Source organism: Artibeus jamaicensis, unplaced genomic scaffold, assembly GCF_021234435.1.
Source record: "Artibeus jamaicensis isolate MK-2021 breed Jamaican fruit bat unplaced genomic scaffold, CSHL_Jam_final contig_47, whole genome shotgun sequence".
Taxonomy (NCBI): domain Eukaryota; kingdom Metazoa; phylum Chordata; class Mammalia; order Chiroptera; family Phyllostomidae; genus Artibeus; species Artibeus jamaicensis.
Window position 1 is genome coordinate 1,476,058 of NW_026521848.1, and position 70,215 is coordinate 1,546,272.

At 47.8% G+C, this 70,215-nt stretch overlaps 3 protein-coding genes and 1 pseudogene across 14 annotated transcripts in view; 2 read left to right on the top strand and 2 right to left on the bottom strand.

Moving 5' to 3' along the window:
• The first annotated feature begins 1,808 nt into the window (after positions 1–1,808).
• Positions 1,809–14,662, top strand: LRFN1 (leucine rich repeat and fibronectin type III domain containing 1). 12 transcript variants are annotated; one of them, XM_037133133.2, is made up of 7 exons: positions 1,810–1,893; positions 4,384–4,416; positions 4,934–4,994; positions 5,320–6,095; positions 6,578–6,632; positions 7,244–8,683; positions 12,760–14,662. In XM_037133133.2, the coding sequence occupies exons 6-7, from the start codon at positions 7,281–7,283 to the stop codon at positions 13,652–13,654; spliced, it is 2,298 nt and encodes a 765-aa protein (XP_036989028.2). In that variant the 5' UTR covers positions 1,810–1,893; positions 4,384–4,416; positions 4,934–4,994; positions 5,320–6,095; positions 6,578–6,632; positions 7,244–7,280; the 3' UTR covers positions 13,655–14,662. The 12 variants fall into 12 exon arrangements, with proteins under 12 accessions (XP_036989050.2, XP_036989028.2, XP_036989012.2 ...); XM_037133117.2 differs by having other exon boundaries at positions 4,934–6,095; XM_037133161.2 differs by having other exon boundaries at positions 4,934–6,095; positions 7,462–8,683.
• A 6,214-nt stretch (positions 14,663–20,876) lies between these two features.
• Positions 20,877–36,947, bottom strand: LOC119039986 (interferon lambda-1-like; annotated as a pseudogene).
• Positions 36,948–42,979: 6,032 nt separating this feature from the next.
• LOC119040755 (interferon lambda-3-like) lies at positions 42,980–44,434 on the bottom strand. Its single transcript, XM_053667523.1, has 6 exons — positions 44,419–44,434; positions 44,133–44,314; positions 43,748–43,825; positions 43,358–43,501; positions 43,165–43,245; positions 42,980–43,078 (listed from the first exon to the last, which is right to left on the bottom strand). Exons 1-6 carry the CDS (start codon positions 44,432–44,434, stop codon positions 42,980–42,982), a joined length of 600 nt encoding a protein of 199 aa, XP_053523498.1.
• Positions 44,435–70,090: 25,656 nt separating this feature from the next.
• Positions 70,091–70,215, top strand: part of LOC119040747 (interferon lambda-3-like) — a 1,399-nt gene continuing 1,274 nt past the window's right edge. Inside the window, exons 1-2 of the mRNA XM_053667524.1 lie at positions 70,091–70,106; positions 70,211–70,215. The exon at positions 70,211–70,215 is cut by the window's right edge and continues 177 nt beyond it. Of these exons, the coding sequence (XP_053523499.1) occupies positions 70,091–70,106; positions 70,211–70,215 (21 nt within the window). The remainder of the gene's footprint in view (positions 70,107–70,210) is intronic.

The following is a 70,215-nucleotide window of genomic DNA, read 5'->3' on the forward strand; positions in this document are numbered from 1 at the left end:
CAGAAATGCTGTGAGCAAGGTGGCCCCTGACCCGGTGCAGACTCTTTGTTTCTCATCTCTGTGTATCTCTGTATCTCTCACTTCTTTCTTCTCACACCCCTTTTCCACCCCAGGCCTGCCCTCACGCTCTTTCTCCTTTATTTCCACCCTGTTCTGCCACTTACTCTGTGTGCATGTGTATGTGTGTGTGGCTTTAGGCACCTGACTAAACATCTCTAAGGCTCAATTTTCCTCTTCTGTAGAATGGAGATAGTAATGACACCTTCTCATCTGGCTGCTGTGAAGAGCGAATGGATCCTTAGAAGCATTCCTGGCATGAGTAGTGCTGGACAGCTTTGCTGTTGTTATAATTCTCCCACTTCTGTTTTCCCAGCCCCGGACCTCCACGCCCTGGCAGGTAGCACCAGGAACCAGGGTGGGGGGTGAGACCTGGAGACAAGACTGGTATGTGTGTGTGGGGATTGCGAGTGGGCGGGGGCAGCTAATGGCTGTGAGTGGGGCCAAAGTTCAGGAGAGGAAGCCTCTGCAGAGGTGCCCTTGATTTGCGGAGCAGGGCAGGCTTCCTGTGCTGACACGGAAAGGAAGAATTTAGAGAAGGGGTTTGGGGGAGGACCTTAATACAGTGGGATCCAAAATGGCAAGGGCTTGGGCCTTCAGGGATCTAGGGGACTGCAATAAAACAGATTTTGAGGTGAAGGCTTTCTGGGTTTAGGGGCACAGTGGTTGTCTCAGAAAGAGGTGAAGAGTGGCTTGAGATACTCAGTGGGATTTGGGGGACGGCCCAGGGCTCGTTGAGTAGGAGTTGGGATACGGGGTCTGAACAAGGGAGGAGCAATGAATCCTGGACTCCACTGAAGTCACAGGGAAGGGGGAAGGCTCTGCAGGGTCCAAGAGAGAGAATAGGAAAGGGGAGGAGGCGGGGGTCCTCCAGGAGGGTTAGTCTGGTGGGGAGGATGGGAAGGAATCTGGAGCAAATCAGGGATTCTGGAAACCAAGGAGTGCCTTGGAGCAGAGAACAGCCTGGGTCTCATGGGGATCCGGAGGGGAATTTAGGGTTTCCTATGGGGACAAGAGACGTATTTGGGGCCCCTAGAACTTGGACATAGTCTGGAATCCCTCGTGGGAGTCAGGGAATAGTTTGAGGTCTGGGAGGGAGACGGGCATGGCTAGGGGTCCCCAAGGAGCAGGATATGGTTTGTGGCCCTGGGCGGCTATGGGACACGGGCTGGATCCCCAAAGGGAGTGAGGCACGATCTGGGTTTTCACATATGGTCTGGGGTCCCTGGGGGATGGGTGTGGTCTGGGCGGTCCACCTGAATGTCGGGGTATGATTTAGTGTCCCTGAAGGGGGTGGTTGAATCCCCTTGGATGCTGGGATATACGGTCTGGGGTCCTTGAGGGGGTGTGGGGCAGAGTCTGAGGTCACCAAGGAGAGTGGGACACGGTTTGTGGTCCTGGAGTGCCTGTAGAACATGTTCTGGATCCTTAAAGGAGGTGAGGAAGGCATGGTCTGAGGTCCCCTGGGTATTGGGACATGATCCCAGGTCTCCGTTGGGAGGTCCGGGGTGCCCAGCCAATCGGGGCGTGGTCTGGGGGTCTCTCGGGAAGCCGGCGGGGCTGGGGGTGGGGCTGGGGAGAGGTCGGGGGCGGGCCGGCGGCTCCGCAGTGGAGAGGGGTCTGCGGAGGCCCCGGGCCCTGTCGGAGCCCCCTCCCCCCTTGCGGCGTTGGTGGCGGCGGGGCTCGGGCGGCGGGCGGCGCGAAGGGCGGAGCTCCGCGGCCGCTCCGGAGGGAGGCGGCCCCGCGGCACCGCGCCCCCTCCCCCGGCCCTCCCCCCACCATGGCGCGGAGCGAGGTGGCGGCGGCGGGGCCCGGCCCGGGGCCCCCGCGGGCTGGGTGAGCACGGCCGCAGCGGCCCGGGAGGCGGCGGGAGGGGGCGCCGGTGTGAACGCGGGTGTGAGCGCGCGAGCCTGTGAGTGTGTGTCCGCGGCGCTGCGGCGGCCGGGCGTGCGCTCGCGCGGCCCTGTGTGTGCCCGGCGCCGGCGTGTGCGGCGCTGCTTGTGTGGCCATCCGGGTGTGTGCTGGCTGTCGAGCCGAGGTGCTGGGACCGGCCGCGCGTGTGTGTGCCCCCGAGTGGCTGCCCCTCCGGCTGTGTTCTGGGGGGCTGGTGCGTGCCCATCGGAGGGACTGTGTGCAGGTGTGTGTGCGTGGGTTGTGTGCCCAGGTGTGGGTCCCCTCACCCCCATCCAGTGTGTGCGCTCCACTAGCTGTGTTTGGTGTTTGTGTCCAGGTTGGATGAATGTCCATCTGAGGGTCTGTGTAGCCGGGTGTGCCCGCTCGGGTGTTCATTTTTGCGTGTGTGTCTGCGGGTTGTATGTCTCCGAGGGTGTGTGTCTGTGCATCCACGTAAGGTTCCGGGCCGGGGGGTGGGGGGCTGGGACTCAGAGCCTTGTAGGTCCAGGCCTCTGTGTGGGTTTGGGGGAAGGGAGTTTGCCGCTCCCTGGGTCCCTGTCAACTGGGCGTGGGGGGGTGGTTCTCAGCGGTCCTTGGGGGAGACGGCCATGTCTTCCCCTTCCCGGTGGCTGGGTGGGGGGGATGGGCGGTTGGTAGGTGGACAGATGGAGGGATGAGAGGCTGAGGGATGGACAGATGGGCCTGAGGGGAGGCACGCAGACCCGGCCCTTCCCCACCCACCCCACCCCAATCCCCACATCGGCCAGATCTCCGCAGATAGGGCCAGAGTTGCCTGCATCCAGATGGCCAGGCTGGGGGAACTTTGGGCCGCCGGTGAGAGGACTGCCTTGGACTGGTGCTCTAGGACTCAGCTTCCTCCACCCTCGGAGGCCCGACTTGCTGAACTCTGACCCCTGGCCCTATCTAGTGCTCTGGTGGTGAGGGTGGGTATGGTAGGAATGAAGGATGTTAGGATTTTTTTGGCCTCCGAAGTAGGTGGGGCAAGGGTGCCTTAGGGCTGGGAGAGATGTGTCCCATGTATGTGTGTGAGTGTGAATCTGTTGACATGTCAGTGCGGTTCAGTATTTTGTGTGCATTTGTAAGTGTGTAAATCCCGTACAGGGCTGTTGTGTGAGCATGTGTCTGTTATGAGTTAACATCTCGGAGTTTCTCTGCAAAGGTGAATCTTTTTGTGCTTGTGGTTCTGTGTATGTGTGTGAGGTGTGCAGCGGCTAGTGTGTGCATTTTGCACTTATTGGTGTAGGATTATATCAGCTTTGTGACTGTGCATCATGGGTATGTGTGAAGTTGTGTGAGTGTGTTTGGGCACTTAAGAGCATGTACCTGTGTATCTTTGATTGTGCAAGTGAATATCTGTTATATGTGTGTGCCCCTGTGTGTTGGTGAGTATGCAAGAGATACCTGTTGTAGGTGCATATAGCTGGTTGTCTGCAAGGACAGGTACATGAGTTTTTTGTTTGTGTGCATCTTTGTGTGTGAATGTGCAAGAAGTCAATGTTGTACACGTGTGGTTGTATGCAGGTGTGTCAGCCTTAAGGGTATGTGTCTGTCTATGTTGTGACTGCATTTATGCGTTGGTGTCTCAGGAGTAGGGTAATGTACATTCAAACATATATATGTGCAAGATTGTATGCACACACTTGCCTGTGTCCCTGGCCCAAGGCTGGCCTTATTTCTGGGCCCAGTGAGTTGGGGTCCCTGTGGCATGAACTGTGATATGCTGAGGTCCAGCCAGGGGTCCATGCACACAGATGTGCCACATCCCAGGCCAAGAGCCAGTGGAGTGCGGGGGGGGGGGGCACAGAGATCACACTGATGTGTCCATGGAATCCAGATGTAGAGACTTGGGTTGAGGGCCCCTGTGAGTTTTGGCACATCCACGTGTACTGGTGTGACAGCGATGCAATGGTGAGCATGGCAGCCTCTGAACCTTCCCCAGTACCACTTACGTCACGGAAGTTGGGGGACTGGGATATGAACTCTGGAAGGAGGAGGCCGGTAACCCTGAATCCCAGATCTGAAGGAGAAGAGTGGGGCCCAATTCTTGGGTCTTGAGAATGGACAGGACCGAGGCTTGGGCTCCTGAGTCTGAAGGATTCAAGAAGGGTGGGGTCTCAGACTCTGGGGCCTTGAGGGAGGAGGGTGCTGGTGTCACTGGCCTTTTGAAACCCCAGAGGACAAAGAGCTAAATCCTGGACTCCTGGATTTTGGAGAGTGAACAATCCTGAGGTCAAGACTCCTGGGTTTCCAGAGATGACTTTCTGAGTCCACCTGAGAGTACACACAGAGCCAGAAGCAGGAGTGGCGAGAGTGTGATCACACCAGGGACTTCCTTGGCGGAGATGGTCTCCAAGGCAGGTCTCCAGAGAGAGACCAGAAGGATGTTAACGGGGTCGTTTTGTTCCTTTGCAGGTACTGGCCCAGGCCCTGACTCCCTGAAGAGAGGTGAGTGGGGTGCCTCAGGCTGGGGAGAGAGATGCAAAGTGGTTGGTTTTGTTGTGAGCCCGCTGGAGGCCTGGAGCCCTGCCTCGTAAGTGCAGGGTATGGCAGTGTCTCGAGGGGCCAGGTGCACCCAGGGCTGGGGGTGGAGTGGTGACAAGGTCAGGATCATCATGTTTGGGTAAGGCCTCACGGTAGATAGATCCAGGGCATGGATGGCAGGTGGCCGGGGGAGGGGTCTCAGGCCTGGAGGCACCCCCCCTTAGGAGGGTTAAGGTGGTCAGGAGAGAGGGGTTTCCTCACAATATCAGTAAAGGGTGCAAGAGAGCTTCGTGACATGAAATGACCCGTGCATTTGGAGAACGGCATGAGTGTGGCATTTTGTGTGTGTATGTGCGTGTACATGGGACGGTCTCCTGGTAGTCTAGTCTGCTGGTGGCTGAGAGAGAGCAAGAGGGAAAAAGTTACTACTACTACTACTAATAATAATAGCAGCTGACACACGTACTGTTCACTCTGTCAGGAGCTGTTCTGATCACGTTACACTGCATTATCTCATTTAACCCTTACAACCACCGGATGAGGTAGGTGCTCTTTTTGTCCTCATGTTACAGAGGAACACACAGAGGCACAGGGAAGGGCAGTCACTTCACGAGAGTCATGCAGCAGGGAACTGGGGTGTGAACCTGGGCAGTCGGGTCCAGGCTCTATCCTGCAGTGCTGCACTGCCTCCCAATACACGTTAGCACTTTTATAGCTAGTACTGTTCCTTCAACTGGAGTCCTCCCACAGCTGTAGGGGGCAGAGCTGTGGACTTCTGTACCATAGATCGGGGTTCTGAGCCCTAGATACCCCCCAGCCAGGTAGGTGTAGTGCAGGGCCTTGGAACTCAGGAGTTCCTCCTTCCAGGCCAGGGTTTTCGGTCCAATGCAGTGTCCCAGAGGAAGTGCAAGACAGAGCAGCGGAGGCCTCAGAGATGGTGGGGCTCCCTGATCCTGCCTCTTTTCTCTCCAGCCCGGTCGCGGTCTCCTTCAGTCTCTGTCTGTCTCTGTAAGGCGCTTTCCCCCTCTTCCTGACTCTCTCGTCCACTCTTCATCTTTATGTCTCCGTCTCCGTTTTCTGTCTCCTCCACTCATTTTTTCTGTCTCTTGCTCTCTGTCTCTTCACCTTTCTTTCAGATCCTTTCTCCTTTTTCCTCTCTCTCAGTCTGCCTCTGTTTCTGCCAGTCCATCTCTCCCTCACTTTTGTCTCTCGCTGTCTCTTCACCTCTCTCCCTGACCCTCTTGGTCCCTCCCCTCCACAGGCTGAAGGATCAGGGCCACATCAGGTCACAGCCCTGAACTACAGGTTCCTGGGAGGCGGGCCAGCAGAGACCAAGGTGCAGGGTGGGGTGAAAACAGTTTCAGGGACGGCCCCCTCCTATCCTTTCCTCTTCACCCCCCACCCATCCCGTGTTGTGACGGGAGCTGACATGTCGTGGGCTGCAGCCGCCACGGGGGAATCCCTGCTGGAAGGTTTTGCCTGGAGCAGAGGCATAGCATTAGTGTGTGAGTGTGCGTGTGTGAGCATGTATGGGACCTTGCGTGTGCCCACCGATGTGAGCCCAGAAGTCTGCCCGCTGCTTGGGAGCCCAGAGAACTCTGGATGGAACCAGGCTCCGAGGACGACTTCCAGAGACTGAGCAGGTAGACCGATGTGGTTTTCTGAGTCTCTCCCACCTCCAGACACCCTTTGCCTCTGATAGGGGTGTCATCCTTAACACTTGTCGAATACTTACTGGGTGCCAGGCCCCGCGCTTAGGAGTCCCCATAAATGAGTTCACTGAACTCTTGCAACATCCCAGTGAAGATGGTACAATTATCCCATTTTACAAAACAGGAAAGTATGACCTAACGAGGGGAAGTCATTGGTTTGGGGTCACAGAGCTAGCAAGTGGGAGAAGCAGGCCTTGAGCCTGAGTCCGTCTAATTTCAAAGCCCTTGCTTTTAATGACAGCACATACTTCTATGCCTGGCATGTCATGGGTGCTTGATGATCGTAATAATAATTACTAACGTATCGAACGCATTTTTTTGTGCTAGGCACCGTTCCTCAGTAGTACACCATGGGTGTTAATTCATTTAACCCTCACAAAGGTAAGGCTTGTTTTTTTATCTCTGTTTTGTAGATGAAGAAACCGAGATTCAGAGAGATTCAGACACTCGCCCGAGGTCACACAGCTAGTAAGTGTCAGAGCTGGAATGTGAATCCAGGGATACATACGGCTTTGAAATCCTAGTTAGCAGTGATTTTCCAAAATGTTTAGTGAGTCCCAGAAGGCCCTGGCGGGGCTGCAAGTCCCACCTCCGGCCGGGGATTATGAGAGGTCTCGGAGCCCCTAGGGCAGGGGTGTCCAACTCATGTTCACCAGGGGCCACGTCAGCCTCGAGGTTGCCTTCAAGGGGCCGAAATAATTTTAGGACTGTGTAAATAAATGTAAGTACTCCTTAACTGTTAAGGAGTTGAAATTACGTTCAGCCCTTTGAAGGCAACCCTGAGGCTGATGGGAAAGAGGCCGGCATCCCTGCCCCAGAGGAGGGGCAGAGGTGGGGACAGGACCCTCAGGGGTGGGGCAGCGGTAACCCACCAAGCAGCATTAAAATGCGGTTCTCTGTGAACAAGTGCGTGCCCCCCCACCCCCACCCTGCCAATGGTCAGTGCTGCCTGCCACTGCCCTCTAGCCCCCGGTTGTCAGGAAGGAGGGGCCCGGGTCAGACTCCCAGCAGAACCTCCCAGGGTGGGCGGCCTGGCAAGCAAGCTGGAGGCCCGGGTCACCCGTTCCCCTCTCCTTCAGGCCGCACCGTCTGCTCCTCCCGCCTTCCCACTGCACCATGGCTCCAGGCCCCTTCTCAGCGCTGCTCTCGCCACCACCTGCTGCCCTGTCCTTTCTGCTGCTACTCTGGGTGGGGGCGTCTCGCGGCCAGCCCTGCCCTGGCCGCTGCATCTGCCAGAACGTGGCGCCCACGCTGACCATGCTCTGCGCCAAGACCGGCTTGCTCTTTGTGCCGCCAGCCATCGACCGGCGAGTGGTGGAGCTGCGGCTCACCGACAACTTCATCGCAGCGGTCCGCCGCCGGGACTTCGCCAACATGACCAGCCTGGTGCACCTCACCCTCTCCCGTAACACCATCGGCCAGGTGGCAGCCGGGGCCTTTGCTGACCTCCGTGCTCTCCGGGCCCTGCACCTGGACAGTAACCGACTGGCCGAGGTACGCGGTGACCAGCTCCGCGGCTTGGGCAACCTCCGCCACCTGATCCTTGGCAACAACCAGATCCGCCGGGTGGAGTCGGAGGCCTTCGACGCCTTCTTGTCCACCGTGGAGGACCTGGATTTGTCCTACAACAACCTCGAGGCCCTGCCCTGGGAGGCCGTAGGCCAGATGGTGAACCTCAACACCCTCACTCTGGACCACAATCTCATCGACCACATCGCGGAAGGTACCTTTGTTCAGCTTCACAAACTGGTTCGCCTGGACATGACCTCCAACCGCCTCCATAAACTGCCCCCCGATGGGCTCTTCCTGAGGTCCCAAGGCCCCGGGCCCAAGCCGCCCACGCCACTCACGGTCAGTTTCGGTGGCAACCCCCTGCATTGCAACTGCGAGCTGCTCTGGCTCCGGCGGCTGACCAGAGAGGACGACCTGGAGACGTGTGCCACCCCTGAGCACCTCACTGACCGCTACTTCTGGTCCATCCCCGAAGAGGAGTTCCTGTGCGAACCCCCGCTGATCACGCGGCAGGCGGGGGGCCGGGCTCTGGTGGTGGAGGGCCAGGCGGTCAGCCTGCGGTGCCGAGCCGTGGGTGACCCAGAGCCGGTGGTGCACTGGGTGGCACCTGACGGGCGGTTGCTGGGGAACTCCAGCCGGACCCGGGTCCGAGGGGATGGGACGTTGGATGTAACCATCACCACCTTGCGGGACAGCGGCACCTTCACTTGCATTGCCTCCAATGCCGCTGGGGAAGCCACGGCGCCCGTGGAGGTGTGCGTGGTGCCTCTGCCTCTGATGGCGCCCCCGCCGGCTGCCCCGCCACCTCTCACCGAGCCCGGCTCCTCTGACATTGCTACGCCCGGCCGACCTGGTGCCAACGAATCGGCTGCTGAGCGCCGGCTGGTGGCAGCGGAGCTCACGTCCAACTCCGTGCTCATCCGCTGGCCAGCGCAGAGACCGGTGCCGGGCATCCGCATGTACCAAGTCCAGTATAACAGCTCGGTGGACGACTCCCTCGTCTACAGGTAGGTGTTGCAGTCCCAGGGCCGCGTCCTTTCCCGAGGACCCTCCCTCCCTTCTGGCCACTTCCTCAGCCTTCTCATTCAGCCGTAGTTATAGGTGGCCATGGAGAGTTACCCTGTCTCCCTCTCTCTATTCCTGTCTCACTGCCTCTTTCTGCTTTTCATGCGTGTTGCAAATCTTTGTTAGGCACCCACATGAGCCAGACTGGGCACTGGGGTTGAACAGGGAACATGCCCGGCACCATCCCTATGCCCTTCGGACTCATGGGCCACATCCTTGCTCACCAAGGGTGTTTGATTGTGGACCTTGCCAGTTAAACATTTTGGAGCATGAAATACACACACCCCAGTGTTTAACAGTTACATTTATATTCATAAATTATATGCCAGTGCTACTGTATTAGCACATTGAGTACATTATACAACAGAAAACCAAAGTATATAAATATGTTATTTTCACTGTCCCTTGGGTTAGAAGCCATTGTCCGGGTGCGGACAGACTTGTGTGGTGTGGACAGACTTAAAAAGTTACTTTGTCCCATCATCTCTCTTGTTCTTGTACTTTCACATCTGTCTCTGTCTGTCCCCTCTCTCCCTCCTGCCCTCGTTAGTCCCTGAGCCCCTGCTCTGTGCTGGGCCCTGAGCGGGGTGCTTGGGGCACAGGGAGACTGAAAGTCCGGTCCCTGCCCTCAGGAAGCTCACGGCCCAGAGGAAGGAGGCAGCCAGCACACGCTGACTTATTGCTTTGGCCTTGCAGTGGCTCTCGTCTGGATAGCTTTTTAAGATTTTATTTATTTATTTATTTATTTATTTATCTTTAGAGGGGAAGGGAAGGAGAGAGGGAGAGAAACATCAATGTATGGTTGCCTTTGTGCTTCCCCTGCTGGGAACTGGCCTGCAGGGAACCGGCCTGCAACCCCGGCATGTGCCCTGACTGGGAATCGAACCGCGATTGTCTGGTTCACAGGCCCGTGCTCAATCCACTGAGCTACACCAGCCAGGGCTGGGTAGCTTTTTAAGTATGTCTCACAGCCATGGGCCTGGGACACAGTGGGCATTTGATAAGTGGTTCTTGGCTTCGAGAATGGCTCTCCTTTTCCCTAGCTGTCTCCCTCACGCACACAGCAGAACACCTGCTGAATGCTTAATCCTGTATTTGACTTCCCTTGGGAATGCCCTGGCTCTTGGGGGTGCTTGGACCTGCACCAAAAAGCCTGCCTCTTGGCCTCCATCTTCACCTTTCCCGGGGTTTTCTCGGCCACGGCCCTGATACACAGTAGGCGCTTTCCCATTGTTGGCTGAATGAGGAAATGCCTCTCTTTTTTCTTGTCTCTGTCACCCTCATTTTCTTCCCTTTTAGAATCTGGTTACTAGACACCGAACACATGTCTAGTGAGTGCCAGATTCCATACTGGACCTGGGGCCACCGAGATAGATCAGACACTGGCCCAGTTTTACAAACATTAGGGCAAACAAATGAACAAAACAAAAACCTTGGTAAGGCATCACCCAGGATGCCAGCTCATTTGATCTCTTCAGCTCTGCTGTGCAGTGACGATGGTCCCATTTCATGGATGGGGACACTGAAGCACAGTGGGGGAAGTCCCTTGCCCAAGGTTACGCAGAAAGTTGGCACAGCCGGGATTCCAGCTCTGACCCTTCTAACTCCTAACCCTGCCCTTTTAACGTGAACACACATTTATTGAGCACCTGCCATTTGCCAAGCAGGGATTAGTGGAGACGGTTAACACATTTCTGTAAATAACTCTTGGTTTGTGACTCTCTGCCTCTCTGTTTCTTTCTTTTTCTCTTGCACCTATGGCCACTACATGGTGGGCTGCAGGGAGGTTTGCAGGCCCCCAGACCCTGCATATTTTCAGATGTTGATGGCCCTCTGTTCCTAGCCAGGCCCACAGACCTGGGGACTCTTCCCTTCCCCTGAGGGCCACAGTTCCAGTCCTCTGTCTCCCATTGCAGATGCCTGTGCTATGGTGCTACAGGGGTTAATTTCCTCACTGCTGCCATGGGCGGAGGTGACATCCAATCAGAAGCCTGCTCTGCTGCTTGCTTGGGTCTTGCAGCCAATCAGAGACACATGGGCTTAAGCTTTCTTAAGGAGCCAGCCTCTGTCCTTGAAAAGGGGGGAGCCCCTAGCAACTGTTTTTTTAGGGAAAGGAACAAGAGGAATCCAAGTCTCTCTGGGAGGGGAAATGGAAGGAAAAGGAAGACATAGGCTAGGGACCAAGGTTGGGAGGGAAGGGCTGGCGGGGGGGGGGGGCTGGTCTGTTAAATGGAAGGCAAAGGGAGAGCTGGAGAAGTGGATGGGCCTTTTTGAGGGGGTAAGACCCTCACTTGAAGTCTTTCGCTTGGAGGGTGGCTCTTGGTGGTGGGGAACCTCCAGGAGGTGGGACAGCTGAAGTGGGTTTCAGGACCACAAGGTGGCCTGGAGGGAAGGTCAAACTTTTGAGAGGCAAGAGGCCGATGGAGATGGGGGTACGGCCTCTCAGAGGAGGCAGAGCTCCTGCATCACGGTCCCATGCAGATGAAGAGGTGGGCCTTGCCTCTGGTGCCCCACCAAGGCCTTTGGAGGAGAGGAGAGCTTGTGAGGTCGAGTGCTGGGGGTGCAGCTCCGTGTGGGTGTGGCAGTCCCGGGTTAGCCAAGGCTGGGCATGGCCAACAGAGTGGAAGGTTGTACCCGAAGGGGTAAGGCCTGGTGGGACCGGTCTTATAGACAGGGAGGGGTGCAACTGGCCATAGAGTGTGAGCCACAGCAAAGGTTACTGGCCAACACAGGGTGGGAGGCACACTAATCATGATGAAATTATAAAGTGCCAGGCTTTGGGTACGTTAACTCATTCATACATCACATCATCTCTGTGATGTGCTAATTCTTACTATCCCATTTGGGGGCAGTGAAGCACAGAGCGTTTAAGAGACTTGTCTAAAGTCACAGCTAGCAAGGGGCTGAGGAGAGACTCAAACCCAGGCAGTCTGGCTCCCAGACTTGTCAGCTTAACCATTTCTTTGCATTGCTCCTAATTTGAGGGCAGGGGCCCAGAGCAACAAAAGGGTATGCTTGCTTGGCTACATTTGACCCAGTTATAGATGAGACCTACCTGGGGGTGTGATCTGGTGACTTGTGTCAGCACAGGGTGGGATGCACACACAGTCTGAGGACATGCAGAGAGGCCCAGCGGGGGAACCACGCCCAGTGTGCCACTGCGAATGTGGTACAGGAACACGTAGTTGAGGGGCTTGGGAACCATCTGAGAAGACAGATGCCGCGAGGAGATGTGTTTACCAAAGGTGGGACATGCAGATAAAGGGAGCGGCCTGGACCATGGTTTCTCTGAAAGGGCAGGAATTTGTAGAAAAGAGGAACTAGAGGCCCTGGCTGGGTAGCTCAGTTGGAGTACCATCCAGACAAGCCAGGTTTGCAGGTTTGATCCCCAGTCAGGGCTCATACAAGAATCAACCAAAGGATGCATAAATAAGTGGAACAACCAAAATTGGTTTTCTTTCTCTCTCTCTCTCTCAAACCAATACATACAAATTTAAAAAAAAAAGAAAAGGAACTAGGAAAGCATCTGTTGCCCCACTAGAGCCATGCTGGTCGTGGGAGTGGCCTATAGTAACAGGGCCTCTTAAAGGGTGGAAATGTATAGATAAGAGAGCTTGGATGGTAGTTGTTGTCCTTAATATGGTGAGACACTGCAAAAGGATCATGTCCCTTGAGGGTAAGACATAAAAGCTGTAGCACTCCTCTCCTGCTGGGCCCAGGATATGTAGATGAGGGAATGTGAATGACATATTGTCCTATGGAGGGAGATAAGACAGCAGGTGTGGAGGGGGGAGTGGTCTGACGGGAGGACACACACCTGAAAGGTGTGGCCTGTAGCAACGATCCTAAGAGGTTGGAAATTTCTTGCTTGAATGGCTGCTGTTGTCCCAGTAGAGAATGTGAAACAGGTAGGGACACGTGGTGTGGCGTCCACGGGTCACCACAGGTGGAGCATGCAGGTGAAATGGCTTCGTTCATTGTGGAGCTAACCCCTCACTGATCCCTCCACTTCCCGCAGGATGATCCCCTCCACCAGCCAGACCTTCCTGGTGAATGACCTGGCAGCGGGCCGAGCCTACGACCTGTGTGTGCTGGCAGTCTATGACGACGGGGCCACGGCGCTGCCAGCCACGCGAGTGGTGGGCTGTGTGCAGTTTACCACGGCTGGGGATCCGGCGCCCTGCCGCCCACTAAGGGCCCACTTCTTGGGTGGCACCATGATCATTGCCATCGGGGGCGTCATCGTCGCCTCAGTCCTCGTTTTCATCGTTCTGCTCATGATCCGCTACAAGGTCTATGGCGATGGAGACGGCCGCCGCGTCAAGGGCCTCAGGTCGCCCCCGCGGGTCAGCCACGTGTGCTCACAGACCAACGGGGCAGGTGTGCCGCAGGCCCTGCCCCCGCCGTCGCAAGACCGCTACGAGGCGCTGCGGGAGGTGGCTACGCCGGCTGCGGCCGAAGCGAAGGCCACGACGATGATCGAGATGACCTCCGCAGAGCCGGAGGCGGCCCTTGGACGCTCCCTGGGCGGCTCCGCCACCTCGCTGTGTCTGCTGCCTTCGGAGGAAATCTCCGGGGAGGAGTCTCGGGCCGCAGTGGGTCCTCGGAGGAGCCGTTCTGGGGCCCTTGGGCCGCCAGCTTCGGCGCCTCCCACTCTAGCTCTGGTTCCTGGGGGAGCCCCGGCCCGGCCCAGGCCTCAGCAGCGCTATTCGTTCGACGGAGACTATGGGGCGCTGTTCCAGAGCCACAGTTACCCGCGCCGCGCCCGGCGGACAAAGCGCCACCGGTCCACACCGCACCTGGACGTGGCTGGAGGGGGCGCGGCCGGGGAGGACGGAGACCTGGGGCTGGGTGTCGCCAGGGCACGCCTGGCCTTTACCAGCACGGAGTGGATGCTGGAGAGTACCGTGTGAGCGGCGGGCGGGCGCCGGGACGCCTGGGCGCGGTGGACAAACGCCCAGCTGTCTGGACGCAGGGGCAGGACTTGGGGAGAAAGCACAGCGTCAAGACCTCTGACTGGATGGGAGGCAGGCCCTTCTCCTCCCCGGAGGGGGCGCTGCTGCCTCGGTCTGAGGCTCGAGGCCACGCCCCCTGGTCCTGGGCAGTTAGGGGGCGGGCCACCAGGGTCTCCTCCCCCAAAGACTCTTTGCCCACTCCTGCCCTTCCCCCGCGCACTCGCGGACCTCGCTGGAGCCGGTGCCTTACACAGCGAAGCGCGGGGAGGGGCAGGGTCCCACCAACACTGCAGCACTGAGACACGAGCCCTCTCCCCCCGCCCGGGACCCGGGGCGGGGGCGAGGGGCCCATTTCTTGTATCTGGCTGGACTAGATCCTATTCTGTCCCGCGGCGGCCTCCAAAGCCCCCACCTCCACCCCGTTCACCTCCCTGGTTCTGTCGGGTCTGGCTTGGGGTCCCCTTTTCTCTGTTCCCCGTTTGTCACTGTTCCGCCCTCTGTCTTCTCTGTTCCTTCCTATTTGTCTCTCTTTTCTCTGCTCCATCATCTCTTCTCCTTATGCCCTCTCATATTTTGTCCTGTCTCCAGGTCTCTCCCGATTACCTAACCCCACTACACATTCTCCCGGGCAGGTCCCACTGGATGGACCAGACTCTCCCCATTCCTTTCTCCTCCCCCAAATAAATCCCCACATGAACAAAGTCCAAAACAAAGTCCTCCTCCATACCGGAGCCAGGACCTTCCGCCGCAGCAGAATTAAACTTTTTTCTGTGTCCGAGGCCGCTCTGCTGATGTCTGTGTGTGTCCTTGTGTCTGGGGGGCCGTGGGGTGTGTGTATGACCTGGATTATACCAGAACGACTGAGACTGAAGGAAGGATGGCTAACTGGGACCAGGGAGACTTGGAGACAATTTCCTATCCTCTGAGAGACCTAGAGGTGGGAAATAATAAAATGATAATAGTTAACATTTAGTGAGTGCTTACTATGTGACAAAAACTTAAATCATTTAATTTCACAACAACCCTAGAACATTTACAGTCATCCCACTTCACAGATGAGAAAATTGACACCCAGAAGCGTTAAGTAGCATGCCCAAGGTCACAGAACCCGAAGGTGGCAAAACTGGGTTTGAAAAGGCAGGCAGCCTGACTTCTGAGTCTGTCCTCTTAACCACAGAATGCCACTGCTGAGCAGTTAGTGAATGCTCATTCCGCACTCCGGCTCTGTGCTAAGCCCAGCTCATCTCTCTGGGGTTGGGCAACTGTCCAAGGTGGATATCTCTGGTTCCATTTTACAGACAGAAATCTGAACCAGGGAGAAGTGACTGAAGTCACTTGCCTGAAGATCCCCAAGAAAGTGTGGAGCTGGCAGTTTGGTCTCAGTGTCTGCCTGTTCCTTACCACCACACTATGTTGCTTGTGGGGCTGGGGAAGGGCCCCTGAGGAAGACCTCAGGCTGAGCTCAAGTGTCCAGAGCCAGCCTGGGGAGGGAGGGGATGAGGGGCAGGCTCATTGGTTGTTCTGTCTGGAATAGGAGGGATCATACGTGGGGGAGGGATTTGCTGGGGGCACAGAGGATGGTGTGGGGAGGGGAGTTTCAGGTAAGGTAGTGGCTGGAGAAGGAAAATTGATTGAGGGGCTCCTGAACTCTGGTTGGGGGGCCCTGCAGTGAAAACTTCCTGATCCTGGAGTAGAAGGAAGAGGCTTCATGCCAGCCTGAGGCCCCCTGAGGCCTGGGGAGGAGGAGAGAAAGACAGAAATAGAAACAGAGCAGGAGGGAGGGGAATGATCTGGGCAAACGGGGTGGGAGGCAGCAAGGACAGAGGCGCCAGAGAATCACAGGCCAGGAGGCTCCCTCACCCAGTGACCCAGCCACACTTATCTACCTCAGTCATCAGGACTCCTGGGCCCTGAGGGCTTCCCACACGCCAGGCGCTGAGCTCACAGACCCTCCCTGATGGGTGGAAAGACAGCGTGCCACCCAGCACTGGGCACATAACGCTCACGAAATGAAGCCACTCAGATAGTGAGCATGATCGCCTTTGTACTCTGCAGCTGAGACGTAGTGTGTGCACCCACCTTCTCCAGGTGAGGAAACAGTCCAGAGGTTAGGGAACATGCCCACGATCATACAGCCAGTGGAGGGCGGAGCCGTGACCAGAAAGTTTACTGCCTCCAAATTCTGCACACCTGATCGTCTGACTAGGTTGTCTCTGAGTCACCTGATAAAGCTTTATTGAGCACGTACTGTGTACCTAGTCCTGCACAGGGGATACAGCACTGGACAAAATAGACAGAACAGGCAACCCCTGCCTCTTGAGGGAAGACAGGAAACAAGCAGTAAGTATGTCGTGAGTGTCTGGTGGTAAATCAGCGCCATGAAATGAATGGAGGAGTGAAATCAGGTTGATGGGACAGAACGACTGAGAGGCCTGCTGTAGATTAGTGGGGGTGGGTGAAAACAGGTGATGTTGGAGCTGAAGAAATCCACTGTGGGGAGAGCCAGGGAGCGGCATCCCTGGCGATGGAAATAGCATGTGCGAAGGCTGTGAGACGGGACTGTGCTTGGTGTGTCGGAGGCGGTGAGTCTGGACTGGAGTAGGGGGTGGTGGGGGGAGAGCAGGTGGGAGAGGCGAGCGGGCAGCAGATTGTGCAGAACCTCGTGGACTGTGATGAAGAGTCGAGATTTTAGGGAGAAGTGGACACCGCAGGGAGAAAGAGAAAGAAAAGAAAAGAAGAGTGAAGATTCTTTTCTGAGAGTTATGGGAAGACAATGAGGGGTTGTCAGCCATGAGCACATATGGTCTGATTTGGTGGAAACCCCAGCTTTGGAGTGGGCTGCGCCTGCCTTCACAACAAAGTCAGGAACTGCCATCCCAGAACATGACTCCCATCCATGGACATATTTGGGGCCCACGCGGTCCCTGGTTTAGCCCTTTGGGGACCCAGTCCCAGACCTCCTGGACAGACAGATGACAAATTGGCTGTGATGGGGGAAGAAAAGGAGACTGTGGGAGCTCAGAGGAACTGCCCGACCCCACCTGCAGGTTCAGGGACATGTGTTAGTCAGAGCCTTTTTGTAGCAAGTGACAGAACATAGCTTAACAGAAGAGGCATAAAAAGCAGGCGTTTGTTGGCTCATGTATGTAGAAAGGTGACGATTTAGGGTAAAACTCCAAGGCACTTGGCCTTAGAGACTGGACCTCAGACTCAACCCCACCAAGGCACTCTCCTACTCATTTCACCATCTCGGCGCATGTTATCTGTCCAACTGCATGTGCTGGGAAAATGGACATTTATTTGCAGGCACAGACCCAATCCTTCCAGCACCATAGCCCAGTGAGAAAGTGGCAAAACTCCCGTCTAAAAAAAAAAAAAAATCCCAGGGAAGGGCTTGGATTGGCCCAATCAGTGTCACAGGCCAGCCACCCTTGCACTGGTTGCAGCATCCAAGGGAATGGAATGCTTTGATTGGCCAGGTAGGGGTTGGTTGAGCCCTCAGTATTCAGGTGTCTGGGTTGGGGGTCTGGGGAAGGAGGGTGGCTAAAATAAAAATTGGTGAACTATATGAAATTGCCAGTTGTGTAGGTCAGAAATGGCAAATTATTGGCAATTTCAATTTGGTTGATCCCAAAACTCTCCAGCAAAGTCAAATGGGAAAGTTGTTGGGCTTGTAAAAGTCATAGAAATCCCAGTGGACCACTCAGAAGGGTGTTTGGAAGAGGAGGTGATATCAGCTGAGACTTAGGGGATGAGTGGAAAGGAGCCAGGTAAAGACGTGGCGGAGGTGGAGAGTGGCAGGGCATGTTCCAAGCAGGGAAAACAGCTCCTGCCAGGTCACGAGGGAGGAGCTGGGAAGGCTTGCCACTGTGATCTTCCATGGACTGCTCTGACTGAGCAAGCCTGAGTCTCTGTCCAACCAAATGAAGGATCGGGAGAGGGGCTTTAGCAGAAGAAACGGAGGCGGAGCAGGAAAACCCAAAATATATACAGCTCAGAATTTCTTTGCTAGACCTTTGCTTCTCCATGTAAAGATTTGCAATGTCATTTCCATTGCGGCACTCATATCGAAGGGGGTCATTGGCCCAAAGTCAGACATGTCATATGAGTAAAAAATTTTTGTGAATGTTTTTATTTATTTATTCATTTATTTTTAGAGAAAGGGGAAGGGAGGGAGAAAGAGAGGCAAAGAAACATCAATGTGTGATCCTTTCTCCTGTGTACCCCCCCCCACCCCAGGGACTTGGTGAGCAACTCAGGTATGCGCCCTTGACTGGGAATCAAACCTGCGACCCTTTGGTTCACAGGTCAGCACTGAATCCACTGAGCCCACCAGACAGGGTAGATCAAAAAAAATTTTTGTCATTTATTAACTGACTACTTTTTCTGGATTTGGTGCTGGGCATGCAAAGACCTATTTGTGAGGATTCACTTGTCTGTGAACAAAAAACCCAATTAACACGACAGAAAACATTTGGTTATCTTATTTAATAAGAATTCTGGAATTAAAGCGTTTGGAGGTTTGGTGTAATGGCTTATTGACGTCACCAAGGACCCATTTTCTACCCTTCAGTTTTACCTTCGTGAGGAGGATGGAGTCAGATGGTAGGCCTGTTGTCTCATGGTCACAAAATGGCCACCACAGCCCCAGGCTTCACATCCTCATACCAAAGAACTAAGCAGGAAGGAAGGGAAAAATGGAAGTTTCCTTTGTGTCTAGGAAGAAATAAAGTCTAAAATAGTAAGAGTAACAGCAATAAACACATATATGAGGCTTAACCTGTTTCAAAAATTGTTTTATTCTTTACGTACATTAACTCAGTTTTGAAGCTGCTTAATCCTAAAACCACTCCAAACTGCAAGACAGTTTGGGGACATAGGTATCAAGTTAGGTGGAAAATTCCATGCCCTGGGCTGGGCACCTAGCTGCTCACAACCAAACTGGGGTTCTGACACCTACAATCCATATACTGCAGTGGGGGTGGCTGTGGGATTGTATGTCATTTCCAGTGTATGGCTGTACTCCAGCCTTTATTCCCTAATTGAGAAAACATGAGAATGCAAAGGAGTGACAGTCATAGAATTATGGGAATGATTCTGAAGCCCTTGTAACGTTCAACCATTCAGAAACCTCAGTGGGTTACTCTTGATAATAAATTTCTTGTGACACACCTCATGAGGGATTATGATGGGCTGGTGGCTGTCACAGTTTAGCAATTATCTATTGCCTCATAAAAATCCAAACTTAGTAGCATAAAACGAAAACTACTTTCCTGTGCTCCCAGATTCTGTGGGTCAGGAACTTGATCACAGCACAGTGGAGATGGCTGGAATCGTGGACGCTTCAACACTCATGTGTCTGGTTACCGAGCTGGGATGACCTCAAAGCTGAGTTCAGCTGTGACTGCCAACCAGAGTGTGCTCATGTGGTTTCTCCCTGTGGTTTGGGTTTCTTGCAGCAGGCATGGTGGGTTCCAACAGGGGCAGTCTGAGAATGTGTGTTCCGAGAGTGCTAGGTGGACTGGATGATGGAAGTCCCATGACTTGACTTCCACTGCACTCTATTGAATGAAGAAGTCACAAGTTCAGGTTCAATGAGAGGAGAGCATTGACTCTACCTTTTGAAGGAAGGAATGTCAAAGACTTGGTGGCCAGTTTTCGAAGACCACAACACATACCATGCATGAGCTGGAGATGCCAGCAAACTATTTAACAACTACACTGCTGTCAGAACGCACACTGGTCACACATGGGAGCAGATCATGGAACACCTCCTCCAACCCCTTCTCAGGCAATAATTCTCTCATTTCTGAATCATGGGGAGGTCTAGGGGCTTCAGGGGGCGGGCAAGTTTGCTTAGGGGGATTGAGGAAATAGCTATTTGACAACTGTTATGAAAGCATCTCAGTATTTTAACAACAGAAACAGTGCTCCTGTTGGGGGGGGCTACTGCATTCCATCCTGCAAGAGATTCATCACCTTGGAACCTCCATGTGCCATTTTAGGCTGCTTCCTAGGTCCATCTCTCACTTTTTCCCTACTGACCAAACTCTAAAATTCATTTAGGTACTCACTCTCCCTGGGACACATTTCCCCTAGCCTCCGAGCGGGGTCTTGATTAGTCTAACATTATCTTTGTAATTACATCTTCCTTGCCAGTGACTGTGTTAGGCTTGGGCTTATGACTAAATTCTAGCCAATGAGACAAACAAGTACATCCAACAGGGAGTTTCTGTAAAAGGTTTTCTTTGCTTCTAGGATCTGCGGAAGAATTATGGCCCTAAACTTTGTGAAGCAGAGGCCAGCTGTCCACACTGAACCTTGTCCAAATTTGTGACCCACAGAATTAATGAGCACAATAAGATGATTATTGTTTACTCCATTGTTTGGAGTATTTTGTTATTACTTGGAGGATGTTCTTTATATGTGGCAGCTGAAGCTGTGGCTGCCATCTTGAGACCATGAGGTAACCAGAACAAGAATCAGTCAAAAGAAATGAAAAGAACCTGGTGTCCCAATGACATTATTGAGTGAATGAAAGAAGGAGTCTTAGAACTTCCCTGCCAACTGATATTTTATGTGTGATAATAAAATCACTTTTGTTCTAGTTATTTGAGTTTGGTTTTTGATTCTTATTATATGCAAAGCATCCTGATTGGTATAGACCTTTATCTCTCCTAGGTCCATATGGAAAAGAGAGATATTCAGTTCACAATCAGGAAGAGACAGAGAGATATATAAACCTGTGCATATATGCACACACTTTTGCACAGACGCGGGCATAAATACGCCATTATGCACCTTCAGTTAGACTCAGATTCATGCAGACACTCACTTGGATACATATACACACAGATGTGTCCCAGAAGTCCGGCACACATAAATATACACAACCATCACTAATTTCACCTTCATCACACAGACATCTGCACTCAGTACAGGCACACAGTCACACACACACTCAAGGACTAACTAATCATGGAAGTTCCAATTCCTTCTAATTTACTTGAACATATACATATATTGTATAAAAGTAGAAAAATAAATATTTCTTTTGAACCTGAGTCAGGGCAACATCTCCATAAATAAGGGATGGATGGAAATAACTTAAGGCAGGGGTGGGACTTAGTGTATAAATAAGCTTTGGGCTCCCAGATGAGCTGGGGGTGGGTCCACATCCTCAGATGCACAGATCTCCCCTGGCAACACAATTCAAGTCCTGTTTGAGAAGGCAGAAGAGGTTGAATGTGACAGTGGCTTCAAGGCACTCTTGGGACACCTGTGAGAGATGGGAACATGGTTTCCCATTGCCCAAGCATTACCCTTACCCAGATCCCAGGCATCCATCCTCCCCTCCAATAACTTAACTTGTTTGGGGCTCTCTCGAGCTGGTTAAGCCAGTGCTGGAGGAGGGGACTGGAGCCTGAGGTGGGCAGAGCTGAAACCTGTGGACAGAGGAGAGTATCATGTGACCAGGGCCTGGGACAATTGGGGACATACACCACAGACATGGCCTGGTTTCCTGAGCACTCAACAGGCCTGGACCTCAGAGTGGATGTAGCGCAGCATGTGAAGGGGCTGGTCCAGGATGTCCTCCAGGGATGAGTCAGCCACAGTCTCCAGGACCTTCAGTGTTAAGGCCAGCTCAGCCTCCAAGACCACAGGGCATCCTCATACCTGGAGTGAGAAAGTAGAGATGAGGGGGCAGGTAAGGTGGAAAGGTGAGAAAGGTAAGCAAGAAGGCTCAGGTAGGGAGTACAGGGAAGGAGGGCAAGTGCTAAAGGCACATGTGAGGGGGACAAGTGGTGGGTCAGGTGAGAGAGAATACATAAAGAAGGATGTAGATGAAAACAATACAGGTGGGGCACCAAGATAGGGGAGCAGACAGGTTAGGGGACAGGTGAAAAAGTGAAATGGGGACAAGTGAAAGAGGACCCATGGGGGTCAGAGAGGTTTGAGGGACAAGGGATTGGGACAGATTAGAAGAGAACAGGTTAGGGAGGCAGGTGAAAAGGGGACAATTAGATGCATAGGTAAGAAGGGTAGATGAAGGAGCAGTGTAGGTTAGGAAGAGATCAGTGGAAGAAAGATGACGAGGGGGATAGGTGGGAGTCGGTGGTGAGGAGAACAGGTGATAGGGGAACAGGGAATCACTACTGAGAGTCAACAGTGACAAACTGGGCAGGGCCAGGGCAAAGACCTGAGGGAGAAAGGAGGATAGAAAGAAGAAAGTAGGTAAGAGCAGAGGTATGAGGAATAGGCAAAAAGATGATAAAAGGGACCCAGGGGAGGAACAGAGCCAGGAGAACACTTGTGGAGGGACATGCAAGGAGAGACAAGAGAGAGGAAAGTACTGGTGAGATCCGGGAGGTGAGGGGCCACTTAAGGAGGCAGGGAGAGGGTCCAGGAGAGGGTAAGGGCACCTCAGGTCCAACTCACATGTAGCTGTGTCAGTGTCCAGGGTCTGGGGTAGAGGCAGGAGCTGCAGCTCTGGTTTTTTAGTGAGTTTTCCTAGAGAGCAAGAGCAGAGGTTAGAGCACAACACAGTAGGAGGCTGGACCATTGCAGCAAGGAGGAAGGTCTAGCAGAAGAACTTGAGTTTAACTGACAGCAGAAAAGGTAGTGATGAGTCATAGCTGAAAAGCTAGAGGTCACACTACAGCAGGAGGACAGAGGTTAGCCCGCAGTAGCAGGGCTGCAGCTTGGCTGAAGCAGAAGAGTTAGGGACTAGTCTACAACAATAGGGGCTCACAGGTCCAATCAGTGGCAGTTCAGGAGCATGCTGAACTCCCCCCTTTCTGGGACCACATTGAAATATACACCTGTATAGAGAACAATTACTCCTGACACACAACTGATGGCTGACCGAACAGCTTCTGAACAATAAACTAGAGAAAGGGACTGAGTAGGGAAGGCTGGGAAACTGGGAGCTCTCTGGGAGCTGTGGGAACTCTCCAAGATTGGAGGTGCCAGTGAGCACCATGGGTTATGTCCCTCTCCATCCTGATAGGGCAGGTGGGAACTCCATTTGGGTTCTCTGTCCTACCTGCAGGCTCACTGCCCCATGTTCCAAGGAGCACTGCAGGGAGCCTATTTTCCCCCAGACAAAGTGGGCAAGCAGGATCAACAGGGCATTACTACATGCACCTGTCCTCCCCACCTGGAGCAGCACCATCTCAGTAGGCTAGCTCCCTGGATGCCATAGGCACCTTCTTGGCTCCAGTTGGTATGCCTAAACCACCCTGCAGAGACAGCCTATGCCAAGGTTTTGTTTACATATTTTTTCAAGACTGGGAGAATAATTATTTTGTCTAATTCACATAAAAATAGAAACTAAAATGAAATGAAAAGATGGAAGAATGTCTTTCAAATAAATGAACAAAAGAACCCCTAAAAAATCTTAAGAAAAATAGAGAGAAAAAATTTGCCTGGTAAAAATGGAAAGAAATGGTCATAAGACTGCTCACCAATTTGAGAGTGGAGTAGAGGAACTTAGGGAGAGCTTCAACAAAGAGTAAGAAAGTATAATAGAGAATCAAAAAGAGCTGAAGTATAACATAAGCAAAATGGAAAATATGCTAGAACAAATCAGTAACAGATTAGCTAATGCAGAATAATGGACTAGTGACCTGGAAGATCAGACTACTGGGAATCAACAAACTAGAAAAGCAATAAGATAAGAAAAAAGATTTAAAAATAATGAATATTGTTTTAGACTTCTGGGAGAACATCAAGCTCACAAACATTGATATTATAGGTATCCCAAAAGGAGAAGAAAAACAGAAAGGGACACACTAGCTGAAAAGTTTTCTATCTGAATGAGAAAACAGACATCCAGGTCCAGGAAGCACAGAGAGTTATAAACAAGATGAAACCACAGATATCCACAGTAAGGCATATTGTAATTAAAATGGCAAAGGTAAATATAAATAGGAACTTTTGAAGGCAGCAAGAGGAAAACAACCAGTTACATACAAAGAAACTGTCATAAGGCTATGAGCTGATTCATCAGCAGCACCTTTATAGGCCAGAAGGGAGTAGCCTTTTCAGTACATCTTTCAAGTGCTGAAAGAAAGAAACCTATAACTTTGAGTAATTTAGTTGGCAAATCTATAATTCAGAACTGAAGGAGATATAAAAAGTTTCCTGGAAAAGAAAACCTAAATGAGTTAATCACTATTAACCCAGCTATATAAGAAACATTAAGGAGTCTCCTTTAATCACAAAGAAGGCCATAACCAGAAATATGAAGATATGAGAAAGAATAATACTTCACTGGGAAAGTCAAATATTTAATAAATACAGTGAATCAGATATTTAAAAAGTTGCCACGATGATAAAAGACCAAAGTATAAAACTCAACTCAAACTACAATAATTAGGAGATACACAAAGAGGCCTAAAATATGACATCAAAAACATAAAGCATGGGGGAGTGAATAAAAATGTAATCCTTTTAGAATATATTCAAACTTAAATACCTATCAGTTTAATATAGACTACTTTAGCCCTAGCCTGTGTGGCTTAGTTGGTTGGAGCCTTGTTTTGTAGACTGAAAGGTAATGGGTTCAATTACCAGCCTGGGTACATAGCCAGGTTGTCAGGTAGACCCCCAGTAAGAGCTTTTAGGAGAAGGCAACAAATCAGTGTTTCTCTCTCACATGGATGTTTCTCTCTTCCCCTTCTGTCTCTCTGAAACGCTCTAAAAATGTCCACAGGGGAGGATAAAATAGACTGCTATAGATATGGAATGATATCTATAAACTTCATGGTAACCACAAGCCAAAACATACAAGAGATACATAAAAAACAAAGAGAAATGAAATGACCACTCCCCAACAACAATAACAACAAAACAACACTAAAGAAAACCAACAAACTACAAAGGAAAAGGTCCAGAGAAGAAAGAAACAGAGAGGAGCTACAAAACAATTTTTAAAATGGCAATAAGTATATACTTATTAATAATTACTTTAAATTAAATAAATGCTCTAATAAAAAGACATAGGGTGGCTGAATGGATTCAAAACATGATCCATGTATATGAAGCTTACAATAAACTAATTTCAAAGAAAAGTCATGTTGGGCAAAGAAAAGAAAGTGGAGGCATGGAACAAGCCATTTCATGCAAATATAAATGAAAAGAAAAGCTTGGTTTAAAATATCAGACAAAATAGACTTAAAAAAAATTAAAGGACAAAGAAGAACATTACCTAAATATAGAAGGGTAAATCTAAGAAGAGGATATAACAATCATATATCTATGCACCCAACATAGGAACACCTTAAACATATGAAGTGAATATTAATAATCATAAAGGGAGAAATTCAAAGTTATATAATAATAGTAGGGGATTTTATTACCCCATTCACATCAATAGATAGATCATTATACAGACAGAAAATTAATAAGAACTTACTAGTCTTTTTTAAAAATAAATATTTTATTGATTATGCCATTACAGTTCTATTTCCCCCCTTCATTCCCCTCAACCCTGCACACCCCTCCCTCACCATTCTCCCCCCTTTAGTTTATGACCACCTGTCTCAAGTTCTTTAGATTCTATATTTCCCATACTATTCTTGCCCCCCTATTTTTTACCTACCACCTACGCTACTTATTTTCTGTACCTTCTCCCCCCTTCTCCTTCTCCCACTCCCCTGTTGCTAACCCTCCATGTGATCTTCATTTCTATGCTTTCACTCCTGATCTAGCTGTCCTCTTAGTTTGTTTTTGTTTTAGGTGTGGTTCTTAGTAACTGTGTTTGCTGTCCTTTCACTGTTCATCCTTTTCATCTTCTTTTTCTTAGGTAAGTCCCTTTAACATTTCATATAATAAGGGCTTGGTGATGATGAACTCCTTAAATCTGATCTTATCTGAGAAGCACTTTATCTGTTCTTCCATTCTAAATGAAAGCTTTGATGGATAGAGCAATCTTGGATGTAGGTCTTTGGATTTCATGACTTGGAATACTTCTTTGCAGCCCCTTCTTGCCTGTAAGGTCTCTTTTGAGAAACCCGCTGACAGTTTGATGGGAACTCCTTTGTAGGTGACTGACCCCCTTATCTCTTGCTGCTTCTAGGATTCTCTCCTTCATTTTAATCTTGGCTAATATAATGATGATGTGCCTTGGCGTGTTCCTTCTTGGGTCCAACTTCTCTGGGACTCTCTGAGCTTCCTGGAAATCTATTTCCTTTGCCAGATTGGGGAAGTTCTTCTTTATTATTTGTTCAAATAAGTTTTCCACTTGTTGCTGTTCCTCTTCCTTTTCTGGTACCCCTATAATTCGGATGTTGGAACATTTAAAGATGTCCTAGAGGTTCCTAAGCCTCTCCTCATTTTTTTGAATTCTTGTTTCTTCATCCTTTTCTGTTTGGTCATTTTTATCCTCCTTCTGGTCCACTCCTTTGATTTGAGTCCCAGTTTCCTTTCCGTTACTATTGGTTTCCTGTGTATTTCCATTCATTTCAATTAGTTTAGCCTTCATATGTTCCTCTAATTTGTGACTATAATCAACCAGTTCTGTGAGCATCCTGATCACCAGTGTTTTGAACTGTGCATCTGAAAGTTTGGCTATTTCTTCGTTGCTTAGATTTATTGGCTCTGGGGCTCTGAGTTGTTCTTGAGCCATGTTTTGATCTGTTCGTGTCTGTTATGTACGAGGAGGTGTTCACCAGGGTGGGGCCACCCAGGTCGCTGGTTTGTGACACTGTATGTGGGAGCAGGGTCAGAGAGGGACAATGGCGGTCCCCTCTGCCACTTTCTGCCACTGGGGTCTGCACGGTCTGTCTCACTGCTTCACTCTTTCACCGGTTTATCTGTGTGCGAATGTGTGACTGTGGTCAGCCCTCAGTGGGTCCACTGCCTTGCACCCTCAGTGGGTCCACCTGCTACTCCACACCTGGGATCCGCCCATGGCTGCCAGCGTGCCTGGGTTGCGCGCCCGGGTCGGTCCGGTGGATCTTTTCTGCCCAACCCCACTCTGCTGCTGGCTCTGCCCCTCTTACTGGTTTGGCTGAAGAGTTTGTTGTTGTCAGACTTCCGTGAAGTTCAATTTTCTGTGGTTTGGCTGCATTTTTGTTGCTAAAACTTTGTTGTTTTTAAACTTGGTTGTGTGAGAAGGTGCAGTGCTTCCACCTATGCCTCCATCTTGGCGGAAGTCCAGAACATACTAGTCTTAAACATCATATTATATCACATTGACTTAACAGACAGTTATAAAACATTTCATCCAAAACCTGCTAAACGCACATCTTTCTTTCAAGTGCATATGGAACATTCACCAGGGTAGATATTATATTAGGCCACAAAACAAACCTCAATAAAATTAAAAAATTGAAATTGTATGAGGAAAGGGAGTAACAGAGATAGAAGAAGGTAATGTGTGGATACATTGTGATGAAAGGAGACTTGACTTTGAGTGGTGAACATACACAATATACAGAAGGTTGTATTGTACACCTAAAACCTATATAATTTTTAACTAACGTTACCTTAAAAAATTCAATAAAAATGAAAAGAAATCATATCAAGAATCTTTTTCAACTACAATGGTGTGAAACTAGAAATCACCTACATAAAAAAGTTGTATAAAACAAAAATAGAGATTAAATAATATGCTACTAAACAAATAATATCAAAGAGGAAATAAAACTGGAAATTAAAAATTTCCTTGAGACAAGTGAAAATGAAAAAATAACTTCTCAAAATTCATGGGATATTGCAAAAGCAGTTTTGAGTAATGAGAAAAATCCCAAATAAACAACCTAACTTTACACTTAAACAAATGAGAAAAAGAATAAACAAAAGCCAAACTAAACAGAAGGAAGGAAGATCACAGTAGAAATAAACAAAATTAAAATTCAATAGTAAAAACCAATGAAATTAAGAGGTGGTTTCTTGAAAAAATGAGCAAAATTGGTAAGCCTTTAGTGAAACTCAGCAAGAAAAAAGAGCCCAAACAAATAAAATCATAAATAGAAGACAAGAAGTTATAACTGACACCAGAACATAAAGAAAGCCATTAAAGAATACTACAAACTGCCCTGGTTGGTGTGGCTCAATGGACTGAGTGCTGGCCTACAAACCAAAGACTCTCTGGTTTGATTCCCAGTCAGGGCACATGACTGGGTTGCAGGCCTGGTCCCCAGCAAGGGCTATGCAAAAAGCCAGGTTTTTTTAAAAGATTTTATTTATTTATCTTTAGAGGGGAAGAGAAGGAGAGAGGGAGAGAAATGTTAATATATGGTTGCTTCTCATGTGTTCCCTGCTGGGAACTGGCCCGCAATCCAGGCATGTGCCCTGACTGGGATCCAAACAAGCAACCCTTTGGTTTCCAGGCCGGCACTCAGTCCACTGAGCCATACCAGCCAGGGCACAGACCAATATTCTTGATGAACATAGATACAAATGTCCTCAACAAAATATCAACAAACTGAATTTAACTACACATTAAAAAGATCAGGATTTCTGGCCAAGATGGAGGCATAGATAGATATACTTTGTTTCTTTACACAACCAAGAGAAGGACAATGACAAATTTAAAAACAAAAAACAACCAGAACTGCCAGAAAATCGAACTGTATAGAAGTCTGACAATCAAGGAGTTAAAGAAGAAAGATTCATTCAGACTGGTAGGAGGAACAGAGACTGGCAGTCTGGGCAGAGAGGACCCCCAGCAAGATGATGGGTGGTAAATTGGGTGGACCTACATTTGCATGGAAATAAACCATGAGGAACAACTGGGGAGTGAGACAGATCACCCAATCCAGGCTTCCAGTGTGGGAAAAGAAAGCCTCAAAACTTCTGGCCCTAAAAACCTGTGAGGGTTGCTGTGGCAGGAGAAACTCCTAGCCTCACAGGAGGGTTCGCTAGAGGACTCTCCCAGGGTCCTAAAACACACACAAACCCACCTATCTGGGAATCAGCACCAGAAGGGCCCAATCTGCTTGTGGGTAGTGGAGGAAGTGACTGAAAGCTGGCAGAGAGCTGATCAAGTGGCACTGTTCCCTCTCAGACATTTCCCCCACATACAGTACCATGACGCAGCAAAGAGAGTTGCCCCTGCCTGGCAAATACCTAAGGTTCTGTCCCTTACTATGTAACAGGGCACTGAGACAAAAAAAAAAAAAAAAAAGGATCAAATGAAAGAACAGATCAGAGTTCCAAAAATAGAACTAAGAGATGAAGAGATAGCCAATTTATCAGATGCACAGTTCAAAACACTGGTAATCAGGTTGCTCGCAGAAGTGGTTGAGTATGGTCACAAAATAGAGGCAGAAGTAAAAGCTGTGCAAAGCGAAATATACAGGGAACCAACAGTGATGGGAAGAAAATCAGGATTCAAGCCAGAGATTTGGAGGAGAAGAAAGTAAGAAACATTTAACCAGAACAGAGTGAAGAAAAAAGAATTTGAAAAAATGAGGAGAGGCTTGGGAACCTCTGGAAAAACTATAAATGTCCCAAAATCCAAATTCTAAGGGTGGCAGAAGAAGAAGAGGAAGGACAAGAAATTGAAAATATTTGGAAACACTTCCGCCAAGATGGAGGCATAGGTGGAGACGCCATGTTTTCTCACACAACCAAGTTTAGAGACAACAAAGTATTAGCAACAGAAAACACAGTCAGAACACAGAAAATTGAACTTTTCAGAAGTCTGATAACAACAAATTCTTCAGCCCGACCAGTAGGAGGGGCGAAGCCAGCAGCTGGTGGAGTGGGGTTGCACAGGAAAACTTGGTCAGACGGACTCAGGCTTGCGAATCCCATGCATGGGGTTGCAAAGGGCAGACCCAGTGAGTGGACCCAGTGAGGGCGAAGGGCGGGGGGTTGACTGTGGTGGCTCATTCCTGCGCAGATAGACCGGTGAGGGAGTGGGCAGTAAGACGGGACTGAGCAGGCCCCAGAAACGGGAGGGAGGCAGCAGAGGGGGCTGCCATTTCCCCACTCTGACCCCACCCCCACATCATCACAACCCAGCCACCCTGCCCTGGTGGCCCCGCCCCGCCCCTAAGGCTCCACTCCTCATACTTAATGGGTGCGAACAGACCAAAAATGGCTCAAGAAGATCTCAAAGCCCCAGAGCCCATAACTCTAAGTGGCGAAGAAATAGCAAAACTTTCAGATGCACATTTCAAAACACCAGTGATCAGGATGCTCACAGAACTGGTTGATTTTAGTCACAAATTAGAGAAACAAATGAAGGCTAAACTAAGTGAAATGAAGGGAATTGTACAGGAAACCAATAGTGATGAAAAGGAAACTGGGACTCAAATCAAGGGAGTGGACCAGAAGGAAGGAAAAAAATGACCAAACAGAAAAATATGAAGAAACAAGAATTCAAAAAATGAGGAGAGGCTTAGGAACCTCCAGGACATCTTTAAATGCTACAACATCTGAATTATAGGGGTACCAGAAGAAGGAAAGGAACAGCCTATGAGTGGAAAACTTATTTGAACAAATAATAAAGGAGAATTTCCCCAATCTGGCAAAGGAAACAGACTTCCAGGAAATCCAGGAAGCTCAGAGAGTACCAAAGAAGGTGGACCCAAGAAGGAACACACCAAGGCACATCATCATTACATTAGCCAAGATCAAAATGTAAGAGAGAATCCTAGAAGCAGCAAGAGATAAGGGGATAGTCACCTACAAAGGAGTGCCCATCAGACTGTCAGCGGATTTCTCAGAAGAGACCTTACAGGCAAGAAGGGGCTGGAAAGAGGTATTCCAAGTCATGAAATCCAAAGACCTACAACCAAGATTACTCTATCCAGCAAAACTTTCATTTAGAATGGAAGGACAGATAAAGTGCTTCTTAGATAAGACCAAATTCAAGGAGTTCATCATCACCAAGCCCTTATTATATGAAATGTTAAAGGGACTTACCTAAGAAAAAGAAGATAAAAAGGATGAACAGTGAAAGGACAGCAAACACAGTTACTAAGAACCACACCTAAAACAAAAACAAACTAAGAGGACAGCTAGATCAGGAGTGAAAGCATAGAAATGAAGATCTCATGGAGGGTTAGTAACAGGGGAGTGGGAGGAGGAGAAGGGGGAGAAGGTACAGAGAATAAGTAGCATAGACGATAGGTAGAAAATAGGGGGAGGGCAAGAATAGTATGGGAAATATAGAATTTAAAGAATTTGAGACACATGGTCATAAACTAAAGGGGGGAATGGTGAGGGTGGGGGTGTGCAGGGTGGAGGGGAATGAAGGGGGGAATAGAACAACTGTAATGGCATAATCAATAAAATAAAAAGGTAAAAAAAAGGAAACATTTGGAAACGTAATGAGGGAGACCTTTCCCAATCTGGCAAAGGAAATAGACTTCCAGGAAGTCCAGGAAGCTCAGAGAGTCCCAAAGAAGTTGGACACAAGGAAGCACACACCAAGGCACATCATAATTACATTACCCGAGATTAAAAATAAGGAGAGAATCTCAAAAGCACCTAGAGAAGAACTAGACAGTTACCTACAAAGGAGTTCCCGTAAGACTACCTGCTGATTTCTCAAAAGCAACATTGCAGGCAAGAAGGGGCTAGAAAGAAGTATTTGAAGTCACAAAAAGCAAGGACCTCCATCCAAGACTGCTCTATCCAACAAAGATATTATTTAGAATGGAAGGGCAGATAAGGTGCTTCCCAGATAAGGTCAGGTTAGAAGAGTTCATTATCACCAAGCCCTTATTATATGAAATGTTAAGGTAATTTACCTAAAAAAAGGAAAAAGATAAAAATTATGAACAGTAAAATGACAACAAACTCACAACTATCAACAACTGAACCTAAAAAAAAAGCAGAAACAAAAACAATCTAAGCAGCCCTGGGTGGTGTGACTCAGTGGATTGATAATGGGCTTGTGGAGCAAACGGTCTCTGGTTGGATTCCCAGTCAAGATACATTTCTGGATTGCTGGCCAGCTTTCCAGTAGGGGGGCATGCAAGAGGCAACCACGCATTAATGTTTTTCTCCCTCTCTGTCTCCTTCTCTTCCCCTCTCTCTGAAAATAAATAAATAAATAAATATTTGGGAAAAAAACCTAAGCAAACAGCTAGAACAGGAAGAGAAGCACAGCAAGGGAGATCACATGGAGGGTTATCATTGGGGAGGGGGCAGGGAGAGAATGGGGGAAAAAGTACAGAGAGTAAGAAGCATAACTGATAGGTACAAAATAGACAGGAGGAAGTTAAGAATAGTATAGGAAATGGAGAAGCCAAAAAACTTATATGTATGACCCATGGACATGAACTAAGGGAAGGGAATGCTGGTGGAAAGGTGGGCCCAGGGTGGAGCAGAATAAAGGGGAGAAAAAAACGGGACAACTCTAATAGCATAGTCAATATACATTATTTTTTTTTACATTTTTCATTTGTATTTATTTATTTATTTTAGAGAGAGGGGAAGGGAAGGAGATGGAGAGAGAAACATCAATGTGTGGCTGCATCTCACATGCCCCCTGCTGGGGACCCGACCTGCAACCCAGGCATGTGCCCTGACTGGGAATCAAACCAGCGACCTTTTGGTTGAAGACCTGTGCTCAATCCACTGAGCTACACCAGCTAGGGCAATAAAATATACTTAAAAAAAAGGATCATACACCATGACCAAGTTGAATTTATCTCAGGAATAAAAGCATGGTTCAACACCTGTAATTCAATCAAGGTGATACATTACACTTACAAAAAGAAGGATAAAAACCATATGATCATCTCAATAGATACATAAAAAGCATATTACAAAATCCAACATATTTTATGATAACATCTCTTAATAAAGTGGATATAGAAGAAACATATCTTACCAACATAAAGGCTATACATGATAAACCTACAGCCAATACTGTTCTCAATGGTTGGAAAGCTAAAAACTTTTCCACCAAAATCAGGAACAAGACCAGCATGCCCATTAACACACTTCTATTCAACATAGCATTTGAAGCTCTAGTCACAGCAAGCAGACAGGAAAAAAAAATTAAAAAAAGAAAGAAAGGAAAGGCATCCAAATCAGAAAGGAAGAAATAAAATTCTCATTATTTGAAGATTACATAATACTATATATAGAAAACCCTAAAGAACCCACCAAAAACTATTAGAAATAATAAGTAACTTTAATAAAGTTGCAGAATATGAATCAACAGACAGAAATTTGTTGTTTCTATACATCAATAATAAATGATCAGGAGTAAGTAAGAAAACAATCCCATTTACAATCACATCAAAAAGCATAAAATAAATAGGAATAAATTTAACCAAAGAAGTAGAAAACTTGTATACTGAAAACTATAAGATATTGGAGAAATGATTGAGGATACAAGTAAATAAAAGGATATGTCATGCTCAGAGACTGAAAGGATTAACATTGTTAAATGTCCTTACTAACTACAGCAATATACAGATTCAATGCAATTCCTATTAAAACACCAATAGCTTTCATCTTAGAACTAGAGCAACTAATCCTAAAATTTACATGGAACCACAAAATACCTCAAATAGCCAAAAAAAACCCAAAAAACAAAAAACCCAAAAACCTTGAGAAAGAACAGAGTGAGAGGTTTAATGCTCCCTGATTTCAAACCATGTTACAAAGCTACAATAATCAAAAGAAAATGGGTATTGGCATAAAATCAGATTTATAGATCAATGGTAGAGAATACAGAACCCAGAAATAAATCCTCAGTCTCATGGTAAATAATTCTATGACAAAGGAGGGAAGGATATACAACAGGGCAAAGACAGTCTCTTCAATAAGTGGTGTTAGGAAAAATGGACAGATATAGAAATAGACAAAATAAAATAACTTAGACGATTTCCTTATATCATAAACAAAAAAATTACAATGGATTAAAAGTTTACATGGAGGACCTGAAATATAACTTCTAGAAGAAACACAAGCAGTAAACTCTTTGACATTGGTGGTAGCAACATGTTTTTGGATAGATATCTCTATTGGGCAAGGGCAACAAAAGATAAAAATAAGTGGGACTACACCAAACTAAAGAGTTTTGCATGGCAAATGAAACCATCAACAGAATGAAAAGACAATCTACTGAAAGTGAGAAAATATTTACAAATGATACATCCAATAGGGGTTAAGATCCAAAATATATAAGAAACTCATACAATTTTACAACATTTCTGCCCTGAAAACAAACCAATTAAAAAATGGTCAGAGGAACTGAATAAACATTTCTTTAAAAAAAAGATTTTATTTATTTATTTTTAGAGAGAGGGAGTGAAACACTAACATGCGAGAGAAGCATTGATCAGTTGCCTATTGCACTTGCCCTGGCTGGAGACTCAACATACAATGCAGGATGTGCCCCAACTGGGAATTGAACAAGTGACCCTGTGCTATCAAGGATGACACCCAACCAACTGAGCCACACTGGTCAGGGCTGAATAAACATTTCTCCAAAGATGTCATAAAAATGGCCAACAGACATATGAAAAGATGCTCAAATCAATAATTATCAGGAAAATGCAAATTAAAACCACAGTGAGAAATCACCACACACATGCCAGAATGGCTATCATCAGTAAGTTAACAAACAACGAGTACTGGTGAGGATGTGGAGAAAAGGGAACCCTAGTGCACTGTTAGTGGAATTGTAAATTAGTGCAGCTGGTATGGAAAATCGAATGGGATTTCCTCAATTCATTAAAAATAAAGCTGCCATACAAACTATCAATTCCATTTCTGTATTTATCTGAAGAAAATCAAAACACTAATTTGAAAAGACATATGCACTCCTCTGTTTACCTTAGCATTACTTTTTAAAAATGTTTTATTAATTACGTTATTACAGTTGTCCCATTTCCCTGCCTTCATTCCCCTCCACCTTGCACACCCACTCTTCTCATTCCCCCCTTTAGCTCATGTCCATGTGTCACAAGTTCTTTAGCTTCTACATTTCCCCTACTATTCTTGCCCTCCCCTTGTCTATTTTCTACCTACCGTCTATGCTACTTATTCTCTGTACCTTCTCCCCACTTCTCCTCCTCCCACTCCCCTGTTGCTAACCCTCCATGTGATCTCCATTTCTAAGGTTCTGCTCCTGATTTAGCTGTCCACTTAGTTTGCTTTTGTTTTAGGTGTGGTTCTTAATAACTGTGAGTTTGCTGTCCTTTCACTGTTCATATTTTTCTCTTCTTTTTCTTAGATAAGTCCCTTTAACATTTCATAGAGTAAGGGCTTGGTGATGATGAACTCCTTGAACTTGGCCTTATCTGAGAAGCATTTTATCTGTCCTTCTATTCTAAATGGAAGCTTTGCTGGACAGAGCAATCTTGGTTGTAGGTCTTTGGTTTTCATGACTTGGAATAATTCTTTCCAGCCCCTTCTTGCCTGTAAGGTCTCTTTGGAGAAATCCACTGACAGTCTGATGGGCACTCCTTTGTAGGTGACTGTCTCCTTATCTCTTGCTGCTTCTAGGATTCTCTCCTTCATTTTAATCTTGGCTAATGTAATGATGATGTGCCTTGGTGTGTTCCTTCTTGGGTCCACCTTCTTTGGTACTCTCTGAGCTTCCTGGATTTCCTGAAAGTCTATTTCTTTTGCCAGATCGGGGAAGTTCTCCTTTATTATTTATTCGAATAAGTTTTCCACTTGTTGCTGTTCCTCTTCCCCTTCTGGTACCCCTATTATTTGGATGTTGGAATGTTTGAAGATGTCCTGGAGGTTCCTAAGCCTCTCCTCATTTTTTTGAATTCTTGTTTCTTCACTGTTTTCTATTTGGTCATTTTTTTTCTTCCTTCTGGTCCACTCCATTGATTTGAGTCCCAGTTTCCTTTTCATCACTATTGGTTTCCTGTGTATTTCCATTTATTTCACTTAGTTTAGCCTTCATTTGTTTCTCTAATTTGTGACTAAAATCAACCAGTTCTGTGAGCATCCTGATCACCAGTGTTTTGAACTGTGCATCTGATAGGTTGGCCATCTCTTGGTCGCTTAGAAATATTGGTTCTGGGGTTTTGAGCTGTTCTTCTTGAGCCGTAATGTTTTGGTCTGTTTGCGCCTGTTACGTATGAGGGGCAAAGCCTTAGGTGTTCACCAGGGCAGGGCAACCCAAGTCACGGCAACCCAGGTTGCTGGTTTGTGATGCTGTATGTGGGGGCGGGGTCAGAGAGGGGCAATAGCATTTTTTTCTCTCTCAAATTTTGGTCCTCTCTGCCTCTTCCCAAAAGCAAATTGGGCCCTTCTGGTGCTGGTTCCCAGATGTGTGGGCTCGTGTACCCTTCAGAACCCTGTGGGTCTCTCCAATGAACTCTGTGATCCTGGGAGCCTCTCCTGGCACCTCAACCCCCGAAAGTTTTTCCAATAGGCGCTTTTCGGCTTTATTTCCTGGTGCGGGGGCCCTGGGTTTTGCGGTTTGTCTCACTGCTCACTCCTTTGCCTGGTTTATCTGTCTGGTTGAATGGTATGTTGTTGTTGGACTTCGGTACAGTTTAATTTTCTCTCTGTTTTGGTTGCGTTCTGGTTTTTAAATCTTTGTTGTTCATAAACTTGGTTGTGCGAGGAGGTACAGTGTTTCCACCTATGCCTCCATCTTGGCTGGGCAGATTGCTGGAATACCTTAGCATTACTTATAATAACCAGTATATGGAAGCATAACCTAGGTGCCCATTGATAGATGGATGGATAGCAAAATAACACTTTCTCCCTCAGTTTGGGAATAAGACAAAGAAGTTCACTACTAACATATCAATTCAATACACTTTGGACTTATAATCAGTTTAATAAGGTAAGATAAATAACAGATATAAAGAGTGGAAAGGAAGCATGAAATAGTTATTTGCATTTAAATATCTCTACATGGGGAAAATCTAAAATAATTTATGGCAAACTATTAGCATTAATAAGGGAATTTAACAAGAGGATTAGCTTCAAGCCAAAAAAAAGTTCTCATCACAAGAACAAATATTCTGTAACTATGTACAGTGATGGGTGTTAACTAGGCATTGTGATGATTATTTAGCAACATATACAATTATCAAATCATTATGTTGTACATCTCAAATTAATGTAATGTTGTGTATCATTTGTACCTCCATTAAGAAAAAGAAAACCAATAGGTACTCACCAAGGCATCCTTGGTTTTCTTGAGGGCTTTCCACTCCATTGGTAGCAGATATTCGAACTTGCCAATGTCACAGCCCCTCCCTGTTGAATGGGGCTTGGGGGTGGGGACAGGACCTGCTCTGGCCAAGCCCAGGCCCGAGGCCACCATCACCAGGAACCACGCTGCAGCCATGGCCCACCTGCGACTGCTTCCCCTGCTGCATGGCTCCGCTTTTTAAGCACACTAAATGAGCAATCGTGGCTGATGTGTGTAATGTGCGAATGGAAACTGCAATTTCAAAAGGCATGAGTGGGTGGGGCCCGCTGCTGAGCCAGGTGAGCTCACAGGTGTGGGCAGCGCCAGGTGAGTCCAGTGCTCTAAGAGGAGGACACAGAAACTGAAATCAATCCCAAGCGGGACCCTGAGAAATCCCCGAGCCTAGTTTAAGAGTTCCTGGGACTTCGGGGAGCCCTTAACTGAGGATGTGACCAGAAGAAGGATGGGCAGCTGTCCAGCAGGGCAGGGACTGGCCAGGGTGTATGGTGGTGAGGATGCCCGAGTGCCAGCCAGGGAGCTTCCCCCACTGGTTTAAGCGTGTTTTGTTAACTCACTTTATGCTCCGAACATTCCTGAGTGCAGGAAGTCCTCACTCATGTCCTCAATAGGTTCTTGTAACTCGTATAACAAAACCTATCTGGCCACTGGCTGACTGACATAAATGGGAGTTAAGTTCCTATAGCAAGTTTCTGATCACAAGACATCCCCAAAGTTCTAAATGAAGACCCAAAGCATTTCTAATATTAAACACTGAAATAAAATGTGAGCTGTACATTGTTTAAGAGAGATTCATGAAAATGGGCCAGATAACATCTTTTCAGACTCTTCTGTCCTGGGTGGCATGGCCAGAGCCCATTTGGCCCCTTGAGGCAGAGGACAGTGCCCCCCCAGGACAGCGCCCCCCAGGACAGCAGCGCTGCATCGCAGGGCCTCTCACACACACCCACTCCCACTCAGATGGGACACGACTGTTCACCTGGTAAGCACATCTGTGGGCTGTGGGAGGAAATCTCAGACCCTGGACAAAACCTGTGCAGACGTGGGGAGAACCTGCAGTGTCCCCAGAGACAGTGTCCCCAGTGGGGGCTCAATTTTGTTTTTAATTGACAACCATTATGACAAAATGCCTGAATGAAACAATGTTATTAAAGGACCACTGTAGTTATTTTCAGAATCATCCCTCATTTTACCGGTGAGGAAACTGAGGAACAGGAAGGCAAAGTGACTTGCCTGAGATCCCCCAGCGGGGTCATGGCAGAGCTGGGCTTTGAATGGAGTCCCATGTGTATACCCCCTATTCTGCACATGGTCAGAGTAAAAGCTGGGGACCCCTGGGAGTCACAGACAGCTCTCTTTTCCTTCCCTCTGGGTGGCATGACAGGGTGGGGAGCTCCTCATTCACGGGGGTTAGGAGTGCTTGCTGGGGATGGGAGGGGTTGCCTGGGGCAAAGACCCTGAGGAGGGTTTGCAGAAGGCAGGCAGAGTCTGGTTGCTTTGCTATCAGCCCCTGTCCCCCTACGAGCCCCCCCACAGTAATAATATTTGTGTAGCAGGTAGGGAATTGCTCTTCTTATGTGGGCATTTCTATGTTTCATTACTTTATTTCTTTCTTGGCTCTTCGGTGCAGAAGAGTATTAATCAAACTCTTCAGATATAACAGCATCACAAACAGGCCCACGAGGGACCGTCTAGGTTTTTACCTGCCCCCCCCCACCATGCCCAATCTCCACTCCCACCCTTTCCCCTCACAGGCACCCACTTTAATGCACTTGATATATAGCTGCAAAGGTGTATTTTTATAATTTGCAATTTTGTGCATGTATGTGTTTCCAATTTACATAAATGAGATTGTGTTATAAATTTCATTCTATTTCTTTCTTAAAAAAGAAAAACTTAGCAGTACATTTCTGAGATGATGTATAGCTGTGTGTGCACCAAGTTCTCTGCTTCCAACTATTGCATTGTATTCCACAGTGTGTCCAGAGCACTTTTACTGATCTGTTCTTATCTAGGCCCCCAGTGAGGCACACTTTGGTTGCCTTCAACTCTCCATTAGAATAAGGCCTCCCACTTTGTGTTCTGGTGTTATTCTGCTTGTCCTTTGAATTCTTTTTCCTGTCTGCATGCTGAACAGGTCAGAAGTGCCAGGATTAATTCCTCAAAGGCAATTCACATCCATGTGTGTAGGGAGCCAGGAAACAAACTCTGTTTCCCTTTTCCTCAGTGGGTCAGTTCTGAGGTATGTTCTCCATGATTCCTCAAGTCCTTGGAGAGCCCCTGTATGGATGACTCAATCTAGTTACTCACAGCAGTGACCTTTGAAGGCAGGGGCCACTAAGTTACACATGAGCCGCTAAGGCAATAACTCTAGCTGCTGCCTGACCTTTGAACCTGAGCCAGACTAGGGTGAGAAAGCTGAGGTGTCTGGATTCAAAACCTGAGGAGGCCCTCACTTTCAGGTTCAGGCAAGTGCCTTAGGTACCTCACCTGCCTCCCTGTAGTCCAGACTCTGCACTATTTTTTGGCTTTTTTCTCTTCCCATCCCAATTTCCTCACTCACTTCTGCTTCCCGGGGTTGCCTCCTAAATAAACCACTTCTTCCCTTGGCTCTGAGCATGCTTTTGGGAGACCCCAAACTAAGATATATATTAGATATATTCCTGAATATATATACATATTCCTATTCAGGAATCAAATCCCCAATTGCTAGTATTGGGGATCCTAGCAATAGGATCCCCAAACTAAGATGGATAGATAGTTAGATATCTTATATATATATTCCTAAATATGTGTGTGTGTGTATTCAGGATAGGATTTTCTGGGCCACAGGGCAAACCTGCACTTGTATTGTCTAGTCAGTGCTGTTCAACAGAACTTCCTGCGATGATGGGAGTGTTCTACATTTGCGCTGTCCAGTGCAGTAGTCACCAACCATGTGTGGTTGTTGAATGCTTAAATTTGGTAGTGCAATGGAGGAACTGAATGTTCAGTTTCTTTCATTCTCCTTTTAGTGAATGGTTATGTGTGGCTAGTGGCTACCGGAAAGGGCAGCGCAGATCTGAGTACTCATCTATTGCTCTCCCATGTGGTGGCACCTGCTTCCCTGTCTCCGGAAGTGCTGGACAGTTCCTGTACCTGCCCCCAACAGCATGGCCTCCTCAACACAAGGATCTGACTGAGGTGATGTGGTCGGGAACCTTGACAGTGAGCCTGGTGCAAAATAGATGAGACTTTTGAGGTTAAGAGAAAAGATGAGTAAATTCTGCATGTGAAGGAAATGCAAATACTATTTGGCTAGAGGGGAAATACTATGTAATTTAAAGATAAGTTTTCAAAGTCTGACACTTTCCACACTGAGAAGTGGGTCTGTCCCCTTCCCTTGAATTTGGGCTGGCCTTTGTGGGTCATGTGTAACTCTAGGTGCTAATTGACCTCTGAACCTGAGTCAGAAAAGGTCGAGGTAGCTTCTGCTTGGTTCTCTTGAAACTCTCACTCTGGGGAAGGCCTGCTGCCATGATTTCCCTGAAATGACCATCCCCACTTGGCCATTTCAGACATACAGCCCAACTCACAGGTTCCTGAAGCCATGGTTGGGGCTCTTACCCCTCTAGTTCCTACCCACCAAAGATCCTACATGACCATTTTTACTCTATTGCCCCCATGCCTCTGAACCCAGGAAATAAAAGTATTACCTATGGACACATATTTAATCTCCCCTCATATATATATGGCAGTTTGGCAGATAGGAGCAGAATAGGAACTATGGGCAAGGTATGGTGTGTTACCAGAGTGTAGAGCCCTGGGTACTTAGCAATGGGCAAAGCTGGGCTAGGACCTCACTCCCAGAGATGATCTTTCCTCCTCTAGCATACTCTTGGTCATGTGTCTAAACCTCCTGGCTTTTCATATTGCTGGTCATATGGTTTGGACCTTCTCCTGACACTTCCTCTCTTGGAATATTTTTAGTTATGTGGTAGACCCCTCTAGAGGAAGAACAAGGGGGCTGGAGAATAGCCTGATATGACTCTCATACAAACCCCTGTATGACCACTACTTAAGCTTTAAGCCCTGGAGATAACATCTAGGCTTCTGTTGTGTTTCAGCTCCAGGCCAAGAAAAGCAGCCAGGTTGGGTAACCCCATGGCTGACATCAGGAACAGCTTCAATGACCCCATGCCTTGGTGCCAACCAATTGGTGGAGACTGTAGACCTGAAAGGACATACCTGGAAAGCTGATGAATATCCTATGAAGGTCTCCCCCTGAGACCTCCAGATGAAACCCTCAAGAGGAAGGACCCAGTGCAGGATCGTTCTGTCTCTTGAACATGCCTGCACCTTCCCCCTTCTCTTTCTACTGGGATGTTCTCTCTGCCTTTTCTTAAGCCTAAGGTCCAAGGCCCCCCTTTTTTTTTTGTCTCTGTAACTTGTTTTCTGAGCCCATACAGCCCAGCTGGCTCACTTCTTCCACAATTCACTCCTTCTACCTCTGTGATTTTGTAAATAAACTTTTGCTTGTATTTGAGTCTCACCTCTGATTCCTTTCTTAGCCAGAACTCAAATGCTGAGATTGCTGAACCGAGGACATTCTAACTGCCGGAAACATTCTACTGCTGTTGCAGCTAACATACCATCCATGGAGAATGAATGGACAGGTGGATGAATGGATGGACGAACAAACTTTTTAAGGGGCACTAGCAATAAGTTATTTGCAAATGGAAAAAACTAAAGTTTAGAAAAAGGCAAGTATACCACTAAAGGTCAATGGGAAGGAAAATGTCCCCTCAGATTTAGCTCTGACTTCAAAGTCGGACCTCCACCATTCACACTACCTCAGAATGATTGCTTGCACTGCCAGCGGTCACCCCGTCACACAAATGAAAATGAATGAACACCAGGAGAAACAGAGGAACAGCACAAGCACATGGGTCTTACAACTGTAAGGACACATTAGTAACAGGATCACAAATAATCACAACTCAGTCATGAGTAGCATCTTATGATCTTTCGGTTAACAAAGGACCACATACACGACCCTGATATACACCCTGATGTGCAGCCAGTCACATGCAAGTATAGCAGGTACGGCAGTGTACACTCATAACACTTCATCATAAAGGGCTCCCTTACTGTTTTATATATTTACTATGCATTTCATCATTATTTTAGAGTGCGCTCTGTCTATTTCTATAAAGTTTGCTGTATGACAGTATGTGTGTTAGGCTGGCAGCAGCCTCATAAACCTTGTGTTTACTGCAACTTTGCACTATTTTCTCCTGTGCTTGGTGCAATATTGTGTTCTTTTATACATTTAGGTGGCACAAATGTACAGAGTTTGTAAGGTCCATAGTAGTGGGAAGAATGTGCTTGGCCTTCACATTCACTCGCCACTCACTCACTGCCTCGCCCAGAGCAACTCCAGTTCCCTGGTTGCACCCATGTGAGTGCCCTATGCAGGTGTGACATTTTTATCCCCTACAGCACATCTTCACTCTGCCTGTAGGGTGTTTAGATGTGTCCAGACACACAAATACTTATCACTGTGTTCTTCCTGCCGACAGTATCTAATACAGTTCAACCTGCTGCACAGGTTTGTGGTCCAGGAGCTACAGGCTGTACCACACAGCCCAGGTGTGTGGTGACTGCCCCATCGCGGTCAGTGTGAGTGCTCTGTGAAGTCCGTAGAACAACTGATTCCCCTAAGGACACATTCCTCAGAAGGACTCCTTGTGGTTACATCGCTGGGGACTGTACTGAGACTACTGACCTCGGTGCTCTCCAAATCCCTCAGAAATGGGACCCGCTCAGTGGGGAGAGCCAAGAGTCAGAGACTCACAGAACGTCCAGGGAGGCGTTTGGGGGAAACAAGACTGGTCCATGGTCCACAGGGTCAGCAGCAAAGTGGTTCCAGAATGCAGGCCTCTCCCAAACCAGCCCCGGACACTGAATCCCCCCACATATTCCCCACAGCACAAACAGCATCTTTTTCTCATTGTTTATTTGCACAATTTTGACAAAAAATAAAAAAATAAACACTTTATTGGGTGTGAGTTTGAAAATTCACACAGATAAATACATAAATAGTGGATGAGTGGCAATAACTTAAGAAGAGTGAGTGAGGCATAAATAAAATCTAAGGTGATGGGGTAGGTGGTGGGTGGGCCTTGGGGTCAGACACACAGGTCTCCACTGGCGACGCAGTTCAGGTCACGGGCCAGGAGGCGGAACAGGTTGAATGTCACAGAGGCTTCAAGGCAGCCATGGGACTCCTGTGGGGAAGACGGGATGGGTCAGTGACTATCCATGATCTGAGTCCCAGTTGTCCTGAGACACTGGTCACTCCCTGGTCACTCACCTTTGAAGCTACCTGGAGGCGGCACAGCCAGCAGTGGAGGTGGCCCCGGGGCCTGGGGCCTGCTGTGGCCTGAGCTGGGACCTGTGAGGAGAGGAGGGTGGTGTGTGAGGCAGAGCCTAGGACAGGGGTGAACCTATGGGGGTCAGGGGGACTCAGAGCCCACAGACGTGGCCCAGGGGCCCAGAGAACTCACACAGGCCTGAAGCTTGGTGTGGATATAGCGCAGCGTGTGAAGGGGCTGGTCCAGGATGTCCCCCAGGGTGGAGTTAGCCATGGTCTCCAGGACCTTCAGTGTCAGGGCCAGCTCAGCCTCCAAGGCCACAGGGCGCTCCCACACCTGAGGAGGGCAGAGACAGGGGAGAGCTGCATGTGAGAAAGAAACAGGTGAGGAGGACTGAGGAAGGAACAGTAAAGGTACAAGGTCAGGACAGGTGAGAGGACACAGCCAATGTGGGCTGATGAGAACAGGTCAAGAAGAGCAAAAAGTCAGAAGAGTGAGGAGGAGAAGGTGAAGAGGCCACTTAAGCAGCTAGAGAAGTGGAGCCAGGTGTGGGCGGGGCTGGCCCTCACTCTGCCAACTCACCTGCAGCTGCTTCAGGTCCCGGGTCCTGGGGAGTGGGTAGGAGCTGCAGCTCCAGTTCTTCAGCAGGAGTGACTCCTCCTGGAGAGCAAGGGCAGGGTCAGTGCACAGCTGGAGGGCTGAGGTTAGACCCCTGCAGTGGGATTGGAGGGAGACTACGACATAAGGAGGGGGGCTAACTTCCAAAACCAGGGTGGAGGTGTCTCCACTGCAGAAGAACAGGAGTCAGCCCAATGCAGCAACAGCAGGAGTCAGCCCACTGTGCCAAAGTGCAGGGCAGCCCAGGGAGGGGAGGGGACAGGTCCACCCTGAGCCACAGGGAGCATGGGAACCCCCAGAGGGCGAGTGGGGGTTGGCCCACAGCAGGTGGGGCAGTGGGGAGACTCACCAAGGCGTCCTTGGCCCTCCTGAAGGCCTTCATGTCTTGTGGGGGCAGAGACTTGAACTGGGCCATGGGGCAGCCCCTTGCACCTGGGAGGACACTGAGGGGCGTGGGGACAGGAACTGTTTCTGTCCTGGTCAGCACTATGGTCATCAGCATCAGCACCAGCATGCAACCCACAGGCAAGTCTGTGTTAGAGAAGGACAGACAGATGAGGGCACGGACAGTGTCAGGGGCTGAGGGTGGGGGCTGTGGGGAGGTGGGGGTCTTGAGCGATGATGTGGGGGCTCACCCAGCTGCATCCTCATCTCTGTCTCTGGTGTCTGTCAGCAGAGGGGGACCCAAGTGTCCACTGAGAGGCTGTCACCAGGGTCTCTCACTCAGCCTTGTTTTGTGTCCGTGACCTCAGCCTCCTCTGCCGGGTCTGAGTCTGCTGCTCTGTCTGCGTCTCTGCACCTCCAGCTCTGCTCTGATGGAACAGCTGCCTGAGCTCCATGGTAGAGCTTTTAGCCTGGAGACATGGGCCATCTTGGCTGCTCCAGGAAAAGTGAAAACACTGGCCACTAGGGGAGGCCCCAGGCTGGGGAAGCCCATGCAGGGCGGGGCCTTGAGCCGGGTGAGCAGCTGGAGGGAAAGAGAAACTGACCAAGATTCAGGTTCACATACAGGAGGTGAGGTTCTAAGAGGAGTCTCAGTGTAGGGGCACAGCCTCAGCCCCACAATGGGTGGTCACGGTGCCCTGATGATGTGGGGACAAAGGGATTTGTCTTTGTGCAGGAGACCACAGTGCAGTGAGAGGAGGAGAAAGGCACCTCTAAGGGTGTTGCCACCAAGACCCTTGAACTTCCAAGACAGATTATTCCCAGGAGGGGAGAAGAGAGAGGGAAAGAGGCTGCTGGTGGGTGAGAGGGAGTCAGAAAGGCAAAGCGGCCCAGAGTTCAGAGAGGAGACCAGCTCTTCCCTCCCTTCCGCACTTGGTCCTGAGAGAGAGAGAATGTGGAGAAGGGGAGCCTCACTAACATCTTAATTGTCCAGGCACCGAGGGACACAGGAATGGGAGGCTCTGCTAGGGAACTGGGGTGTTGCCAAGGACTTCAGGGAACCAGCTCCGTTTGTGACAAACTCCTTCATTCATTCACCAAGTGTTATTCAGCCCCCACTTTGGTCAGGCATGGTTCCAGGTGCCAGGCATTGAAAAAGAACCTATAAAACAATCCTTGAGGAACTTTTACTAGATAGCAGTGACGGAGAGGGGTTAAGCACATGGTGTACAGTACATCAGAGAACGAAAAATGAAAGAACTGAAGTCCGGTGAGCACAGGGCGTAAGACATGGTTGCACTGAATGAGGTGGCCTGAGAAATCATATTTGAGCAAAGACGTAAAGAAAGAAGCGAGGGAGGCTATGTGAAGATTGAGGTGGGGCAGTCGGGGCAAATGGACAACAGAGAGGCCTCCACATTGTTGAGTCCTTTATACATCCCCACTACACAAAGGCTCTGCCACCTGCAATAGTAAATCCATGATAACACGGAGGACATACTAAACATTCCCTACATTTTAAATATGGAGTAACATTGGGAGAAGGGACAGAAGCTTAGTGTTGTGACCTGTTCTAAATATAAAGTATCTTGACATAATATTAAAATACATAAAAATAAGTAAATACTCAGTAAAATGCAGGGAGTCAGAAATGTTAAGGGACCTGCCCAAGGTCATAAAAGAAATCAGGGCTGAGGGCAGAGCTGTACGTAGGTCTTGCGGACACCTGACTGTAGCCACTGTACTCCCCAGTTACTGTGCAGCCAGGTCCCCCGAACAAAAGGAAGATGAATGTGGGCACCCCAGTGCTTTTTGGCAATTGACTCCCACCCCAAACCCTTTTTCATTATTCAAAATTACAGGGAGATTTGGACAGAAATCCTTAGTTGGAAGAATTGAGCCTGATACACAAAAGTGTTAAAAGCCAGGAATAGGCTGGTCCCAAGTCACCCTCCAGGGCAATGGTCCATGTCTGTCAATTGCAGCCTTAACCCCAGGGAGGAGACATTGCATCAACAGAATTCTGGAAAAGGACAAAGCATCTCAAAATTCCTAAAGTTCATACATGTTTTTCTTAGAACGAAGTTCAGTGAGGTGACTAAGAGTGTGGGCTATGGAGCTAAAGGGTCTGGGATTCAAACCTGGCTCTGACCCTCCCAGCTGGGCGACCTTGGCAAAGAGGCCTGCAGTTAGCAACCATGATCGCCAACCCACTGACTTGGACACATGAAAAGTGCAATTGCCTGTGTATGTACGTGTGTGGTCACCTAATAGAGACCATTAGTGAAGACCATCCTATGGCCTCAGCTGGAAGCTTTAGAAACACTACTCCAATGTGCATTACTCATCTGCAAGAAAAGGACAAGAATGACATCGTGTGGATGAGGAAACTGAGGCTCAGAGAGAAGTAATTTGCCCAGTTACAAAATAATCAAGGGGCAGGGTTAGAATTGAAATTGAAGTCACCTGCTTTCCCTGGTTCAGCATTTTTAACTGAAAAGTGCCCCTCGAAATGATCACAAGGGAACAACCAGTGTAAATATGAGACTATTTAATAATGACAGTAAATTACCTCCAGAAGACAGAATAGTAAATTACATAGGGATTTCACAAATACAAAAGTCACATGAGTAACAGAATCCAAAATATTCCAGTCGGCTGAGGACTGTGGGCCCTTCCACTGCCAGATCCCTTAGGGGATGAGGCCTCCCCAGTGGGGAGATCAGAGTCGCAGATTCATAAAGTCTCAGATCAGACAATAAAAGTGTAAATCAGCCCTGGCTGGGTTAGCTCAGTGGATTGAGCCGCAGAAGTAGAAATTGGTCCATGGTACACGGAGTCAGTGATCCATGGTATGGACCCAGGACCCAAGTCTCCTGGTGCCAGACCAGGCCCTTGGAAGACCTTAAGAGAATGCATCCCATTGAAATTTCCTTACTTCTGGTGGACACGTTCTAGTCCTTGGAAAAGTATCTGCGCCTCCTCATGCACAAAACACAGGACATTGAGGTCAGGCCAGCAGTGCTGGAGTCGCCTGGCTGGAGATTGGCATTGGCCTAGGCCTTGAGGAAAGGCCATACTGGAGAGAGGCCTCGCCTGCAAAGCCAAGGGTCCCCTGGAGGCGCTGTGGGGTCAGAGACAAGGCCCCAAGTGCAACGCCAGCCGCAGGTCCCACGTGAGCAGGCGGAGGAAACTGAAGATTACTCTGGCTTCGTGGCATCGAGGCGCGAGTCCCGGGAATCTGGCAGGGAGGTGGAGCCAGGCTGAGGCAGGAATTTTCTCTTGAAAAAACTCTCCTCCATCCATTCTCATCTGTCTGCCGTTCTGGACAGAACCACTTCTCACAGGGGCCTCGCCCCTGCCCTTGACGTCCACCAGCTTCAGCGCCGGCTCCACTCACAGCTCTTAGTGTTTGGGGACCCCTCTCCGGTGGCCAGAGGGCCTTCCTCGAGGAAACTGGCCGCACCAGCTGGAGCTGTAAGGGAACAGGAGATAAATGAAGGAGGCGAAGGACGGAGTCTCCTACTGAGAACCTCCCAGCCCCAGAACAAAGCGCAGATCTGGGGACGCTGTGTGGACTCGAATCGTGTCTTGGACGGGTTAGGGGCTCAGCCCGACTGATCGCAGACCAAGCAGCCAAGCTGCGGGGCCGCAGAGCTCAGAGCAAGCTGGCTGGGGTGGAGGGGCCTGGAGCGAGGACACTCACGCAGGCCACCATGGCCCTCCACGCGACCGACAGCAGCTCCGGGATACAGCGACGCCAAGAAACAACTTGGGGATGGGCGGGTGGCTCAACATGGCCTAGGGGTACGAGAGGCTCCCGGACACCCAGGGCGTGAACGCAGACTGAAATGCACCCCTGGTGGAGCGTGGCACCCCGACGTGACCGAGGACGCCTGGAGGGGCGCCCTTTTGTGACTGGCATGAAGGCAGTTTCTATGATTAGGATGCTGAGGTCAGGGAAGGTCTCCTGACCAGAATTCTGAACCCCTGACTGAAAAAGCCTGCTGGGGGCTACGATGCTAGGGCCTCTTGAGGCAGGGACCTGCATCCCCAATCCCGGGCAGGCCCAGCATCTTCTAGGATGGGGGTCTGGGCATCACTCACGTAGTGGTCCCTCAGGGCCTTGGGGTCCAGCCAGGGATAGTGTGACAGGAGGCAGCACCGGGGTTCAGCCACTCCCTGGTTCGCCTCCATGCTGTCACCCATGCCTACAGCCCCACAGACACCACGGCTGTGCCACTTGGTTTCATTTCTGCTCCTGTAGAAACCGAGGCACATCAGGGAGGCCCAGGGGAAGGCCCCGAGTCCAGCCCCTGCCTCTGGTTAGACTGGCAGAGGGACCGACCTCAGATCGTTGGTGCTGAGCACCCGCAGGGGAAGAGATGCGGTGGGCCCTGAGACCCCTGCTGCCCTGAGCCTGTCCCCTCACTCCTCACCTGCAACGTGCCCTCCATGCCTCATGCGGGAGCGGGGTCTGACTTGTACTGTCCATTTGGAGGTGTCCAGAGTGGTGTCCACCTTGTCCAGCAGGGCCTGCTTCCTCCAGGCAGCTGTAGTGTGGCCGGCTGAGAAATGGTGAGCCGCTGGGCTTCCCAGGTCAGGTTAAGTTCTTGGAACATCAGTGCTGGCCGCTGGCCCAGTGGGATGCTGGGCTAGGCGTGAGGACTTTACCCTCCTGTCCCCAGGGGCCAGCCCTGGCACTGATCCAGCTCTCTAGCTAACTGCTTGTTTCTGTTTTCTGAACATGTGTTTGTCTTTTCTGCTTGTGTTGGTCTTTCTTTTGCCCTCTAGGAGTGAATGGAAAACACACCATTTCCTTCTCTTGGAAGCTACAGACTTGGCAGAGGTGCCCAGACAAGAGTTTGCTTGGGGAGTTCGTACTGGTGGTTCCCAGTGCTCTCTCTCTTATTACATCTGTCTCTTCCTGTTTTCTGTCTCTGCATGAATATTCCCCCCTTCACTTCTCTCTTGTCTTTTTTGTTCTGGGGAATCTTTGTTCTGGGGACACATCTGAGAAATACATCCTTAGGCGATCTGTCGTGTAGGAGCATCAGTGAGTGCACACACACAAACCCAGACGGCACAGCCTGGCACACACCCGTGGTACAGCCAGTGGTACAGCCAGTGGCTCCCAAGCCACAAACCTGTGTAGCACGTGACTGTATGGAATACCGTACCAGTTGTGATACAATGGCTACAATGGTTTCTGTGTTTTCTAAACAGAGAAGGTGCCATAAAAACGTGATAGAAACAGATTTTTCAAATGGAACACCAGTGTAGGACACTTACCATGGAACTTGCAGGGCTGGAGGCTGTTGAGGGTGAGTCAGTGAGCGAGTGAGTCAGCAAGTGAGCGCGAGGCCTGGGACCATGCGTCCACCACCACAGACCTTACCAACACTGCACACTTAGGCTACACTGAGCTGATTAGAAATATTTTTCTTTCTGAAATCACAAAGTAATCTTAGCTTTCTGTAACATTCACTCTATAAACTTTAAAATTTTTAACTTTTCTACTCTTTAGTAACAACAATTAGCTTAAGACACATATTGTACAGCTGTGCAAAAATATTTTATGTCTTTACATCTTTACTCTATAAACATTTTGTATTTAATTTCTTTTTTACTTTTCAAACTCTTTTGCTAAAAGGGAAGGCACAAGCACACACACTACCCTAGGCCGACATAGAGTCAGGATTGTTGTATCGCTTTTTTCCGCCTCCACGCCTGTGCCTCTGGAAGGGCTTCGGGGACAGGGGCACCCACAGAGCCGGCCTGGCCCATGATAACAGTGTCTTCTTCTGGGATGGCCTCCTGAAGGGCCTGCCTGAGGCTCCCCTTGAGGAGGTGTCAGTCTGGTCATAAAATGTCCCTGGGGCTTTGTTTGGCTTGTTTCTCTCCATCACAGATTTCCTTGCAAGTACATAATGCATCATGAACATTCCTCTCTATTAACAGAAACCTTTTGTTGTGGGGGACCATGTTTTCAAGCTTTTTAAGGAGCTTGTTGAGGTCTGCAAATCTGCTAAATCTTTCACTGTGAATTTTTGGAGGGTTCACCTTTTTTTCTTCTCCTACTGTCTCCTTTTTTCTCACCTCTTCTTTGGCCATGAGTGCCTGTTGCAGTTCCAACAGCTCCTAAGTAATCAGGTGCTCAGGGACCGCCCCAGTGTCATCCTCACCCACCTGCAGGGTAAGGGTGTTTGCCGTCTTGTTTAAAAAATTGTATTTTATTGACTCTGCTATTACAGTTGTCCTGATTTTTCCTTCTTGGCTCCCCTCCATCAAACATGCCCCACTCCCTCAGGCAATCTCCCCACCATTGTTCATGTCCATGGGTCATGCGTACAAGTCCTTTGGCTACTCCATTTCCTATGCTGTACTTTACATGCCCATGGCTACTCTGTAACTACCTATTTGTACTTCTTAATCTCCTCACCTCTTCACCCATCTCCCCAAAACCCCTTCCCATCTAGCAACCATCAAAACATCCTCTGTATCCATGATTCTGCCCCTGTTCTTCTTGTTTGCTTAGTTTGTTTTTTAGATTCAGTTGTTGATAGATATGTATTTATTGGCATTTTTGTTCATAGTTTTGATCTTCCTCTGTTTCTTAAATTAGTCTCTTTAACATTTCATATAATAATGATTTGATGATGATGAACTCCTTTAGCTTTCCTTGTCTGGAAAGCGTTATCTGCCCTTTGATTCTAAATTATAGCTTTGCTGGGTAGAGGAATCTGGACTGTAGGTCCCTGCTTTTCATGACTTTGAATATTTCTTGCCAATCTCTTCTATCCTGCCAAGTTTCTTTTGAAAAACCAGCTGACAGTCTTATGGGAATTCTTCTGTAGGTAACTAATTTCTTTCCTCTTGCTGCTTTTAAGACTCTCTCTTTATCTTTAATCTTTGGCATTTTAATTATGCTGTGTCTTGGAGTGGGCCACTTTGCATCCATCTTTTTTGGGGCTCTCTGGGCTTCCTGAACTTGCATGTCTATTACCTTCACCATATTAGAGAATTTTTCTTTCATTATTTTTTCAAATAAATTTCCAATATATTTGGAAAATAAAAGAGAAAGCTTGCTTTCTCTTCTTCTTCTGGCATCCCAATGATGTGAATGTTGGGCCTCTTGAAGTTGTCCCAGAGGGTACTTATACTCTCCTCGTTTTTGTTTTTTTTTCTGGATTCTTTTTTCTTCTTGCTGTTCTGATTGGTTGTTTTTTGTTTCCTTATGTTCTCAGCTTTATCCACTCCATTGTTGTTCTCCTGTCAATTGTTCTTTTTTAAAAGAGATTTTATTTATTTATTTTTAGAGAAAGGGAGGGAGAAAAAGGTAGAGAAACATCAATGTGTGGTTGGCTCTCGCACACCCCCTGCCCTGAAACCCAGGCATGTGCTTTGTCTGGGAATTGTTCGAGTGACCCTTTGGTTCACAGGCTAGTTCCCAATCCATTGAGCCACACTGGCCATGGCTAAATTGTTATTTAATTCAATTAATATATCCTTCCTTTCTGATTTGGTCTTTTTTATGCTGTTGAGGTCCCCACTATGTTCCATGAGCATCCTTATAACCAGTGTTCTGAACTCCACATCTGATAGATTACTTATCTTCATTTCATTTAGTTCTTTTTCTGGAGTTTTGATCTGTTCTTTCAGTGGGGCCATGTTTCTTTGTCCCCTCATTTTGTCAGCCTCCTCGTGTTTGTTTCTATATTAGGTAGATCTGCTTGACTTCGTGTCTTGGTTGTGTGGCCAAATGTAGTAGGTGTCCTGTAGGGTCCAGTGGCACAGCCTCCCCTATCACCCAGGCTGGGTACTCAAGGTGTGTCTTTCATGTGGGCTCAGTAAACCCTCCTCTTATAGTTGAGCCTTGGTTGCTGTTGGCAGATTGGTGGGAGGAATTTACCCAGGCCAGTCAGCTGCAAGGACTGGCTGTAACCACTTACCACCAGCCTCTATTCTCCACGGAAGGTCAGCTGTGCAGGGCCAGGGTGGTGGTGCTTAGCTGTCCACTGAGTGTGTTGGCCCTAGAGTTTCCTGGGTGGTGCAGGCCAAGGGCAGCCCCTACCTGTGTTTGGCTTGGGGACACCCTGCCTGAGGTATAAAGCAACCTGAGATGGCTGCTACTTGTGTTGGGCTTGGAGATTCCCAGGTGAAGCCAAGCTGTGAATCTAGGCTGGTTGCTGCTAATGCTGGGCCTGGGGCTCACTGAGGCCTGCTGCTGCTTATTTGAGAGGGTTTAGGAAGTTGTGCAGCCTGGGCCAAGACCAGCCATTCCTATGGTAAAGCAGCTTGGGTGAACATGTAAATTGGGTGGGGTGGAGTCTCTGGGGATCTCCAAGGCAGGTCAAACAGTGTTAGCCACGTTGATGGAGTCTCCAGTATGAGACTAGCTTGTTGGCTCTGTTGGGGCAATGTTTAGAAAAGGGACTATAGACTCTGCTTGCCTGATGCCGGACACTTCAGTTCCTCCCCACATACCACTCATGATTTTCAAGATGCTACCCTGGTGCTGGAGCTCAGAGGAAGTGAGTCGGAGTAGGTGAGTCCATGTGTGGGTTCTTTAAGAACTGTTTGGGGCTCCAGAAGTTTCTTCTACCAACTCAATCCCTGCTCGTTTTTGCAGCCAGAAGTTGTGGGGGTTTATCTTCCTGGCGATGGAACCCTGTGCTTGGGGGCCTGGTGTGGGGCTGGAACTCCTTACTCCTGAGATATCCCTCCCAAATATTTATCCATCATGGGTGGGTGTGGGACCAGCCCATTCCACATCTACGCCCCTCCTACCAGTCTGGATAGATGTGGTTTCTTTATTTCTGTAGCTGTCAGACTTCAATTCACTGTGATTTCTGATTCTGAGTGATAGTTGTTCTATATTTTAGTTGTAACTTTGAAATTGTTGTGTGAAGAAGCTAGCCATGTCTGCCTATGCTGCCATCTTGACTGGAAGTTGTTTGTGATCTTAATCTCCACCTTGAGGAATTTGGTAATCTCTACATCCTTGGCAAATCCTTTGAAGTTGTAAACACCCTCTCAAGAGTCTTCCAGATGCCAGTCAAAGAGCCCATGGTGACATCACCCCAAGTGCAAGCTGGGTTCTTGATACAGTCATAGGTGTTGCATCAGTGTCATCCTCAGCTGCAGCAATAGCCTGGGCAAAGGTCCTCCTCAGGCAGTGGACTTCAGTTGGTTGGACCAAAGAGGTGGCGTTTGGAAAGGGAAACACTACTTGGTATTGGAATGAAGATCACCAATGAAAGGAGGATGTCTGGGAGCATTATTAGTAATAAGCAAAATCTTGCAAGGTGTGTTATTCACCATACATATTTCCCCACTTTGCCAGCATAGCAATTCAGCAGGGCATCTTTGATGAGGAGCTGGGTCATCCATGACTTTTTATTGTTCCTATAGTACACTGGCTGTGTGTGCTTTTTGATATGCTTGAAGGTTGGGGTTCCCAGTGTGCCGGATCACTGAGGGTTTCAGTTTGTAGCCTGCAATATCACCCCCAGGTAACACTGTTCTCTTGTCCTTAAAAGGCTTAAAACTTGGCATCACCTTGTCCTTATGGGTGAAGGTCCTTTCAGGCATCCATTTCCTGCATATGGAGGTTTCATCCATATCGTCCATATGGAATATTTGCTCTGGTAAATAATTTTCTTTTATTTTTATTTTTATTTACTTTATTTTATTTTTTCCAATACATTTTATTGATTATGCCATTAGAGTAGTCCCATTTCCCCCCTTCATTCCCCCCACCCTGCACACCCCTCCCCCACATTCTCCCCTTTAGTTTATGTCCATGTGTCGCAAGTTCTTTAGATTCTACATTTTCCATACTATTCTTGCCCTCCCCGTCTATTTTCTACCTACCATCTATGCTACTTATTCTCTGTACCTTCTCCCCCCTTCTCCTCCTCCCACTCCCCTGTTGCTAACCCTCCATGTGATCTTCATTTCTATGGTTCTGCTCCTGATCTAGCTGTCCTCTTAATTTGCTTTTGTTTTAGGTGTGGTTGTTATTAACTGTGAGTTTGTTGTCCTTCCACTGTTCATATTTTTTATCTTCATTTTCTTAGATAAGTCCCTTTAACATCTCATATAATAAGGGCTTGGTGATGATGAACTCCTTGAACTTGACCTTATCTGAGAAGCACTTTATCTGCCCTTCCATTCTAAACAAAAGCTTTGCTAGATAGAGCAATCTTGGATGTAGGTCTTTGGATTTCATGACTTGGAATACTTCTTTCCAGCCCCTTCTTGCCTGTAAGGTCTCTTTTGAGAAATCAGCTGACAGTCTTATGGGAACTCCTTTGTAGGTGACTGTCCCCTTATCTCTTGCTGCTTCTAGAATTCTCTCCTTCATTTTAATCTTGGCTAATGTAATTATGATGTGCCTTGGTGTGTTCCTCCTTGGGTCCAACTTCTTTGGGACTCTCTGAGCTTCCTGGATTTCCTGGAAGTCTATTTTCTTTGCCAGATTGGGGAAGTTCTCCTTTATTATTTGTTCAAATAAGTTTTCCACTTGTGGCTGTTCCTGTTCCCCTTCTGGTACCCCTATAATTCTGGTGTTGGAATGTTTGAAGATGTCCTGGAGGTTCCTAAGCCTCTCCTCATTTTTTTGAATTCTTGTTTCTTCATTCTTTTCTGTTTGGTCATTTTTTTCTTCCTTCTGGTTCAGTCCCTTGATTTGAGTCCCAGCTTCCTTTCCATCACTATTGGTTTTCTATGCATTTCCCTTCATTTCAATTAGTTTAGCCTTCATATGTTCCTCTAATTTGTAACTAAAATCAACCAGTTCTGTGAGGATCCTGATAACCAGTGTTTTGAACTGTGCATCTGAAAGGTTAGCTATCTCTTGGTCGCTTAGATTTATTGGCTCTGGGGCTTTGAGTTCTTTTTCTGCTTGAGCCATAATATTTTGGTCTGTTTGCACGTGTTATGTGTGAGGGGCGGAGCCTTAGGTGTTCACCAGGGTGGGGCGACCCAGGTTGCTGGGTTATGATGCTGTATGTGGGGGTGGGGTCAGAGAGAGGCAATGGCATTTGTTCTGCTCTCTCTCAGATTTCTGTCCCCTCTGCCTCTTCCCACAAACAAATTGGGCCCTTCTGGTGCTGGTTCCCAGGTGTGTTGGCTTGTGCCCCCTCCAGGACTCTGTGGGTCTCTCCAATGAACTCTCTGTCAGCCTTGGAGCTTCTCCCGGCACCTCAACCCTGAAAGTCTTTCCAATTGGTGCTTTCAGGCTCTAATTCCTTTCGCTGGGGCCCTGGCCTGAGCAGTCTGTTTCACTGCTTGCTCCTTCACTTGGTTTATCTACGCACCAATGTGTGACTTCGGTCAGCCAGCTGCCTTGCGCCCTCACTGGGTTCGCCAGTTGCCACCCCACACCTGGGATCCGCCAATCACTGCTTGCGCTCCTGCGCTTCTGAGCTCCTGGGTCAGTAGGCTGATCTTTCCTGCCCCACCCTGCTCCTCTGCTGACTCTGCCCCTCTTACTGGTCAGGATGAACGGTTCATTGTTGTCAGACTTTCATACAGTTCAATTTTCTGTGTTTTGGCTGCGTTTTTGTTACTAAAACTTTGTTGTCTTTAAACTTGGTTGTGCGAGGAGGTACAGTGTTTTCACCTACGCCTCCATCTTGGCTGAAAGTCCAATAATTTTCCTTCACAATCAGCTTATCTACATTTTCCAAAAATGCTTCAGCTGCCTTTACACCTGCAGACTCACACTCACGTTCACAGTATGTAATGCATAATGATTCTTATCTAGTTTAAATGACCTAAAGATGGCAGTAAATTCAAGATCATAGTCAGGTCTGGTCTTTTTGTTCAGCATTGCAAACAGAGTTTTTGCTTTAGTGTGATCCTCATGGTGCCGAGAGGGATGCATACACCTCTGTGTCTGGTCTTCAATCCAGGTCATCAGCAGTTTCTCTATGTCTGATATAGGCTCTTCTCGAATTTCTGTTAGCCTCATTGCCGTCGATGAAGTTGTTTCTTTAACAGCTCCCATCAGTGGGGTCTTGGTCCTCAGGATCATGGTTCTGATGGAACAAGGCATGCCTGATGGGCAAGCAATGATGGGCAGTGGTGGGCAGCAATCATTGATTTTTGACCTTCATAGTCCTTAATCACTTTAAAGTTATTTCCAGGTGCGTCTCTTATCATGGCCTCTTTCCAGGAGCATTTGCAGTGGATTTTGTACACTTGGGTACAAGTGAACAAAACAACATGAGATAAAATCAAGCACAAGAGAAAATGATGCTATCAAGACACATGGTAAATTGGGGATGTATGAGACAGCTGCTGGCATAATATCCCATACTGCTTAGAGCAGCAAACATTTCCTAAATGTGGAAAATGTGCTTTCTAAAATAATGATTAAAAGTATAGTAAATACATAATCTAGTAACAATGTTGTTTATTACCATCATCAAGTATTATGTACTGCACATAATTGTATATGCTGTACTTTACCACAACTGGCGGTGCAGATGATTTGTTTGCTCAACATCACCACAAACTCATGACTAATATGTTGCACTATGACAGCTATGATGTCACTGGTGATATAGTTTCCCAGCTGCATTATAATCTTACAGGACCACCGTTGTGTTTGCAGTCTGTGGTTTGCTGACTGAAAGGCAGTTATGTGGCTCACTTACAAACTGTTGTAAGTTTGCTGTTGAACATTGGAATTACAGACATGTTTTTCTCAATCACTGATAGTAATAATTACAGCTAATACATACTGAGCACTGCCCATATGCTAGGCCCCACTTGAAGCCCTTCTCTTGTGTTTGTTGTTTTGTTCTCCTCATTAACACCATGGCAAGGTCCTCTCACTGGTTGATAATTTACATATGAGGAAACTGAAGCACAGAGAAGCTCTGAGTGCTGCTCACGCAGCTCAGAGATGTGGCTTTAGGCATCGATCCCAGGCTGTCTGCTTGTGATCAGTTATGTGCTGCCTTCTCTGGTCTGCAGAGACTCATCTACCCACACACAGAACAGCTCAGGGGTGTTTTGGGCAAGTTTATTCACAATTCCTATGTGAGACCACTTTTAATTAATAACAATTAAATGCATTAATAAATATGATTACAGGCAAGTCAAGACTGATTTGAAGATCTGTGTCTTCCTTAGCATCAATATCCTTTTCTTTTTCAGTGTATAAATTCAAACGCATAGAAGTTTTAAGGAGCATCAAGATGATAAAAACAAAAGGACCCTGAAAAATTAGAAATGTGAGAGAAGATCCCCCAAGATGTCCATGCAGCATACTTTCCAAACTTCCCTTACCCATCTCCCACCTTTCCCAGAATCCCCCATTTAGTTGGAGACCCAAATCTCTTGGGAAAGGTGACTCCAGCCCCCCATTCCAGGGACGGGGCATGTGATCTGGCTGCGGCCACTCAGTTGCCCTCCCCAGACACAGTGACTGGGACTAGGGTGGCCATATGAGCTAAGTCAGTCTATTTAGAATGAATCTCAGTGCTGGCCACCTTGGGGAAAAGATGATGTCTTCTCCCTTCTGGAGAAGAATGAAGTGTAAACCCAGGGAGCTGCTAGCACCCATCTTAGAATTACTAGGGTAAACAGCTTATCCATTTTCTTTGATTCTGAAAGAGCAAAACAAAACACAACACACCAAGAGGTCTGCAATGTCCTACTGGAGTAAACATTATCCGAAGCCTCACCTTTATCCTGGATTCCCATTTTATAAGCCCACAAATTCTTCATTGTTCAAGTCAGCTTGAGCTGGGTCCCAGGATATGTGCCCAGAGTATCCAAACTGATACACACTGGGGGGCTGAAATGAAACCCCATGTCCTCAAAGACCAAAGAACTAGCAGTCCAGTGGGAACTGGCAGGAAGAGGGGCTGGGCTCTGGGATTGGACACAGGAAAATATTAGATGTGAATTCTTGAAAATGAGGGATTCAGAGGGACTTCTGCCAAGATGGACACGTAGGTGGAGGAACCACCTTGCCTCTGTGCACAACCAAATCTAAGAACAACTATTTTTAACAACAATCACAACCAAGCCACACGGAAAATCGACAATACGGAGTCCAAAGACAACTAAATGCTCAGCTAAACCGGTAAGAGAAGCGAAACCAGCAGCGGAGCAGGTTAGCAAGAAAAAATTCCCGGGTGGTGCGTGGTGCGCAGGCAGCTGAAGGCGCTGATTGCGAGCTAGCTACGGGAGCGCACAGGGAAGAGGCGCGGCGGGCTGTCTCGGTCGGTAGTGCATCTGCCTGCGGAGAAACCAGTGAGAAGGGAAGCCTGTGCGGGGCAGCAGGCTCGCACAATTCCGATCAGATCAACAAGCCCTGGGCGAGTGGTGTGACTGGACGGGCTGGGCTAGCGGAGAGGACCACCATTGCTCCCTCTCTGACCATGCCCCCACACACAGCGTCACAAACCAGCGACCTGGGTGGCCCCGTCCTGGTAAACAACTAAGGCTTCGCTCCGCTTACTTAATGGCGCAAACAGACCAAAAGTTGGACCCAAGAAGGAACACACCAAGGCACATCATAATTACATTAGCCAAGATGAAAATGAAGGAGAGAATCCTAGAAGCAGCAAGAGCTAAGGGGACAGTCACCTATAAAGGAGTGCCCATCAGACTGTCAGCAGATTTCTCAAAAGAGACCTTACAGGCAAGAAGGGGCTGGAAAGAGGTATTCCAAGTCATGAAATCCAAAGACCTACAACCAAGATTGCTCTATCCAGCAAAACTTTCATTTAGAATGGAAGGACAGATAAAGTGCTTCTCAGATAAGATCAAATTCAAGGAGTTCATCATCACCAAGCCCTTATTATATGAAATGTTAAAGGGGCTTATCTAAGAAAAAGAAGTTAAAGAAACATGAACAGTGAAAGGACAACAAACTCACAGTTATTAACAACCACACCTAAAACGAAAGCTAACTAAAAGGACAGCTAGATCAGGAGTGTAAACATAGAAATGAAGATCTCAAGGAGGGTTAGCAACAGGGGAGTGGGAGGAGGAGAAGGGGGGAGAAGGTACAGAAAATAAGTAGCATAGACAGTAGATAGAAAATAGATAGGGGGGAGGGTAAGAATAGTAGGGGAAATACAGAATCTAAAGAATTTGAGACACGTGTTCATGAACTAAAGGGGGAAATGGTGGGGTGGTATGCAGGGTGGAGGGGAATGGAGGGGGGAGTAGAGCAAATGTAATGGCATAATCAATAAAAATTTAAAAAAATAAAAAAAAAGAAAATGAGGGATTCAGCTCTGAGCAGCAAAGTGCAGGTTTTTAGCTTGAATCATGTACAATAAAAATGATATTCACTACTGCTATGGTCTGAGTGTCCCTCCAAGCTGATATGTGGAAATCCTAATCTACAGAGATGATGGCATTAGTAGGAAGGGTCGTTAGGAGGTGATAAACTCAGGAGGTAGAACTCCCTAGAATGGGATTTGTTCTCCTTTAAAAGGCAGACCACAGAGCTCCCTAGCACCTTCCGCCATGTGAGGACACAGTGAGGACTTTGCCTCCTGGAACAGGGCCCTCGCCACACCATGCAGACACCTTCATCCTGGACTTCCTGGCCTCCAGAACTGAGAAATAAATTTCTATGGTCTACAAGCCACCCAGTCTATGGTATTTTGTCATAGCAGCTCAACTGGACTTTGATAAATATCTTTATAGAAAGGTTTCCTGTGACCCCACTGTTAGAAATGCCTATTTGAGTATGAAAATACTTCGAGAATTTAACAACAACTACAGCAATGAGCTCTGGAGAACTTTCTTGTAAGTACAACTCAGAAATGATCTGGAAACTGGATCACGCATACATTACTGGTAGAAATGTCAAACAGGTACAGCCACTCTAAAACTCAGTTTGGCAGTTTCTTATAAAACTAAGCATGTAACTGCTGGTTCAATTCCACCCATGGACATTTACTCCAGAAAAATCAAAACTTATGACTACCTGATAATCTGAGTGCAGTGTTCATAGTGGCATTATTAGCAATAGGCCAAAATCTAGAAATGACCTTTAGAAAGTAAATAGCTAACAAACTCTGATGCTTCTGTACCATGAAACAAGGATGAACAACAAATACACACGACAACCTGGGTGCGCATGCAGGGAATTACAGACTGAAAAAGCCCATCCCACAAGGTTAGAACATACTACATGGTCCTGTTTACGTATATTTTTGAAGTGCCAAAATTTTACAACTGGAGAATAGATCAGTGATTGCAAGGTGTTAGGGACAAGGTGGGTGAGGAAGGGGCAGAGATGGGTATGGTTGTAAATAGGACAATCCCAGAGGTTCCTGTGCTGACGGAATTCCTCTGTCTTGACTGTGGTGGTGAAACATGAACCTGCACATGGGGTAAAACTGTCTCGAACTAAACACAAACACTGAATACAAGTAAAGCTGGGGTTATCTGAGTAAGATGGGTGGATTGTATGCATCTCCACATCTCCCTTGTGATATCTTACTACAATTTTTCGATTTTAAAAATATATTTTATTGCATTTGCTATAACAATTGTCCCAATTTTCCCCCGTTAACCACCCCTGCCCAGTACCCCCATTCCCTCCAGCATTTCCCTCCTTTAGTTCATGTCCATGGGTCATGCATATGAGTTCTTTGGTTTCTCCATTTCCTGTTCTTCCCCTCCCCCTATTTTGTTAACTGTAACTACTGGGGAAACCTGGGGAGACAGTGCACAGGAGCTCTCTGTATTATTTCTTGTAAATCATACAAAACTACTATTACCTTAATAAAGAATTCAATGAAAAACATCAGGAAAAAATGGTGTCTTCAGAAAGCTGAAATGTTTAAGCTGGGGAAAGGTGGGAAGAGTTAAGGCAACCAACCAGAGCTGGTGATGCACTCAGAGGCTAGCTACATGGAGAGCATTTACCATCCTGGGTGAGGTGAGTCAGACAGTGTGACTAGATTGAGGAACACGGCCATTGTCAGACCTCACCTCTGCAGGGAGGGAACCAGGGGAACTCAGGATAAAGCCCCCAGCCTTGCTCTTCTTCCTCCCTTCAATCCCCTGCCAGCACCTCCCACTGGCTGAACCTGACCACAAACCAGAGGGCTGGGAAGCCTCTAAGATGCTGTATCCCAGGACCCAGTACAGGCCACTGATCAATGTGGAGGGGTCAACAGAGGTCACCTGCACAGTGGCAGAGTGGTGGAGGGCCAGTCCAGTGTTCTACTCAGCCACTATCATCAGGGCCAGAGGTCAGACCAATGGACTCTACTCTAAGAACACTCTCAAAAATTGTTTACCCTACCAGGAGTTAAGCAATCAAGGAGCTAGTATTTTCCTCATATTTAATGAGCTTGTTTTTCTAATCACTCAGGTAGAATTTCTTCTCCTTGGAAGAAATGAAAATATTATTGATAAAACGAGGTATTCCGATGATCATCCCTTCAATTCCCATGCCCTCCCTACAGACACCTCACTGTGTATGCATACCTATTTATACATCTTGATATACCTCATATAGCTCCCCCCAAAATATGTAATGTTTGTGTGTGATTGTGTTGATTAATCTTTTTATTTTGACATAATTGTAGACTTGCCATTGTAAGAAATGATACAGAGATTCTGTGTGCCTTTTACCCAGTTCCTCTCTGCCATGGTGACAACTTGCAAAACTCTATATAACACAATATCACAGCCTGGATATTGACACTGATACAGTCAAGATACAGAAAATTCCATCACCACAAAAGGTCCCCCATGTTGCCCTTTCAATAGTCACATGACTCCACTCCTTACCCCCTGGCAATCACTGATGCCATTTCCAGAATGCTGTATAAGTGGAATCATACAATAGGTTGCCTTTGGGGATGAGCTTTTTTCACTCAGCATAATTCTTTGGAGACTTACCCAGATAGCTGTGTGTATCAAGCCTTTGCTCCTATTTATTGCTGATGGCATGGATATGCTGCAGTTTAAATATTACCTGTTAAAGAACATCTGGATCATTTCCAGTGTTTGACTGTTTTGCAAATAAAGCTGCTATAAGCACTCATGTGCAGAATTCTGTGGTACCATAAGTCCTCATTTCTCTTGGACAAGTGTTCAGGAATGTGTTTATTAAGTCATATGGTATTTGCATGTTTAGTTTGGTAAGAAACTGCCCAACTATTTTCCAGAGTGGCTGTACCATTTGCATTCATACCAACAGTGTATGGGTGATTCAGTTTCTCTGCATCCTGCTAGTATTTGCTATCACTGTTTTTTATTTTAAATTTTAGCCATCCTGCTAGGTGTGTAATGATGTCTTATTGTGGTTTTAATTTTCATCCCTCTACAGGCTAGTGGTATTGAGCACCTTCTCATGTGCTGCTTCCCCTCTGTGCATCCACTTTGGTGAAATGTGCCTTTGTGTCTTTTGTCCGTCTTCCAAGTGGATTGTTTAACATTTTTACTGTTGAGTTTTGAGAGTTCTTTATCTCTTCTAGATACCAGTCCTTTGTCAGGCCAGCTGATCAATTTTTTTTTTAAGGATTGAGCCCTTGGTGTCAAGCCTAAGAAGTCTTTGCTTAGGCATGGGCCCCAAAAATGTTCTCATAATTTTTTTCTAAATGTTAGATACCTTCATATGTTACATCTAAGTCCATGATCCATTTGGAGGTCATTTTTAGTTTAGGTGTGAGGTTTGAGTCAAGGTTCATTGTTTGCCCTGTGGATATCTGATTGCTCCAGCCCCATTTGTTGAAAAGGCTACTGTTCTTCACTGAACTACTTTTGTGTGTGTGAGTACTTCTAAACACAAGTATGTCAGACCAAGTGTATTGTTCAGCAATTTACTTTTTTTAACTCTTTAATATAACTTGAGGATTTTTCCATTTCCACATATATAGATCCACTACATCCCAGGTAACTGCTGTAGATCTAGTTTAACTTGGGGTCCGTGAACCCTGCCCCCTCCATAGGACTCGGGAAAGAGTGAACATGCATGGGGAAAAGATGCATTTTTATCCTTATTAAGCTAATGAGGATAAAAATTTTGCATTTCCTAATTTTGCATTCCCTCCATTAGGACTGTAAGGAATAATAGCAATCGTACCTAATTTTGCATTCCCTCCATTAAGACTGTAAGGAATAATAGCAATCGTACCACAGTATTATTAGCAGAACCTGTGACTCTGCCATAAGAGAAGCTGTAGATATTTTCATGGCACATTACAGATGTGGCACATACCCTGAAGTATCATTTACTCTCATTACTACCTCCAGTACAGTAGTTAGTAAACCTGTTGGTATATCTTGCTACCTAGTGTAATAATAACATAGTATATCACCGATCACACTGTAATTTTTATGTTCTGGTAACTGTGTTGCAATATAATCAGTTTTCTTTATAGTCCTGTATACTTAATATTACTCATTTTAAAATATTTTGAGCCAATAAGTGATTATAGCAAAGTTGCGAGACACAACCTTAATGTACAAAAGTTGATTGCTTTCTTGTATAACAGAAATGAACAATTTAAATTTGAAATTAAAAACAACATTTTCATTAGCACCTCCAAGATGAAATACCTAGGTATGAATCTAACAAAATATAAACAAACTCTATGTGAGAAAAGCTACAAAACTCTGTGAAAGAATTCAAAGATCTAAAAATAGAGATATTCCACACACATGGATAGGAAGACTCAATATTGTCAAGATGTCAGTTTAATCTATTGACTCAACACAACCTAATCAAAATCTGAGCAAGTCATTTTGTACATATTTTATATCTACAAAATTATATATGAAAGTTACATAGAGATTCTAATAACCCAGAATAGCTACCACAATATTAAAAAAAGAATAGCAAAGTTGGAGGACTGACATTACCTGAAGTCAAGACTTACTCTACAGCTACAGTAATCGAGACAGTGGGGTGTTGAAGAAAGGGTAGACATGAATGAAGAGAATGGAGAGTCCAAGAACCAGGACCACAGAAACATAGTGAACTGGTCTTTGAGGAAGAAGCAAAGGTAATTAAATGGAGGAAAGACAGTCTTCTCAACAAGTGGTACTGTAACATGTAGATATTTACCTGCCAGAAAAACATGAATCTGAATACAGAATTTATACTTGCCACAGAAATTAACTCAAAATGTATCATAAACCCAAATGTGAAGTGCAAAACTATAAAACTTCTAGAATAAAGTATAGAGAAAAATTTAGGAGACCTTGGGCTTGGTGATGACTTTTTTTGACAATTTTATTTATTTATGTTTAGAGTGAGGGGAAGGGAGGAGAAAGAGAAAGAGAACACATGGATACAAGTGAGGAACATGGATCGGCCGTGCCCTGACTGGGGACCTACCCTGCAATCCAGGCATATGCCTTGACCAGGAACTGAATAGGTGACGTTTTGCTTTGTGAAGCTTTACCAGCTGAGCCATACCAGTCAGGGCTGCTGACTTTTGCGTACATGAAAAGCATAATCCATGAAAAAAGAATTGAAGAGTTGGACTTCATTCAAATGTAAACCTGCAGCTCTATGAAAGACATTGTTAGGAGAATGGAGAGACTGATCCCTCCCTCTCCCCCAGCCTTGATAACCATGGCTTGAGCAAAATACCACAAGTAACGTCAATGCTCACTTGAAGGGCATTGGTTACTCAGTGATCCTGTTGAATGGGAGCATCAGTAACAGTATATATGGCATGTTGTCCATTGCCCTGCCAGGTCCACTCTTCCCACATCTCCACCCTGCTCTGGGCTGTAGGAAGCTGGCCCTTGCCCTCCACTGGGTGCAGCCAATTGGTAGTCTAGCAGTAGGAGCAGGGAGAGGAGAAGGACACTCTTTATTCTCTGAGAGGTCAGAGCAATTATTCCCCAGGCTTCCTTCCTTCAGGGCCACCACAACTGGTCTGTTTCCCTGCCCTGTGCACAGGACTGCCCTTCCCTGATCCCCTTCCTCCAGGCCTAAGGGTGGCAGACCCTCCCCCAGGAAGGACCCAAGCCCTTGTACAACCCCCCACCTCACTCTCAAACCCCTTTGTAAACTCTCCTGGTATGAAATCGACTTCAAGTTACCCTAAATTGATTGGGCCTTCTGTCTCCTGCGAGGGCCCTAACTGATGCAGTACAAAGATGTGGGGAGATGCAAATGAGAGGTCATGGTAAGACACATAAAGCAGGCTACCAATCTTTACACAGCCGGTTCCATTGAGGAGAAATCACTCATAAAAAGTGGGGTGGAGGGGCAGGAAGAGGACTAATAGCTACTAACTGTTAAAAAGAATTACTTCCAGGAAGTGGGATTGAAAGATTCCTTTAGTTCTCCAACGTGTATGTTTTCTTTCGTATGGACTAAATCTTTCAAATGAATGTGCTACTATGTCACAAATTATCTATACACACATGTATAATTTCAACACATTGGTAAAATTGTTCCAGATGTGGGGTGAAAGGAGAGAGGTGGATGAAGTTGTAAGTGGGTTTTTGTCTCTTTTTATGCATTTCTGCATTTTTTAAGCTTTAGTCATGAGCCTGCATTATTAACTTTATCATAGAAGGAAAGAGTAGATTTCACTTTAAAACAAAAACAAGAGATAAATTGAGACTGACTAACAGAGAGACAGGGAGACCATGGTCTGGCTATTGGCTAGAAAAAGGGATGAGACACAGATGGACTTGGACAAAGCAGAGACAGAGACAAGAAAGAAACAAAACAAGTGGCGTGTACAGAGGGAAGAAGAGAAATGGGATGAAATTAAGATGGAGAGAGAAGACTGAATCAGATATTTAGGGGTGAACTCTCAGCATAGAGAACAAGCTTTGAAGCTCGACAGCATGTAGGTTCAATCCTGCTGCTGACACTAATTGTGTATTTGGAAAAGTTCCTTCATTTTACCATCTCTCAGTTTTCCCATCTATGAAGTGGGATCATTAGTAGGACACCCCTTGCAGTGTCCTTCTTTGAGAATTCAATGAGATCCCTGCCTCGAGAGGCCCTAGCATCGTAGCCCCCAGCAGGCTTTTTCAGTCGAGGGTTCAGAATTCCGACCAGGAGACCTTCGCTGACCTCAGCATCCTAATCACAGAAAGTGCCTTCATGCCAGTCACAAAAGGGCGCCCCCTCTAGGTGTCCTCGGTCACGTTGGGGTGTCGGGCTCCGCCAGGGGTGTATTTCAGTCCGCGTTCACGCCCTGGAAGAGCTGCTGAGTGCACAATACGCAGGACCGTGCTGCCCAGTCCCAGTCCAGGTCCAGGAATCCCCAACATTGCAGCGATTCGGGGGCCCTGGTGAAGAGGCCCACCCTCACCCCTCCCTTGTCTTTTCCACCCCAGGAGGAAGAGACTGAGCTGGAGGTCACGCAACTGCTCCTTCCGCCCAGGGAGGGATCCCCCAGGGACCTGCGTAGGCCTGCGGGTTGGCGGGGATGCGGGAGGAGGTAGGAGAGGGCGGAGGCCCAGTGCGCCGCAGCGGTCTCTCACTCCGCGGGTCCCTGCAGTGGTGTGTCCCTGCAGTGGTGCGCGGTGTCCGCGGACTCTCCTGCCCCCAGGCGCTGTGGAGCAGCCTCCCCAGCCCCGAGTTGTTTCCCATCGTCGCCCGAACCCAGAGCTGCTGTCAGGGACGTGGTAGGTCCCTCCACCCCCTACCAGCTGGCTCCGGGCTCAGCGGCCCCACAGCTAGGACGAGGGGTTCTCGATCTGTCCAGACTCGATTCGCGTCCCCTCGGCGTCCCCAGATCTGCGCTTTGTTCTGGGGCTGCGAGGTTCGCAGTAGGAGACTCCGTCCTTCGACTCCTTCAGGTATCTCCTGTTCCCTTCCAGCTCCAGCTGGTGTGGCCAATTTCCTCGAGGTCGGTTTCCTCGAGGAAGTCCCTCTGGCCACCTGGGAGGTGTCCCCAAACACCGAGAGCTAAGAATGGAGCCAGCGGTGAAGCCCGTGACGCGAGGGAATTGGAGCTCCGCCCCCCCCCCCCCCCCCCACACACACACACATTCGATTGATGACGAGGGAGGGCGGTTTCTCGGAAGGAAACTCCTGCCTCGGCCTCGCTAGAGGTCATCTTCAACCTCTGCTCCTGATCACGTGGGACCTGGGGCTGGTGGCACACTCATCTCGTCTCTGACCCTCAACGGCTCTCGGTGGGGATCCGTGGCTCTGCAGGCGGATGGCTGCAAATTCCGCTGTGTTGCCTTTTCGTCGAGGCTCATCTCATCCGGGGGATGCTGAAGTTCAGGGAACTCTGCGGCTGCTTGCCTGACCTCCATACCCTGTGCTGGGCACACCAGGAGGGGCGGGTACTTTTCCAAGGATTAAAACGCGTCTCTCGAAAGCAAGGACGTTTTCATGGGATGCTTTCCTTTAAGGTCTTCCAGGGGCCTCGTCTGGCACCAAGAGACTTAAGTCCTGGGTTACTATCATGGATCGCTGACCCCGAGCACCTTGGACCATTTCTGCTTCCTGGTTACAGAAGCCCAGAACACCGTCTCCCATGACAAGCCCCACACGTGGATTTTAACCTTTCCTGTCCTCTTTGAGATTCTGTGAATCTGTGACTCTGATCTCCCCCCTGGGGAGGCCTCATCCCCTAAGGGGTCTGGCAGTGGAAGGGCCCACAGTCCTCAGCTGACTGGAGTATTTTGGATTCTGTTACCCACGTGACATTGTTTGTGAAATCCCTATGTAATTTGCTATTCTGTCTTCTGGTGGTAATGTATTGCCATTATTAAATATACTTGCATTTATATTGGTTGATCCCCTGTGATCATTTTGGGGGGCACTTTTCAGTTCAAAATGCTGAGCCAGGGAAAGCAGGTGACATCAGTTTCAATTCTGAGTCACCCTCTTAGTCATGGTGTTACTGGGTAATCACTTCTCTCTGAGCCTCAGTTTCCTCATCCACATGATGTCATTCTTGTCCTTTTCTTGCAAATGAGTAATGCACATTGGAGTAGTGTTTCTAAAGCTTCCAGCTGAGGCCATAGGATGGTCTTCACTAATGGTCTCTACTAGGTGACCACACAAGTACATACACAGGCAATTGCACTTTTCATGTGTCCAAGTCAGTGGGCTGGCGATCATGGTTGCTAACTGCAGGCCTCTTTGCCAAGGTTGCCCAGCTGGGAGGGTCACACAGCTAATGAAGGTCACATCCAGATTTGATTCCTATACTTTCAACCACCTCATGGAACTTCCTTTCGAACAAAAATGTATGAATTTAGGAATTTTGACATCCTTTGTCCTTTTTCAGAATTCACTGCTAATGCAATATCTCCTGCCCGGGGTTAAGGCCACTGCAATTGACAGAAACTGACCAGTGCCCTGGAAGGTGACTGGGGCACTGCCCTGTCCTTGGCTTTGAAACACTTTTGTTTATCAGAGCTTGATTCTCTCAACTGAGGGTCTGTCCACTCTCTCCCTGGAACTTTGAATAATGGAAACAGGGGGTTGGTGTGGGATTCCGGTGTCAAGAAGCACCTCTGTGCTACAAGTTCACTGTGTCTGTGTCCAGGTCTAGCTGCACAGAAGCTGGAGTGCGAGACGGAACGTGGTGAAGAGCTGCACTTGCCACGTATTTGCTGCGTGATCTTGGGCAGGTCTCTTGTCATCTCTAAGTCCCTGCAGTTTCCTGCATATTTGCTTATTCATTGTTTCAAGTGACTTTGTTTTTAGAATAGATCACATCACTAAGTTTGTGACTCCATATTTAAAATGTAATAAAACTACTGTATGTCCTTGATTTCACCATGGGTTTAATACTATAAGTGGCAAAGCCTTAGTGATAAGGGAGCATATAAAGTACTTGACAAAGTGGGGTGCCTCTGTTTTCCTTTAGTACTGACTGCTCCCCTATCAATCTCCACATAACCGCCTTGCTCACTTAAGTATGCATTCAAATGTGATTTCTCAGGCTGCCTCATTCAGTGCAACCACCTCTTACACCCTGCCACCTCCCTTCTTCCATTTTCTGTTCCTTGATGTAATGTCCACCTGTGCCTAACCCACTTTCCCCTGTTCCCTGTCAGTCCTCTCTAGAAAAAGTTCCTCCAAGGGTGGTCTTGTGGGTTTCCTTTTATTCGGTGCCAGATGCCAGGCACCTGGCACCATGCCTGACACAAAGTGGAGGCTGTATACTTGGTGAATGAATGAAGGTGTTTGTCACAGACTAAGCTAGTTCCCTGAAGTCCGTGGCCACACCCCAATTTCTTAGAGAGGCTCCCATTTCTGTGTCCCTCAGTCTGGACAATTAAGATGTTAGTGAGACTCCCCTTCTCCACATTCTCTCTCTCTCAGGACCAAGTGCGGAAGGGAGGGAAGAGCTGGTCTCCTCTCTGAACTCCGGGCCGCTTTGCCTTTCCGACTCCCTGCACCCGCCAGCAGCCTTTCCCCTCTATCTTCACCCCTCGCGGGAGTAACCTATCTGGAAGTTCAAGGGTCTTGGTGACAACACCCTTAGAGGTGCCATTGTCCTCCCCTCACTGGAATGTGGTTTCGTGCACAAAGACAAGTCCCTTTGTTCCCACATCATCAGAGCACCATGGCCACCCTTTGTGGGACTGAAACTCATCTTAGGACCTCACCTCCTGTAGGTGAACCTCAATCTGGGTCAGTTTCTCTTTCCCTCCAGCTGCTCACCTGGCTCAAGGCCCCGCCCTGCATGGGCTTCCCCAGCCTGGGGCCTCCCCTAGGGGCCAGTGTTTTCACTTTTCCTACATCAGCCGGGGTTACCCATATCTCCAGGCTAAAAGCTCTACCATGGAGCTCAGGTAGCTGTTCCATCCGAGCAGAGCTGGAGGTGCAGAGACGCAGACAGAGCAGCAGACTCAGACCTGTCAGAGGAGACTGAGGTCACAGACACAAAACAAGGCTGAGTGAGAGACCCTGGTGATAGCCTCTCAGTGGACACTTGGGTCCCCCTCTGCTGACAGACACCAGAGACAGAGATGAGGATGCAGCTGGGTGAGCCCCCACATCATTGCCCAAGACCCCCACCTCCCCACAGCCTCCACCCTCAGCCCCTGACACTGTCCGTGCCCTCATCTGTCTGTCCTTCTGTAACACAGGCTTG

Excerpts from the sequence above, each read along its gene's own strand:
- LRFN1 (XM_037133117.2), top strand. The coding sequence starts at position 7,281 with ATGGCTCCAGGCCCCTTCTCAGCGCTGCTCTCGCCACCACCTGCTGCC. Across the intron at positions 8,684-12,759 it reads GACGACTCCCTCGTCTACAG|GATGATCCCCTCCACCAGCC; the intron begins GTAGGTGTTGCA and ends CACTTCCCGCAG.
- LOC119040755 (XM_053667523.1), bottom strand. Across the intron at positions 43,826-44,132 it reads GGAGGGCCAAGGACGCCTTG|GAGGAGTCACTCCTGCTGAA; the intron begins GTGAGTCTCCCC and ends CTTGCTCTCCAG. Across the intron at positions 43,079-43,164 it reads GCCTCCAGGTAGCTTCAAAG|GAGTCCCATGGCTGCCTTGA; the intron begins GTGAGTGACCAG and ends TCTTCCCCACAG.